This window comes from Lytechinus pictus, chromosome 12 (assembly GCF_037042905.1).
Source record: "Lytechinus pictus isolate F3 Inbred chromosome 12, Lp3.0, whole genome shotgun sequence".
NCBI classification, from domain to species: domain Eukaryota; kingdom Metazoa; phylum Echinodermata; class Echinoidea; order Temnopleuroida; family Toxopneustidae; genus Lytechinus; species Lytechinus pictus.
Genome location: NC_087256.1, coordinates 10995258 through 11067346, shown reverse-complemented (window position 1 = coordinate 11067346; position 72089 = coordinate 10995258). Strand labels below are relative to the sequence as shown.

Genomic DNA, 72089 nt, shown 5'->3' with positions numbered 1-72089 from the left:
TGATTTGGAACTATTTTTGACTGGCGGAAGAATTGGGGCTATTTTACTGTTTCAGTTGATGAATTTGATCCCATCATAGTTATCTTCATAAATGGTGATTTATTTTTAAAATGAGCTGGCTACGATACCCTTCTCTGGTCAGATATGGAATGTCAGATATATATCCTATGCAAAGGTAGTAAACATTCGACCCTCTAATTTCACATTTAATTTTTATGAATTTTTCAAAAGTGCCATTTTAACACACAAGTCTATATGGGGAATGTTTTACGCGCGTGACACATATAGGTAATACAGGCGAATTCCCTATAGTGGATGGAATACCTGCCCAAACTCCTCAGTAGCAAACAATTTCTAACTGATATCAATATGTTTAGTCATCAAGTGGTGCAAAAAATGGATTTGATGGCTTAATAGCAAGGCTATATCAGGTAAAGTTAGTAGGTATGTGTATGTAAGCCTAGGAATGCATATAGACTGGTCAGTGAGAGTCTAGGCCTCTTTATGTTCTGATTCATCATTGGTTTGTGCTAGTGTATGATCACCTACTTAATGTTAGAAAAACCTTTACAAATTGCTCATGTTAGAATTGTTCTTTGGAATGGGGTAGAGAGAACTTTGTGAACTTTACTGAAGAGAACTTTAGAGTGGTACATTCAAGAAGGTATTTAGAAAAAGGCACAGAGTAAGGTAAGGTATCTAATAGTGCTCAACTAAGGAGGGAGGGGGGGGGGGTGGCTGTGTGCTCCAATCTTAGTCTAGCCCCCCCCCCCCTCTTTACAAGCCATGCCATCTATAAAATTATCTTTCTTTCTTTCTCTTTCTCTCTCTCTTTCTATCTATTTATGAATCTCTTCCTTCTTACATCTGATAGGCAATAGCCCTAGGAAGATTTGATATAATAGGTCAAATGCAAATATACTAAAGTAATATGTTCTCATTCTTTTATTGTTTCCTCATTCAATCTCATGAATATCTGGTAATTATGTTTGGGGCAGTTCTGGTATCGTGATATCTACACAAAAATTTACATACACCTTTATATTACAAGGAGAATAGGGGCCTATTTTGTCATTGCATTCACTGTTGGGCTATATGCAAGTAGGATATGTATACATCCATATAGTGAATATAACATGTATGAGTAACACATTAAAATGGGTCATTGCATAGAAAATCGGCATTTTCAATGCATTTCTTTGTGCTAGTGTGAGTGTACAGATATAAAAGAATAGCAAAGTAGCTATTAAAAAAAAAATAATAGGTCATATAATATAAAGGCTTGGAGTATACTTCATCAGCGTGATGCAATAGAATGAACCTTATGCCTGCAATGGCATTACTGTTGGTTCGAAACTCAATATGGGCATGGAATTAATTTGCAATCTTTCTCTCTTTGGTTTAGGTTAAGTTTTAGCCGGATTTAAAGGGTTTCAGATTATTTCAGGTTATCTCTGGTGAGGGAAAAAAATAAGGAATGAAAATGTTCGAAGGGAAAAGTTTGGGCGTCGGTGAAAGTGAAAGCGAAAGAAAAAGGTATATACAAACATGATCAGAAGATCAAGGATGCACGGTGATATGAAACCAGGAAATATGAAGGGAATACATATATCACTTTAGTACAGTCAAGGAGTTATTAAATCATAATTTATAGGAATATTCACCGTTATTCATCGCGTAAACGCTGCACGCTCATTATGTAGGCAGGGGTAGGCAGTCCCTAGCGCGTCGTTAACTGTCAGTTTCGAGTTCGCTCTAGTCGTCGTGGTAGGGGTCGGTGACGCGGGTTGATGTGATCCTCAGGGGTCGCTATCCGAGAGGGCGAGGGGGAAGGAGGAGGAGGGTCCAGAAGATTTGCTCCTAAAATCAACACCTCCTTCCGAATGAAGCCCATTAAATAGGAATATGACTGACAGATCAGGAAACCTCAAATAGACCTGGTCTACTGATGTATTTTGAAGTGATAAATGAATGTGAGTTGTGGTTTTTGTGATGGAATATCTAAAAGACATAACGCGTCAGGAGTCATATTATGGCGATAACCAATTATTGATGAGGCCAGATTGACATGATGCCACTCGTAAATAGTTACAAGAAGGACATCTACTGCTGATAATACCAGTTTAAATGCGGGTACAAGACTTGCTCCCTTTTAGTTATTTCATATAGAGGGTCAAATTAATGAAATTATCACAAATGAACAAAGAAAGACGACATTGACATCGCGATTACGATAATTTACCCCCTGTAATAGCACACAAGACATGTTATTGAAGTGCACCAACATGCCATGATTGATGAAATGTCCTACTAAAACAATACCACATGGCACAGAGAGACATAGAACGGATCTGATCCCTGAAGCGAAAAATGACTGGCATTTCCCGCACCAATGTTCCTAGCACAAAAACAGAACGGAACAGTGGAAGGGGGGAGCAGTACCCCATCCATATGGTTGTATACCTAAGGGGGTGGGCTGTCGTAAATGCTCAGAGTATGAGGAGGAGAGTGATCATGTCTTGCCTGTTATCTCTACCATTTCAAATAATCTATGACATACTAATTTAACACAATATTGACAATATTGCTCCATCAGTATCTGGTAGGAATTCTACAGTGCGTATCAAAAAAAAGTTTACACTTTGAAAAAGCCCTGGGAATTAAAAAATATACAACATGTAGGTAATTTTTTCACATGTAATCTTGGGTTTGGGTCTCATCTATCCAATGAAAGTAAAAGTTTTGACAGAATATTACACTTGAGTGAGCACTGTCCATTTGTGTAAAGCTCGCAGAAATCTGTTTGCGCAGAAATGCTCAATTTCACGCTGTGTCAAGGGGAAAGGGCGAAATCAAACTTACCCTGCGAAATATTTCTCATACATTTCCCTTGCACTTTTGGTCAGTTAAAATAAAACGGATACATTCAAGCATTCTGTAACAATTTTGCCACCCAAATTGAAATTTCAACACTTAGTAAGCACAACCTTTACCCTTTTTGTGCCAGCTGAATCTGAGGACATAACTGAATCTGAACAAAAGTTTATATCAGACATTTTTTTGACAAAGTTTTAATCATTTACAGTGGGTTTACGTTTCATTTCTCAATAATACTTGTTTCTCCACACTTTTTCCAAGCTTGACAATGATTAACAAAATGAATATCAAGCCTAAGCCATTTTATGTAAATCACAGCTCAGTGTAAAGCAAATATCGTCACCATGGCCTCGGTGTGTGGGGGAGTGGGTGGGGCGCAATGCACTCTTTGAAGTGTTTTGGATTTCATTATGGATTATGGATTTCATTTCATTTTGGGCAAAGAAACAAGTTTAAAAATATTTTCAAATCAATTTTACTATCTAAATCCAACGTGTTCTTCATGATTAAGGTCTACTTTTATTCGCATAACTATTTCAAAGTTCTGCGCAAATAATTTTTCACTAACTTTTCAAAAATAAGTGGTGCTCACTCAAGCGGAAATATCTTTCGACAGTTATATCGTCAGTTGCTTAAGTGGATCTGTAAAAATGATCAGGATATTACAAATGTATAATTTTACAGGAGTGTAAACTTTTTTTTTGATACGCACTGCAGAGCGTTCATGGAGACACAGTATTGCACACTTCACAATTACAACTTTTACCTTTTGATTTAATTTTTAAATGGTTTACTGACAGATATCAGAAATTACATCTAAGATAATAATTTCGATTTGATTACGTCGACAGTTATAATTTTGAAAATCAAAGGAGGTGGTGTGACATGAATTTTCTTTCTACATGTTCTACACAGAAAATATTTATACAAAGAGGTTGTGGAAGTATTCCCAAATTTTAGGGGAGAAAAAATATATTCCGCCTTTCAGAGTTCTGATATGAATTTGTATGGTACAGTTACATAGGGTTACAGAGAAATAATTAAGCACGTGTTAAATTTTCTATTGCAATTGTAAAAGTTCGACTCCAAATTCCATAAAACGACTCCTGTATAAATATTTGTCTTTCTATCTTCATCAGAGTTTCTTTTTCTCGGAGGTAAAGGATCAATTGCTCAATTTGTGTTACAATACCTATGACATCCAACGTTAGGTTTGAGATCGAAAGCCTTCTTGTGCTTTTTATTCCACCTTTTTTTCAAAATTATTTTTTTGTTTGGTTTAATTAATATTTACATAATTTTGTTACCTTCTAAGTGGAGGAGGACTTGGCGATAAATTGTCTCTTGATTGACTTATTGAAAGTCGTTATTTCCTTGCCTTATTTAAGTATACTCAGTCATTTGATGGAATCAACTTCATCCAAGTTTTCACTACAGTCTTGGGCCAGGACTCACAGTCAGTTCCCATGTTTGTTAGAATCCCATTGATATTTCCTCGGCAACGTTCTTGAGAATACCACCAGCCTCCCCCGCATGTGTCAGCGCAATGTCTTCCATGAGCTAAGGTGGAGCTGATGTTTGTCAGTGACCCACCGGGTGCGTAAAATGGCTCGTTCCCACGCGCACGTAATTGGTGCTTGAGTGGGCCTGTGTGATATGTGCTACAACTACGATGAGCACCCCATTGCAAACTGTGCATAAATTAAAATTCATTCATAAAGAATCATTAATCCCGTTGATGAATACGAACAATGCATATGAAAATAACAAAACTTCATTATATCAAAGTATCTAAAATACTTGGTACCATCAGAAAAAAGCTTGATTCAATCTATCATTCCCATTTCTCTCAAGAAGTTTGACTTTGGGGGAATAACAGTTGTTGTCCTTGCTGTTGATTGGCTTTTTTTAACGGTGGCTCATTAAAAGAAATAATGTATGGCCCGATAAAAATTTTCGATTATCACATTCATTTTTTAAGAATATTGTTAGGCATTATATATTTTATGGGTTTAGTATTGTAATGTATTACTATTTATTTACACGGCAACCCCCTCCCCCCAAAAAAGAAAAATGTCAAAAGTCAAACAAAATTCTTCCATTGGATGTGTGTGTCACTCTGAACAACATAAATTTTTTTTTATTTTTTTTTTATTCATTTATTATTTATTTGTTTGTTTATTTAGTTGTTTGTTTATTTGTTTGTTTGTTTATTTTTATGTATTCATTTATTGATTCATTCATCTATCTATTTATTTATCGATGTTTACATATTATTTTTAGCAAAAGTAACATTTAAATTAGAAATACAAAGGAATGGAAAATACAACCAGAGAACAGGTCATGTACTGGTTGGCTTGTTTAATCTGGAGAGATTGAAGAGCGCCATAGTTTTCAATAATCAGGCAGGTTTTGCAAAAAGTGCAAGCAACGGAGGTACTTACTTTTCATTGAAAAGGCTTCTACATGTACCATTGGCATATTCATCGTTGTCAAAGAGAACCTTTATCAAGCAAATTGGCAAATTTCTGTATCTTATACGCGCAATTTTCTTCAGTCCCAGCCAATGATCCCCGTTTAGGTCTCCAAATCCATGATAGTAGTCATTCCAAGAACGATTAAAATCAATAGAGAGATCCGTCCTGCGCTGTGGAGTAGTATGAAAATGATAAGTATGATGTTGATGATAATGATAATAGTATTTGTAATGATGATATGAATACTAACAATAATGCTACAATAACTATAACTACTACTACTACTACTACTATCATTACTACTACTGCGCTATTCTACCACTACCACAAGAACTATTGTAACAAAAAGAGCAACTGCGACTACTGCTGCTGCTGCTGCTGCTAATACTGACTGCAACAATAAAAAATATTTACAATAAAATGTTTAAATAGTAATAAGAGTAAAAGTGATAGTAATGATAATGATGATGATTGCTATCAATGATTATGATAATGCAGCTAAATCAATAAACAAAATGAGCAGGTGCATAGAATTTCAATTAAGTTACATAATGATAAATATTCAATGCAGAAAAGAAAAATTAGAGGGATTACTTTAGATACCAACCTGAATGACTACCCCACCATCATCTTCACAGTAGACATAAAACGGTTCACCCCTTTCTCCAGGGTTAATCGGTCGTACTGGGTTCAGGTTTGTTCCATTGTAATCTTCACAACTCTTCTTATCTGTTTTATCTGTGAATGCAATCATTGATGTAAAAACATAAATCAATCCAGATTTCAGGTATGTTCGATCCCGGTTCAATCTGAATACTGTACACCAATAATTTATTAGCGTCTACGGATTGTACCTCCCATGTCATGTTTATTGGCTCCTATTGGCCTACACAGCAGCCAAATGTTCCTGGATCTTTGAGGGCAATAGGTATATCAATATTGTACTCACAAATCACGTGACGTAAATAATAAATTTTCATAATAATTTCAAATGTACATTTCGATGCTAAAGATGAAAATATACCAACATGTTTGGAAATGTATGCACTCATGTTCACATGAAGAATAGGATCTTACACCAATCACGAGACACGTCACGACATTCTTGTCAACGCAAAGGTCATTGCCGATCCGATTGACTGAGGCAAAACTCAACCTTAACACTGGGGATTTATATTTTTTGGGGTGGGGAGTTGTCCAGAGTAGTTGTCCGGCGGGGGGTTTATAGGTCCTGGTATAGGGGATAGTCAGAGGGTCGATTGGAGGGGGGGGGGGGGTTGTAGATCCTTCCAGAGCGTAGGGGAATATTGTATAATGTTGGATCAGTTATATTCATGTGTTTTACAAGAGTTTTACAATTTTACATATCTCTATAATTAATGTATAGAAATACTTTGTTGGTTTAGATTTGAATGTTATTTTATGTTTATTTGTGATGGAAATGAAATGAGTTTTACTGGTACATTGAAATGTTTTAAGTTATTTGTCAGTTCATAATTGTAAGATTATAAATTGATGTTACTGGACGAAACAAACAAAAGAATGTAAAAATGAGGGGTGGTCATAAAATGGTTTAATGGGGATCGATATTTTGGGGGTAAGAGCCCTAAAATCAATTACCTGGTAGCGTACAGATGTATGATGTGTATGATCCACCGAAAATGTTCGAAAGGGGTTGGCGGTCAAGAAGACGAGGTACGAGTCCAATGACCTCCTTCATAGGTCCAACGATAGAACCACATGATAGGCTGGTAACTGACATTTCTGAGTTCCGAGAGGTATCGGTCACTTTGGCCAAAAATGAAATAAAAATCTATTGCGTCAGTTTTACGAAGTGTGGATTTGCCTTTTATTGTTCCTATTGTATACGCAATTTCCAATATTTTATTCTGATTTTATTTACATTTAAGAATAAATACGTAAATCAAAAGGCCCCTCCCCCAAACAAACAAAAAATTACAATTTTTTTTTCTTTGGCCTTATTGCTACATGATTAGTATAATTACGCTTACTTAGTAAGCCCATTTTTTTCTTTTTTTATCAATAACATGTAAAGACATTTCCATTAAATCGAGTAGCCATTGAAGTGATTATGATAATTTGTAGAGATGTTAATTGAACCATTTAATACAAGAAATTAATAATCAAAAAATGAAATAATTTATGATAGAGGTAGATATATATACTGACTTTTTTAAAATGAAAACATCGATATACTGATCTAAATCTTCTCTCCTGTTTTATAGGATTATGCTGCTATAGCTTATAAAAGTACGTTTTTGTATGTAGGCGATTAGTTATGCCATGTATCTATTATATCCATCATACATAACATGTACAATCTATGTCTCTGCGTTGCTCTCTTTCATTTTCATTACCAGCCTCGCTCTAATGCCGAGTCAAATTCATTTCTATCAATAATCCTGTGGACAGGTTAAATTCTAGTATATTAATCATGACACTATTAATCAATTATACATGTATAGATACAAATGAAACAATACACATTCATGTCATGATGTGATAAAGCCGTTCTAAGACATACTAGTTTAGTGTTTATATGCAAAAGGGTTCCAACATTTCATGTTTTATGGTTGAGATGCTCAATAGCATTGAATTTGTCGATATGCATGATAATATTTCAATGTACTCCTTAAAAGCTCTACTTTATTTTGATCATCCCCATCCTCATTCTCCTTCACCATCATATCACTTTCCATCATTACATTTTGATTGATTGATTAAATTCATTTATTTCATTTCGATAAAAAGATATTTACAAAGTATAACATACATGATAATCACATAACATGCCAATACAAACTACGAGTATTATAATTGTGTATTTGATTGTTTCATTTCATTTCATTTATTGGTTTCTGCAACACTTTTTCATAAACACATGAACAAAGAAAATACAATAGTAATATACGTATAACTGACAAGCAAAACATTGAACGTAATTGCATTTTCTATTAATACATATCGATTTTTAGAAGGTTGCAGGGGTTGCCACTATAAGCTAAGCTTGACTGCGTGGCAACCCCAGAAAACAATAATTATTATTCATCCAACATATCTTAACGTAAGGGTGCAGGTGCGAAATGACGGGGAGGGGGGGGGGGCGCTTGGTCCTCACAATGTATTTTTTATTTTGATTCTTGATTGTTTTTTTATTTTCTTGTTTTGGAAATTATGTGTTTCATTAGATAAAGAGAAAGAGCAATTTTAAGATTAACTTTGTGAATATGAATATTCATTCAATAATAATGTTTTAATACCTTTTTTAAAGGGAGAAATTAATCTTAAAGGGAGAAATGAATCTTAACTTGTTTTGGAAATTATGTATTTCATTAGATAAAGAGAAAGAGCAATTTTAAGATTAACTCTGTGAATATTTATTCAATAATAATGTTTTAATACCTTTTTAAAGGGAGAAATTAATCTTAACTTGTTGAGAGAGAAATATGAGGATATTGAATTCGGAAGAAGACCCTGAGAGCACATAAATCCAATCAATGCAGAATGGTATTCATAGAGATAATATATATTTAAAATTTTCAACTTGTAAAATAGGGGGGCTGAATGACAAATGAAAATTTTCGTTCTATTTTCCTTTCATCTCATGAAAATTATCACTATCATTAATATAATGACACAGATAATTTATTTGTGTAATATTTGTTATACCTTGAATCACACAATATTGGTTTTGGGACAAATTTTCTGTGAATACTGACCTCGACTTGTTTTCCATCAATTTATCATCTGATATTAACCATTATTCTGCGTTTGAATTTAAATCTAATTTTCATAAAACTGACCGAATATTTAGTTTACTTCATGTGAATTCTAGAAGTCTAAGTAAAATTGTTGACTCTCCTGAAACAATGATTTTTACCCTCAATGATTTCCCCTTTTCAGTTGGTGTTTCGGAAACATGGCTTCATACCTCGCCTAATCTATTCAATTTGAAATCTATACATTAATTATGAAAGATCGTGAAGCAAAGAGAGGGGGGGCATTGCATTTTATATTAATGATCAGTTGCAATTCAAACTCCGTACAGATATATCATTAGAACGATGCGAATTCTTATTTTTATAATCATCAATTCCAAAAAAAATATAATAACTGGATTAATTTACAGACCACCTCATGGTTTTATTAATTCCTTTTGCGAAGATCTTGATAAAAGCCTTTTACGGAGGAAGGCAAACAGTTATATTTAATGGGTGATTCAATATTGATTTGTTATCGCAAAGTAATTATCATGATACCCTTCTATTTATGCTAGGCTAGCAGTTGTTATTCACATATGAATAAACTAACAAGGATTGATGGTCATTCGTCGACTCTTATAGACAATATTTTTCTAATATTTTTGACAAAGAAGTTACTAGTGGACTGATATATCTGTCCACCCGCCAAATTTTTGTAATGTGTAATAATGATATATCAATTAAGAAGTCAGACAATCGAATATGTACAGAGAAGTAACATTCCAAAATATTGAGTCTTTTAAAAGTGATCTAACGAATAAAGAATGGTCGGATGTCTATAGTGAATTAGATGCAGATATTTCAAACGAAAATTTTCATTGAAAATTCCAAATGTATTACGAAAAAAAATCCCTCTTGTATCTATAAAAAAACACATAAGGCTGGTAAAATGCCATGGATAACAAAATCTGTATTACAAGATATACATAAAAGGAATAAACGTTATTAAATTTATTTGAGAAATCCAACTAATGATAATAACAACTAATATAAAACATACCGAAATAGATTAATTAATATAATTCGTACTTCTCGTAAAAGCTATTATTCTGGAAAATTTGACAGAGTAAAATCTAATATGAAGTCTACAGGGGGGGGGGGGGGTTACAAATGATTTAATTGGTAAGAAAAGTAAAGAATCACCCACTGATAATTTTACAATGGATAATGTCAATATAAATTACGAAGACATAGCTCACTCTTTCAGTTCTTTTTTTTTTTAATATCGGACCTAAATTAGCAAATAGCTTTTAAGTTTCTTCCGAACCTGCAACTGCTTCACTATTTTTGAATCCCACAAATCCTAATGAAATGATAGAAATAATACAAAATCTTAAGTCGAGTAAAGCACAGGGCCACGATAGAATGAGTAATAATCTCCTTAAACAAATTATATATCTTATTGCATCCCCTCTGACTCATATTTCTAATCTCCCACTCAATACTGGGAAATGTAGTGCCTAAAATTGCTAAAGGAAATCCTATTTTTAAGAAAGAAAACCCTCCTGAAATAAGAAATTATAGACCTATATTCTTCCTAGTATATCTAAAATCATCAAAAAGATTATTTACAAGAGGATATACAAGTATTTGGATACACATAAAAATTTCTCAAATTTAAATCAGTATGGTTTCAGAAAGAGTCATTTAACTGACCTTGCTTTAGTAAAATTATATAACAAAATAACAGTTTCTATAGCCAATAAAGAACATGTAATAGAGGTATTTATGGATCTATCAAAGGCCTTTAATACGATTGACCACCAAATTTTACCTCAAAAACTTTACTCTAATGGAATTCGTGGTGTTGCTCTTTCCTGATTAAAAAATTATTTAACCAACTAACAGGAAAACAATATGTGGTATATAATGATGCTTCTTCAACTTTTCTACCAATCCGATGCGATGTCCCACAGGGATCGATATTAGGCCCATTCCTTTTTTTATAATGACTTAACTAATGCAACTTCCCCTTTATCGTTTATATCATTTGCAGATGACACTAGCATCTTTAACAAACTTAATACCCTAGTTGATAACTAAATAATGAGTTATATCGAAATTATCTTTATGGTTGTCTCTCAATATCAACAAAACTAATTTCATGTATTTTAAACACATAAAATATCATACGAATGACTTACATGATAACATACTTATAGATAATGTACCTCTTGAAAGAGAGAAACAAACGAAATTTTTGGGTGTCGTCATTGACGAAAATTTAAATTGGAACGAACGTATAGGTAATATAATAACCTCTACTTCTAGGAATGTTGGTATGCTCTATTAATCAAAGAAATGTAATCCCTGCAAAACACTTACGGTGCTTTATAATTCATTGATTTTACCATATATAACGTATAGCAATCTAAATGGGCCACCACGAACAAAACAAAAATAAATTATATTTACTTGTTGCAAAAGAAAGCGCTTCGCATTTGTATCGGTTCACAGTATTTATCTCACACCAGGCCATTATTTTACCAATTAAAAACTTTATTATAGTTTATTGTTCATATTTAAGTATTCAAATGGGATGCTACCACCATCATTTTCAAAACTTGTATACTTTGATTAAAACCATCCATGATTACCCCACCCGTAATTCTTCTAATTTACATTTAATTTATCCAAAATTACTTATTGCCAAGAGATCCGTAAGACATGATGGTCCCGCCCTTTCAAATCCCAGAATCAATTAAATCATTTTGCTCCCTACACTCATTTAAAGCTAAAGTTAAGGTAAGTTACTATCGGAATATGCAAGGTAAACTTTCTGTGTCATATAATCGTTTCCTATTCCCTTTCCACCACCATCATTATTTCTTCATCATCTTAATTTTCACCATCATCATTGTTTTTCTTCTTGATCATGTATTATATAGCAAGTGTTGGTTTATTTGTTATTTTTTTAAATACTAAGTTGAATAATTCGTATTCATCCCTTCTGCTCATAATATGATTATATAATTAAGATATGTTTTGGTTTTCATATTTCCAAGCTTTTTTTTTCTTACAATGGCAATCCATCTTCTGCTACTTATTTAATGTTCAATAATATATGCCTGATTTATTGTCAGAATACATTTGTTATATTTCTGCTATATTATATTTTTATGTAGAACAAAAATAAATAAATCAAATAAAATTAAAATCCACGCTCAAGATGATTATGGCCAATTAGAATAATTTCATATGAAATAAAGTTGATTTTATATCCGTTGAAATAAAAGAGGACGGATACACTCTTAAAGTTTTGGGCAACATATTGTCCACACAACAATTGTTTAAAAATTTATCAAATTCTGGGTAGTTTTCAACCAATTCTGTGTAGTTTTCACCAAAAGCATACATGATTGGTTTAAGACTACCAGGAATTGGATAAAGATTTAACCAATTGTTGTTTGGACAGTATGTTACATTTTCAAGAGTGTACACTACTGACCTAAAATGTAAACCACAATTTCTCCTAAGTTGAAATAACGAAAACAAATCTGATTGCAATAAATAACTATGAATACGTTTTTAGAACGGTTACCTAATAGGACCATTCAGCATAAAAAGATAAATTGTAAATCATGGCAGTATGTATCGCATATCGGGGAGGTGCTAAAAGAAAGCATACGTGTCTTTTTCAAATTTTCACAATATTCCTCCTGAAGTGATAACAAATCTTTCAATTTTCGGACTTTGAAATAAGAAAATGCTCTCTTTGACTTAGCTCTGTCGTTTCGCCCCCTCGCTCGATTACATTCATGAAAATATGAAACAAATAAATCATTTACCTGATGACTGAATGCATCCAGAGGCTATTTCTGAACTCAATTGCAAAGTAGAGATGATCTGTTGGGAAGCAAAATAAGATGATAAGAAAACTTTCTGAACGGGTGGAAGGTACGAACGACATTTTACTGATACCGCCAACTAAATTGATAATAATACTCACTAATCATGAAGTCATGAGGTAGACATCACACAATTTGTGGTTAAGTGATGGTAAAACATCCGAACTTTTCGCATTTACTTCGGGGAAACTCTCTACAACGCACAAAATCCTTTGGAAATGCAAGTCGAATAAGAATGGAGAGCTGAGAGATTTTTGTCGAAAGGGACAGCATCGGAATCTCTTGACTCTTGACAACATATTTTCAATTGTTCGTCCGGTGCAGATCTTTGGACGATCTGCTGTCCCTGTCAGGGGCGGCTTAACGTATTTTCGTTTGGGGGAGCAAAGTAAAACATAAAAGGGCACTTTTATGTCAAAATGGGCAGTTTGGTGCAAACGGATATTTACACCAAAGCATGATATTACCATCTGCGTGAAGTAGTTGTGTGTTTTGTAGTAATTAAGTTGAGCAAAGCCTTCTTGAAGTGATTTCTGATTGGTGAGACATATATTTATAAGCTTTATTTATTCCTTTATATTGGCCGTAAATTGTTTAATGAGCTCCTAGAGTCCGTACGATTAGAATCAAATTTAAATGCGTTTAACAGAATGATCTCTAACTTATACCCCCTACCATTTTAGCTATATATTTTAATGTATTTATGATCCCATTTTTTTTTATTCTCATACTTTGTAAATATATTTATGTTTATTGTTTGTTGATTTGTATGATACTTTTATTTGTATTATACAATACCAGTCGTCGTCTTTGGCTCACTGCTGCACCGTGGAAGAGGGGAGCAATAGATTCGGTCCACTAGATCTGTTGATCTCTGCTTTTATAGTGCAGCGGTGGGTTGCGGAGGGCAGACTGGTGGTGTACTCGTTTGTTTATTTATATGTATTGTTGAATGTTATATACGGACATACTGAAAAACAGCTTGTTAGCTGATAGCATGTTTTTTTTCTCTACCGTATTTAAATAAATAATTGAAAATGAAATGATTTATTCCCGCGAGCGAGCGGTTTGAAAAATTTGCAAATCTGAAGTTGTGAAACTTGCTTTTTGGTCAATCATGGCGCTAATTGCTGTTAAAAGGATATCCTTGCAAGATGTTGCGAGCGCGAATCGCGAGCTCATACTTTCTGACATTTCATGCAATAAGACATGAAAATGAAACATTCTGTGCAGCTCTTGTTATCATGAAAAAGATGTAAACATTAAGGCGAAGCGCGAAGCGCGAGCTGAATTGTCTAATACACTGAAAAGAAAAAGGAACCTGTTAAGGAGTGCATTTAGTGACTCATGAATATGATACATATCGCACCAATCGAATAATGCGAGCGCGAAGCGCGATCCGAAATTTTTTGATATTCCAACCTGAAAACAGGACATTCTAAGAATTGTTTGTAACCAAGAACAGAATGAGTACCTTCCTAAACAATAATTGATGCGAGCGCAAAGCGCGAGCCAAATATTGATATTCAAACCTGAAAACTGGACATTCAAAGCATATTTGTAACCATGGACATAAATATTACCTTACTAATCAATAATTGAAGCGAGCGCGAAGCCTGAGCCCAAAATTTTGTGATTTTCTAACTTAATACTTCGAAATTTCATATGAAAAAAGTGCACATTTCAATTTGAAAAAAAGGACACATTCCATTTTAAAAAAGGCCGTTTTTTCCTGCGGGGAATTTTTTTGGGCATGTGCTCCCTGCACCCCCCCCCCTTCCCCCGGTTCCGCCGCCCCTTTTCCCAGTCCACCAGCTTTCGACAAAAGTATCTCGGCTCTCCATTCTGATTTTAATTGCATTTTCAAACGAATCGATGCGTTGTAGAGAGTTTCCCAGAAGTAGATGCGAAAACGACCTACTGATCACTGAAGACGGGCATTCAACCTGCCTGCTCCTGCCCTACAACTCCGGATCCACTCCCCGTCCCCGACTCAAGCCAGCCTTCTCTCATCTCTTCAACTAGCCTACTACTCAAGTATCTCGCCTTCTGGCTTACAGTTTTACAGGTTAATTACTACACTCATTTCAGAAAAGAATACTTTCCCTTCCAACTTTCCACTTTCTGGTCGCTTCACTTCAATTCTATCTCTAACCACTTTTCTTAACCCTTCTAGGACTTACCACACCACTCTACGTCTCAAAATGAAATTTCTCTCGCCGTTCTTTTATATGTGTCACGTATTGCTAATGAATCCAAGTGATTTTTTCAAGCCGTCAAAATTAATCTGATAGTAACAGTTTCACATTTTTTTCTGTAACACATGATTATAAAACTACGTAGCAGTCACAATAACGAATAAATGTGCATACATGAAAATAAAACATGTGGTTAATAATGTCACACTATCATTCTTACCAATACCGAGGAGATTATTTCCCAGCACATCTTTAAGGAATGAACATCGAATGCTCAATTTCAAATGGGGACATATCAACCTCGTAGTATGGTTAGATGAGAATAAGATATCATTAAATACGATTGATTATAAGTATTCCGCCTTTCTATGCGGACTGCTAAAGAGTGCCAGCATTTCACTTGAGAAAAGGGCTATGGCTCAGTGATTTTTCACTTGACTCTTACAGTCTATAATCATGATAATGCTGCGATATAATACTTTGTTTATCCATTGTTGTGAACACGCGTCGATTGTTTTTTTCCTTGAAGAGTATGGGGGAATAATACACATGCCATCATCCTTTTGCACCCCCATGTTTTACGCCATCATTTTTTTATATCCGTTATGTTCCTCATCCATCCTTCATTGTCCTTGTACAGAACCCATAATAATAATTGGATGTATCTGTATCTATCGATCATTGTGTTTGTTCATGGCTGCATGCACGGCACTTGAATATTTAGTTTGACACATGTATTTCGTTGATTAAAGTTTATGCATGATCAGGCGGAGAGTCCTCTGTCGGTGTATGTGTCTTTGGGATAATAAGTTATTTTATTAATAACATGACGATGTGAGTATGGGTGAAGTTAGTTTGAGCAAATAACATTTGCAAATGAAAAAAAGTTGTAAAAACACCCCATTAATCAAGCAACGAATCCTTGTGGTTTTCGTTTTTCGGTTATCTCTTAGAATAAGAGAGGGATCTACACAACTAATCATGATGATGCAACTGAAGTTTGTTTTCAAGAGATTACAGGGGCCGCGAAAGTGGGAAAGCTTCAGCCCCCCCCCCCCCACTTTATTCCAAAACCGTGTACAAAAACGTAAAAATGACCATAAGATTGTGATTTTTTGCATGGTCAGCCCCCCCCCCCCAATTTTGGCTCAGCCCCCCCACCTTGAAAACCGTTCCGCGGCCCCTGGATGTTACTAAAAATTAACCTTGCAAAATATTTTCATTCAGCAATTATATTATCATTATTCATTCTTATACTAGTGCTTAATTTGAAAATTAAGTACTCCACTTACTACTGATTTAACTTTCAATGACTACCCGATTCCAATATAGGCCTACTGGTGGTGTTATTTTTTAATCTTGTATCTTGTCCCGTTTTGAATGATGATGATTGTAAGATCACATTTTTCATTGTCCATTGCTCAATTTTAAACAAGTTCTAACACGTTTGTGTGATATTTGTACGTTTTATTGTGATTTAATAAATATTGATAAAAAACAGTATTTTTGTTTCAAAAGTTTCTCGCTCGCTACGGCCGCGCGGAAAATAAAAATTCAAGACGACTTCATGCGTAGGCGGGGACAATTCTTCAATCATGTCAATTCTAGCAACGAGATGCCGGTGGCGATGCATATTTTTTATTACAAACTTTTTTAAAAGTGTATTCAAGTGATGAATCCTATAACAAAATGATTTTTAATTGTCGATCGCTCGCCTCTCTCTGTTAACCCCCTGGATAGAACACAGTGTCCCAAAGTGTGTGCCAAAGTGTGTTTACAGTGTGGAACACAATGTGAAATCACCTTCACACTGTTAGATTTAAGCATTTCAACAGTGTGAATCACAAAGTCGAGCATTGTGAAAACCCTTTGAACAGTCCCTCTGTCGTAGTATCCACAATGTGAAAATATTTATAAATCTGAGCATTTTATCAGCGTGTGAATAATATTTTTACATATAGTCCACTCTGTGAACACACTGTCTTCCCACTCTGTGACCATGGTGACACTTTGCTCCAGCAAATAGTTCTGAATGGCAAGGAAAGAGCCATTATCCGACAGATCTGGAGACACACTGTCGATATCTTCCGTGATCAGCACAATTATTTTCAAAGTATGTGTAGCATGCATATGTGAAGATCAGTAGGTCATGATTGGGGATGACTGACACAAGTTTTATTCTCTGTGAGGGATTTTCAAGAATTATTTCAGAGAGAGAGGGGGGAGGGGTGTGGTGTCAGTGATGTAATGAGCCAGAAATATAAGATGGCCAGACGTGGCTTATGGAGGAAATATATTTTCAAAAACGAAAAAAAAAAACTGCTAGCAAACGAACCAAGCGAGCAAAATTTTGACCCTTTTACTAAAAAAAACCAAATTTTATGATAGATTTTATTATATAATATTAGAAAAAAAGTAGTCTCATAGTTTAACTCTTTCCCTTTCCTTTTCTTACTTTTTCTCCTTTTCCCTACATTTTTCTGGTCGTGAAAGTTTTGAGGGTCCATGGTCATAGCCCCAATCTGTAAGCCAGTCGTTGTGTGTGTGTTAGTGGGGGGGGGGGACATGTTAAGTACATGTTAACTTTATTTTTTGCGACAAAACTTAGTGCTTCGTAAGAGCGAGATCAATTATGCGAGCGCGAAGTGCGAGCTGAAATTTGTTATTTACTGTAAATGGTCATTTTGAGGACTCTCGTCGGTTTTCATGGACCTTTTCCTTTTACAACCTGTTTTGAATTTCAATTTTCGTTTATTTTGTTTCTTCTCCAATCGTTTTACATCGTAAACCTGAATAAAGAATACTAAAAAATGAAGTTATATTCAAAAGGGTGATAAAATAAAGGGAGCACATCTCATGAGGTCGGGTGAGGGTAGGGGTAAATGATGAAAAAAGATTATGTCATTTATAAAAACATAAACACGAATTTCTCATTTAATTTCTTCCTGTATTTTTTATATTCTTTCTCCATCTTTCTTTTTCTCAAAGATTCAGATAAGAATGGTTTCAATTAATAACACTAAACATATATTTTTTTTAATCACAGAAGAAATAAATGGACATCTTGCGTATAAATATACGATGATTTTCACTGCCACTATCATGATCATCACCATCTTCTACTCTCTCTTTTAGTTATCATTGTTATTCAAATGTTATTGGGGGATGATAAAGGATATTCCCCCATATGAAATATATTCCCTACCGCCCTCGGATCGACGTCCATGTTGTATAGAGGGGAACGAACATAATGAGACACGGATGAACAAGAAGAAAAATCATGTGAACTGCATATTCGAGCCCGAATTGCTAGCTTCTGATAACAGATTCCTAGGTTCATGCGCTAATTATGTATGCGAGGGAACTTTCTTTCAAATACTACTTGGTCATGTAATGGTATTCAGTGCCGTAGCCAGGATTTTCTTTTTACAAAAGAGTGAACCCTTTTTAGCCCATGATCAGTTCCATTACTTCCAGGAGCTGATCCAGCTTTAGCCAATACGGGGGGAGGGGAGAAAAAAAAATTACCTTACATTTACTCCGATCGGCCGCTTATATGAAGCCAGGGGAACGTATTTTCGTTTAGCGGAGCAACGTAAAAAAGTGCACTTATTTGTCAAAATGGGCATTTAGGTGCAAATAGATATTTTCACAATGAGATTATCATCTGTGTGAAGTTGTTGTGTGTTTTGTAGTAATTAAGTTGAGCAAAGCCATTTTAGAGTGATTTCTGATTAATAAGATATAGGAAATCAAATCTGAAGTTGTAAAACTCGCTTTTGGTCAATTATGGCGCTAATTTCTGTTAAAAGGTGCATCCTTGCGAGATGTTGCAAGCGCCAATTGCGAACTCAAACTATTAGACATTTTATGTATAAGACATGAACATAAACATTCCGAGCAGTTTTTGTAATCGTGAAAAAGATGTGTATCTAACTAAAGAAATAACGCGTGCGCGAAGTGCGAGCTGTAATTTGTTTATATACTGACCAGAAAAGTAACCTGTTAAGGACTACATATTACTCATGAATAGGATACATATCTCACCAATTGAATAATGCAAGCGCGAAGCGCAAGCTTAAAATTTGTGACATTCCAACCTGAAAACTAGACATTCTAAGCATTCTTGTAAAATCTAATAATTGATGCGAGCGCGAATAAGCGCACGCCAAAAATTGTGTGATTTTCTGATCTAAAATGTATTATGTTTTACCTCAAAGAGGTATTCTATTTTGAAAAAAAGGCACATTGCATTCTGAAAAGGGGTATTTTCTATTTTGAGAGAGGGCACTTTTTCCTACGGGGAATTTTTTTTTTTTTTGGGGGGGGGGGCAAGTGCCCCCTGCTCCCCGGTTCCGCCACCCCTGAGTGAAGCGAGCAGAATTTTGGTGGGAGATTTAGCTTTAGCAACTTCACATTCTAAAATCCTTTTGTAATCATGAACAGGATGAGTATCTAACTAAGCCTTTAATGTGAATGCTAAGCGTTGAAAATATTTGATACACAGGCCTAGTGGCTTACTGACATGAAAAGTGGATATTTCAAAGATTGTTAGTTGGAGTTGAGAAATGGGATACATTATTACCATGTTTACACTTGATCGGCTTTTGGTTCAGAACCAAAAGCCGATGCAGAATCGGCTTTTGGTTTGCGTTTACACGTTGTTACAGCTCGCGGTTCAGAACCGCGAGCCGATTCAAAAGCCGATTAAGTGTAAACACGGTATATATCTCTAATCGAATGATGCGAGCGCGTAGCGCGTGCTGAACATTTTTCTATATTCAGCACTTTTTTTTTTAATCATGAACAGAAAACAAAGCTACAAAAAACGAATCGTGAGCATAATAATCAGTTTAGATTGACTAGAAAACGGAATATACTTTAAAAAAAAAATACCTTTCCTCCTCTCCTTCACTTTTTTCTTTGCTTTTTTTTTTGTGGTTGGCAGGGTAACCCAGGGACCCCGCCCCCCGGCTACGGCCCTGTTATTAAATATTTCGTTCATTGATAGTAATGTACTAGCCTACTAGTACATCAAATACGTTTGGCCTTTCACACATAATATTCTACCTGTCCTATTTTGAAGGAGGAGAACTCTAAATTAGGTCATGATATTATTTTTTTGTGTAAATGCCGTATAAATGAACGTGAATAAATATTGTTGCATGATTTCCGGGCAAGATACAAAAGACAAGGCTATCCAATGTGTGTCTTATCTCTTTCTCTAGTAAGTATTTGCTTGAAATCATGTATATAAGGATGTTGACTTAAAGCCCCAGTCACATATAGACACGGATCCTCACGGATCAACACGGCAATGCCGGCATGATCCGGGGAGGTCCGGGATCGTTTTGCCCCGGATTGAGCGTTCATGACTGTAAACACGGCATCTACACGGCATCTTCACACGGATCTACACGGACCATGCCGGCAGAACACGTCGTCAACACGGACCAACACGTCAGCAACACGGACCAACACGTCAGCTACAAGGACCAACACGGACCAACACGTCAGCAACACGGACCTACACGTCAGCAACACGGACCAACACGTCAGCTACACGGACTAACACGTCAGCTACACGGACCAACACGTCAGCTCAAGGACCAACACGGCAGCTATATTGACCAGCACAGCAAATGAAAATCTACTCATAATAATGAGCTGATATTTTTTTCTCATCCTTGTCGCAACATTATATTATGTTGTTTTTAAAAAAGATATAAAAACTCAAAACTTCTTTAATCAGTAAAAACGCTGTTTTTTAATACAACACAGTTTACTGTTTTAACACTAGTTCTTAAGTAGGCCTACTTTAAATCTTGAACGACAAATTTAATGTTGATTTGATTTGATATCACTTTATTGAAATCAGAATAAAGGAAAAGAATAAAGGAAAGAAATTTACAAAGTCAATAGAAAACATAATAAAAATTAAGATTGGCCCAGGTCATGACGCATAACTGTCGATGCAGGGCAGTAGTATAAAACTTAATGTACAATTTCGATGTAAGAGGTACATAACATATACATATAACATATAAAAAAATTAAACGTGAAATAATTATAACAAAGTTGGGGTAAATATTAGAGAAAAAGGAGAAAAATAATTATTCATACATGCACTAAGTTTACAAATGTTAGGTTTGGGCCAATCTCCAAAGCGTAAGAAAGTATCCTGAATTATTTAATCATCCATTTAATCATAAATAAATTAAGCATGTTTGTGTCAACTGTTTAACAACTACTGAAAAGTTCATAAAGTAAATAGCGTTGTAAAGATTTGATGGGAAAAAAGAACACCTACTGAAAAGTTCATAAAGTAAATAGCGTTGTAAAGATTTGATGGGAAAAAAGAACACGGACTGCCAAGGATACTCCAGGCAGCCACACGGACCTACACGGCAGCTACACGGACCTACACGGCAGCCACACGGACCTACACGGACCATCCCGGATGGCTTTGCCAACCCGGCAGTCCACGGATGACGCCGGATGTTTTTGACAGTCAAAAACTGCCGTGTTGGCCTCCCGGACGTTCAAGGACCAACACGGACCACCCCGGACCTCCAAGGATGGCCAAGGCGCCAACACGGATCTTTCCCCGGACTACCCCGGATCAGATCCGGGATGGTCCGGGGTGGTCCGGGGTCTATATGTGACTGGGGCTTAAGCCCCAGTCACATAATTATAGACACGGATCCTCACGGATCAACACGGCAATGCCGGGATGATCCGGGGAGGTCCGGGATCGTTTTGCCCCGGAATAAGCGTCGACGAGCGTTGATGACAGCACACACGGCACCTTCACAAGGATCTACACGGACCATGCCGACAGTGCACGTCGTCTACACGGATCATTCTGGTCGTCAACACGGACCAACACGGATCTACACGTAAGCAACACGGACCAACACGTCAGCTACACGGAGTCACGGACCAACACGTCAGCAACAAAGAAGAACACGTCAGCTACACGGACCAACACGTACGTCAGCAACACGGACCAACACGTCAACTACACGGACCAACTCGTCAGTAACACGGAACAACACGTCAGCTATATTGACCAGCACGGAAAATGAAAATCTGCTCATAAAAATGAGCTGATTTTTGTTTTATTTCTTTCATTCTTTTTCTCATCCTTGTCGCAACATCGTAATTGTTTTCTGAGTGAATTACAAACAATATCAAACTCCAAACTTCCTTAACCAGTAAAAACGCTGTTTTATTTTTTTATACAACAAAGTTTACTGTTTTTACAGTAGTTGTTAAGTTCTTGAAATCTTAAACAACAAACTCAATTTTGAATATTTAATCTTAAATAAATTAAGTATATGTTCATGTCAACTGTTTAACAACTACTGAAAAGTTCATAAACAGCGTTGTATAACATTGATGGGGAAAACGAACACGGACTGCTAAGGATACTCCAGGCAGCAACACGGACCTACACGGCAACTACACGGACTTACACGTCAGCAACACGGACCAACACGTCAGCTACACGGACCATCCCGGATTGCTTGTCTACCCGGCAGTCCACGGATGACGCCGGGAGTTTTTGACAGTCAAAAACTGCCGTGTTGGCCTCCCGGACGTTCAAGGACCAACATGGACCAAAATGGACCTCCAAGGAGGTTCCATGACAAATGCTCCGCCGTCATTTGCTCCGCCGACAATTGCTACGCAAAATACGACAACTGCTCCGCCGACAATTGCTCCGGACAGTTGCTCCGCCGACAGTTGCTCCGTCGACACTTGCTCCGCCGATATTTGCTCCGTCGACACTTGCTCCGCCGATATTTGCTCCGTCGAAAACTGTTCAGCCGACATCTGCTCCGATTATACGACAATTGCTCCGCCGTCATGTGCTCCGATAATGCAATTGCATGAACATCTTACAAGTTGTTTTGTTCTTGTTATTCGTTAATGTTTATTCTCCCCCTATCACCACAGCTTTCTGCTTAAAACAAAACAAATTGTTCTCCCTGCCGCTGCCATTTGACAAATTATAAGGGAAAAGGGGAATGATACACTCCCAATTGAAAATGTTGAAATTGTGAATCTGGATTTTTGTTCATATATTATTATCATTGGTTTCACTCCGGTCTTGAGCGGGGAGAAAATTTGGGGGGGGGGGGGGGTGCTGGACACAATATCTCTTCTGCTTTCCAGCAACTTATACACCATACCTTCGCGCGGGCTCTCCCCTTCTCTCCCACTCACTCTCTCTCTCTCACTCTCTCCCTCTTTCCCGTTTTGTTCTTTCACGCTATTTATTTTCATTGGTGACCGCTTGATTTATTGTATACATGTATTTTATCAGCATTATAATTATTAATATTTTTATCACTATTTTTTATTACGTCTTGGGTCTTATCTACCCTTGCATCTTTTTTCCTTCAATTTCTTTCAAACGAAAGTATGATCATCACTGGCTTACAGATGGGGAGGGGCGTGCTAGGGGTAACGGATCCCCCCATTCTCCCTACCAATGAAAAAAAAAGAATAAAGGAAAGGAAAATAAGTGTCATCCTTGTATGGCCCCCTCCATTTTTTGTTGTTGGCTCATTACGCTACTGGTGAGTTACTATAAAACTATATAAACTTCGGTTGTATTTTTTTTTCTATTCTGTGCAATAGCGGCAATATAAATATATTTTCATAAATGGATTATGTATGTATCTCTCTCATAACGTCTAAACAAATAATGTTGTTTTTAAAAGACAATAATATATACACCAGTAATGATATAGTTACATATTCATGAAACCCAATACGCATCTCACTGAATTTATAATGCGAGCACGAAGCGCGAGCTGTTATTAACCTGGAAAGGGGACATTTATACGCATTTTTTTTAAATTGTAAATTAACATTAAGCAAACCTCGGGGGGGGGGGAGATCTCGTAAAAGAAATGAGAGCGCGATGCGTTAGTTGAATATTTTGGATTACCAGAAAAGGGACATTTTGTGATCGTGAACTTGAGACATATTCAAGGAGTGGACCAAGCTTTCACCAATAGCGTTGGAAGGTGGAAAAAACATTTTCATCCATATTTTCGCCGATCAGCCGCTAAAAGCGAATTTTTAATATTATTCTTTTTAGGGTTAGTCCTAACTAAAGACTAAAGTTTAAAGTGGAAGAGTCGTTGTGTGGTGTATCGGTTCTGACTCTTGGCTTGTACTTAAAGGGTCGTGTTTACGAATCCCACCGCGGTGTATCATCCTTTGGCAAGTCGTTAATCCACACTTTGCCAACCCTCAACCCAGGTGCTAAATTGTAAGATGTGAAAGTCATTGTAGCTTGTCCTGCATTGTGTGCGCCTCATCGGTGACAGGCTGGAATACTCCCCAGGGAGTGGAGGATATGCATATGTTGTGTGCGGGGATAGCTGATAAAAATTATGACCGGGGTGATAAATATGTAAGCGCTTAGATACATACGATGTCTTAAGGCCACCGCACACCTTAAGACTGTTCGCGATCCGATTTTGGAACAAATCGCACTTTGCTCATTTTCTGAAAATGTGAATGCAACATATCATTTTATTTGAGGTTAAAATTAATTGAAAAAATACTAATAAAACCATTTTGAAAGATTGCAAACCTTTATTTTGGAGTAAAGGCCAAATTAGTTTCAAATCGTAGCCAATCGTACGACTGCTATGACGTCATTACGACTAGATATTAAATTCGCTTTAATGCTAAGAAGGATGATAGCATAGTCACAGATTTGAACAAAGGTATTTGTACGATGATTTCGAACATTACACATTAAGATATTCCAAGTCTCAATATTAGCATCAAATTCTACAACATTTTATTCTGAAATCGGGTCGCAGACCAATCGTAAGGTGTGCGGTCGCCTTTAAGCGCATTATAGATACCCAGATAATTGTTATTATTATTATTACTATTATTAGTAGTAGTAGTAGTATTTTCATCATAATTATTATCATTATTGTTATTAGTAGTAGTATTATATTTTATTCTCCTTCCTTTCATTTTATAAAAATATTTCAAAATATTTTGATATCCGTTCCAGAAATTAATCAGAAGGATACGTATTTCGCCAATTAAATTATGGGGGAGCTAAGCTGAAACTTTTTTTCATAGGTTATGAAAACGGAAAAAAAACACAATGATGTTCCGTATTTTACTAACTAGCGCAATATGCGAGCTGGGATCATTTATAGGCCAAAAATGGCTGATGGAACAAAAGTTCTACAAAGGATACGAGCGAGTAAAGCGAGCGAGCAAAATTTTTGACATTTTTAATACAGAAATCGATTTTTGTTAAAAGAAAATTCAGAAAATAATATACCATTTCACCCTTTCTATTTCATTTTCTTTCTTGTTCTCTTTTATTCTTGGTCGTGAAATATTTGGGGGCACATGGCCACCAAGCCTCTCCAATCTATACTCCAGTGGACGCCCATGATATTCCGTGGAACTTGGGGCGCCCCACTGCGATTTTTTTCTAGGAGCGTCGAGGAACGTATGATGAGATAAAGGCATGCGTGTTAGACCGCTGTGCCGGGGGGGGGGGGGGGGGGGAACATTTTCATTACACAGCGTGTACGTCTTACGTGAAGACAAGGCGTTGGTACAGTGTACATACACCATGGAAATAATCGAAAACATCAGGGGGAGGGGTCAAACTCGGACATGAAAGGTTTCTTTACGTAAAGAAAAAAGAAGCCTACAAACAGGACAATTTAAAAAAAATGATAATGACAAGAACTTCTTAAGTTTATCCTTCTATTTCAATCCCATGAATAAACAGAAAATCGCGATATTCAGAAATAATAAGTAATACACCTCCTTTTTTCTCAAGCTCTCACTCACTCCCCTTCCTCCCCGCCTCTCTTTCCCTCCATAACCATTTTCACATTTTTGTTTGATTTCCGCATAAGCAAAACGACGACAATGTTAATGATGGTGATGATAATGATGAAGATGAGGATGATGATAATGATGCTGATGATGATAATGTTGATACAATAATAATAATAATTACTACATGAACACACGTTTTCTTCTCATAAAGTTCATTCTTAATTGGAAAATACATAGGCGGCCATGTAAGATGAAGGTATATCATTTATAGAAGAAAATGTTGTTTGATTGATTTGCTTTATTTTTTAAACTACGTGTAAAATTATATCCCCCATCAACAACAAATTGTTACATTATAACATCATAATGAATATAATTCGACTATTGGCGGACCATATGAATTCTATTTTTGGATTAAAAAAAAAATTAATTATCCTTTTTCTATCAGTGAAGAGTACAATCATGATCAACATAAAACACAAAAGCAACTCACTATTATATATTATCATATTTATCTAAAAACCTACGGTGTATATGACATGATGTGGATGTGGAGACCAGAGCACTGTGTATACGAGAGGATATGTAAACCAGAGTGGAGGGGTGTGTCGAGAAGGTGACACGACATGTAGCCTTTCACAAGTTGGTATTTTCGTGAATATTAATTTTTACTTACTGAATGTCTTGGTCATGTTTGTGTGGGACAAAATTTGCCGACAATAAACATTTTGCGTGACTACAGTACAGGTTTTCGACAAAATAAGGTGGGGTACCGTTGAATTTCACCTGGAGCAAATATCTCCACTTCGGAGCATATTTCGCCAGAGCGATTTTGACGCTAAGAATGGGGTATATCTAAGTTTTTTTGTACTTTCATAATAATTACATGAACACGCGTATTTTTTTTCTTCATTTTAATCACTAGGCACGTAATAACACTTACACAAATGCTCCCCTGCCCCCCCCCCCCCCATGTATAAGAATTAAGAATATCTATCCATCCTTTGTGCTTATCCCTTTTTTCTATTTCTTTCTATGTTATGTATCGGAACCGGGGGGGGGGCGTCAGCCCCCCCCCCCCCACTTTTTTCGAAAAACGTAAAAATGACCATATGATTGTCAGCCCCCCACTTTGAAAACCGTTCCGCGGCCCCTGTGTTTGTCATGTAATATATCATGCAAGCATAGTTTAAGTTTACTTTGCAATATCTACAAATTTGTAAATTGACGCCTTCAGCATGTGCTACAATTATTATTGTGCGCATGAAAGTACGGGAAAAAATAATTGTCGCATTATCGGAGCAATTTACAGCGGAGCCATTTTCGGCGGAGCAAATGTCGGCGGAGCAATTATTGGCGGAGCAGATGTCGGCGGAGCAAATATCGACGGAGCAATTGTCGTATAATCGGAGCAATTTTCGACGGAGCAAATATCGGCGGAGCAAATATCGACGGAGCAATTGTCGTATAATCGGAGCAATTTTCGGCGGAGCAAATATCGGCGGAGCAGATGTCGACGGAGCAAATGTCGGCGGAGCAAGTGTCGACGGAGCAAATATCGGCGGAGCAAGTGTCGACGGAGCAACTGTCGGCGGAGCAACTGCCCGGAGCAATTGTCGGCGGAGCAGTTGTCGTATTTTGCGTAGCAATTGTCGGCGGAGCAATTGTCGGGTCACCCTCCAAGGACGGATCTCTCAGCTCCCCGGACTGGGGCTTAAAGTTCGCGCGCTTTTGCCACAGGATGCATTCTTATTGGTTAGAGCTTTCCGGGTATCACTCTAACAATCGTTCTTATTGGACACTGCCTATGCGGTAGGTGTGGCTTAGAATATCCTTTTAATTTTCTCATTGCAATTTGCATGCGGCAGCACTTTTTTTTGGTAGCATGCCACGCAAGCCTGATATTTCATCATCTCGATCGTCATCATGCAAACAGTATATTGACTCGGCCAAATTTATTACAGCCCTACTATTGTCGACCCACATTTATATCTCGTTAAAAAAGAGGTTTTTTTTGAAAAATAATCATTTAATTTCATGATTGAAAGAATATTAAAATCTAACTTTATATTTTGAATGATTAGATCAGGAATATTGAAATTGAAAACGATTTTCAATTAGCAAGTAATTTTGAAGTGATGAGTCGAAATATTGTGAATTGCGTCATTTTTGCAGGCGATTTGAGATCTGTCTCGTATATGGTGCAGATGGTGGCAGCACAGAGACGGATAAGTCGCAGGGACAATTGTGTAAGTTACAGAGAGAAAAAAAAAACATTTGTTGTTGTTCTGTTAGTGTTATTATTAATCTAAAGCATTTATTCATTGTGATAAACTTGAGTGATAAAAATCAATTGACACTTCTCTGAGTTGTCTCAATATGCAGCTAATTAGCTACTCGGACTCGGACTGTTGTCAGAGCAGCAGGCAGCAATCGAGGCCTATCGAGTATCGTTCGCATCGGCAGCGCCGAACCTACGGCTGCTGTGCGTGAAGAAGCGACGCCGTCCCCGTTATAGCTATTGCCGCCACGGTGGTGGTTGCGGGTGCGGGCGGTGGTTAATTCTTGGTTGGTATTAATCCTGGGACTGGGTTTGGTCAACCTGGAAATTCAAATGATCTAATTAAGTCACATGTTCAAGATGGCCAGTGACAAGGCCTTTGAAAATGATTTAAAATGACACCAATGTCAAACCAAACAAAGACCAATCACCAATGACCAAGGCCAAGCCAGGCAAGAATGGTCAAAATCTAACCAGTGCCAGTGGCAGTGGGTGATTTCAAGTCCGGTGTTGACCTTTTGGTGTTGGTGTTAGGTCAATTTTTACACGATTTTAACATCAAACATAACATGAATGAATTGAAGATGGTCCCGAAAAGTCACTCACTAGTTGTTGAGATGTCAATAATGTGATCTGGATCAGTTTTACAAAATCTGAATAAGTTTTGGAGCTAGGGGAAGCAATCCAAATTCCAACACTAACACCAAGGCCAACACCAGACTTGAAATCACCCAGTGGCAGTGCAGTGGCACTGTGCCTGGTTGCCGAGATACAGCTGATTCAAATTTCCAGAAAAGGGCAATTCTCTGCCGAAGGAGTACCTCAAGCGATGTTGGTGTAGGCTCCACTCCACTTCACTACCGCTACACTACTACTAAAAAGTACTATGCTACACCTGCCCGAACATCAAGCCTTAAAACTCGCTTTGCTAGTAGTAGTACTAGTCTGGGCCGAGTGACAAACACAAAAAAAGGCATTAGGCAAGCAAAGGTGTCACTTTTTCATGGGGGTAAAATATAAAACTCATACCTACCTAGCCCTAGGGAAGTTTCTGAATGTAGGCATGTTATGCCTCTGTATTCAGTTCTAGGTTTTTCCTCAAGATGGCTGGCTCACTTCCGGGAACAGGGCTTTCGTAGTCATATTTTATTGGCTCATTTTTCCAGCATCTATCCAGGGCAGCTTCAAAACTGTGCACACTTTGGGCAGTGACAACTTCATAATTTAGGCTATTCCATGTCTTACGTATTCTAACATAAAAAGAATTCCTATATTTCTGCCTAAACTGTAATAAACTGACCTAACAATTCATTTAAAACAACTCGTCTTACATTTCACAAAGTTTCACTTTTCCACACTTCTATCAGTCTCAAAATTGGTGATTTAGAGCCAATTTCGGTTTCCTCACACATGGATGTTAATTCTGTGCAGACTCCAAAACATCGCCAACAAAACATTGCGCATGCGCAGAAATCGCAGCTCAATTCATGAATATTCATGATGGGACTATAGACCGGGATCGTTTCGCATTTGCATCAGAACTCTATCTATAGTAGTAAGTTACTCATGAATATTCAGGAATTGAGCTGCGATTTCCGCGAATGCGCAATTTGCGTTTGCGATGTTTTGGAATCGGCAGTGAATTAAAAGAAACCAAAATCCAAGAAGAGAAGTGATCTTATTGGAAAGAGTAAAACAAGAGGAACAATTTGAAAACAAGTTTCATCATAATCGGTTGTGAAATAGGCAAGTAATGGACGTTTAAACAGTCTTCTTGTACTTTCTGTGGGGATCCTCAAATTGGCAAACATGCTCCAAAATGGCTGATTTTGTTGACAACCATCCATTTGTTTTGTACATGTACACAAATATTCAGATTTTCCCCTTTATTTTTACATATTTCACATCATCATCTCCTGACCTTGACATATGTGGTCTGAATTGTATTTTCCCATGACATATGAAATGCTCAGAATGAGGCAATATGTAATTTTAAAGATAATAGGGAAAATCTGAAAAATTGTGTACGAAACAAATGGAGAGCGAGTTTAAGGCTCGATGTTAGGGTAGGTGTAGCGGTGCCGGTAGTGAAGTGGAGTGGAGCCTACACGAACATCGCTTGAAGTAGCCAAAGAGTGGTCAAAATGTGTTTGTTGGCATTTTTTTTTACTGCCTGTTTTGAAACTTGATTAAGTGTAGAGTCTGGTCTTCCTTGGGGCATCTAACATATAACCACCAAGTAGATTCTACCTGAAAAATTGGGTCCCAAATATTTTATGTTTTCCTATTAATTGAGGTCGAAAGAATACACAAATTTTCACCTTTGGACCCATATAGGCCCTAGGAAAAATGGTAGGAAATGACCAAGTCTAGCTGATGAACATGCGTAAATGGCATAAGTTGAAATTGGATGGGCAAAGAATCACCAAATTTCACACAGATGTAGAGTGTGTAACTTAATTACCTATCTGTTGTTCTTGTGAGCCTAATTATAAAATGCAAATTAAATGAGAAATAGAGTAAACTACTTTACTCTCTGAAATAGGAAGCAGTGACCAGCATAGAAAATTCTCCATAGAGTTGTACACGCTTGTTCCCATTAAAGAGATTTAGTTCGTCAGAATCATCACTGATGAATAGTAAACTGCCATTATTTACTTGTAGAAATGGGAACCAGTGCAGTTTATAGCTGGTAATTCCCATTTTTAAGAGTAGGTAAATACAGTTTACTAATGAGATTTATGTCATAAGTGATGATTATGACAAAATAAATTTCACTAGTAAACTGTCTTTAACTACTCTTCAAAAAGGGAACCAGTTATGGAAAATTCTCCAGAGTTGTAGATGCTGCTTCCCATTTCCATGTGTAGTTAAACTTAAAGTAGTTTTAAGTGACCTCTACAGTGTTATTACAGTTATGAACTGTGAAATGGATAAAGAAAGAGAATAAACTACATTTTTCTATTTCCCCAATATAATAGCGATTTTCATTCTTTCTTGTGTTATCCATGTAGGCTTGAGAAGCAGGAGACTCCATCTGTGCCTTTGTTGCATAGGAATCAAGTGAATGCATGACATAGGAACATTGTGAAGTCCTGCAATGGCCTGTCTAGCTAGTCTGTCACGTGTGAGTGCTACAGCAGCATCTCTAAAGCCTCTGCTACATCATGAAGGCAGCTTCTTCAGACATTCTCGAGTACTGTTCAGTAATCTCTCACATGGAAAACCCCAATGGCAAGAAAGAACCATGACAGGACACAATACCCTTGAAAGTTTGTCCACCCATAATCTTGTTTCAAACAGTATTTCAACCCTGAGGTCACTGTCGACGTCCTCGGGGTGCTTGAAGTCGGCGACGTCGAGAGCAGAACTGAAGAACAGTAAAATAATTGTCCTGAAGCTGGGTAGTGCTGTGATTACGAGAGATGATGAATGTGGGTTGGCCCTTGGAAGGTTGGCATCTATAGTTGAACAGGTAAGAATGTGGAAGTGATTTTATGCAATGTCTGAGCATGGGTTTCAAAACACGATGCAGGCCCCTCTCACTTCAGATCAAACAAATTCTACAATTGAATTACAAAATCATTATTCTTGATAAATGTTACCCATACTTTGCCAAAAGAGGTGATGGTTGAATAACAAACAAATTTCAAATGAATTTGGATTTACAGTTTGGCAGGTTTAATTTTAGTTTGCATTTAATTGAAAGTGGTGTTTTTTTTTGTTCTGACTTATTTCTTTCATTATAAAAATGCAAAATTTTAATTTTTGGCACAATTCATCATAAATAAGAGAAATATCGCAGAATTTGTATTTATAAAAAAAGAATATCTTCTATATATTTCATTCCTTAAATAACAATAATGCAGTTAACAAGGTTTGTATATAAAATTGATTAAAATCTACTTATTAGTAACAAACCCTTTTATGATAGATTGCATAAAGATTATCTCATACTTTTGATGCATTATGATTTGCCAGAAAATGGTAGCAATAAGTCAATAAGAGAACAAATAATAATCCATAATGCATTATGGCTGCTATGTAAGGTCTATTACTGTGTATAACTAATTCAATATTTCATGTGCAGGTTTCCGTGTTACAGTCATCAGGGAGGCAGGTTGTGCTGGTAACAAGTGGAGCTGTAGCATTTGGAAAGCAGAGGCTACGGCATGAAGTTATGCTTTCAAAGAGCATCAAACAAACTCTTGCTCCAAATACCTCTGTGAGTTGCTGTAAAAGTGATGCTTAGTTAACACACTGTGGCCCGTATTCTTAAAAGGGTTTTTATTGTAGAACAAAACCATGGACTAAGAAGATATTTGCACATGATTACATTTGTTTCATTGTGTACACTAAGAAAAGTCCAGTAACTTTGCTTTTAGCAAAGGGCACCTAATCGATAATACAAGAAATCTGCTTAGTCCATGGTTCTGTACTATGTTACAATTGAAAACCTCTATGAGAATACGGGCCTGTGTAGTTTTGTTATCCCCTGTATACATATTTCAGAATAAGAAAAAATTTACATAAAAGAGAGCACAGGTACTATCATTATCTAGGAGCTATATTCAATCCATGTATTGTACTGTACTTTGATTTAACAGTAGTTGATAGTGCATTTATGATTGCTTTCATACAAGGAGCCAAGGACTACATGTTTTTCAGATATTATTCATTGTTATTAGTTACACCTTGCTTGTTCATGTAATATGGGAAATATCTACGTTCTGATTCCATATTCCATGAGGCCAGAGGCCAAATGGAATATGGAACCAGAACGTAGATATTTCCCGTATTTCGTAAGAACAAGCAAGGTGTAACGATTTTATCTCTTTTAAGTGAATCCTTATATTATTGCAGAACAGGGGAAATTATAGAATAGAACTAAAAGAAAATGTGAAACCTTGCATTTTGAGAGTGATTTGGGAAGAAAATCATTTATGATATCACAATGTTCACAGTAAAAAGAACGCGCATTTTGCCATTTAAATTGATGCGCAAATAGTAGTGCGCAGCGCGATGCTCGAATACACACGTAATACAGGCTCATATTACGTGGTTGAAATCAGCACTGGGCATGTGCGTAAAAAATGAAAACAAAACTAAAACAACAGCCAAACACCAAACAGGTAATACGGGCTCATACACGTATTACCTGTTTGATCTTTTTGACCAAGTAAAGTAGGCAAATGCGGGTTTGTCTCACAAACATGTCAACCAATCAGATTACAGAATTCATCAGAAATATGGCCCACTAAGGGATGAGGATTGATATAAATGTAGATATCATTTTGTTCCTATGTATTTTGCAAAGCTTAGATAATTATATTTCAGATTTGTAATGAGTATTTTTAAATACAGGCAGATGAAATATTAATCTGTATTAATATATGCCTGTTTTATCCATCCATGAAATTAGAGTATTATTCAGATGGACTCTCGAGCCTGTGCTGCAGCTGGACAGAGTGGTCTCATGTCTTTGTATGAAGCAATGTTCTCACAGTACGGTCTTACCACCGCTCAGGTAAGAGTTGAATTGCCCCAACCCAAAAGGACATTGAACTACATGTATGGGCAGTGGCCGATCCACCCCCCCCCCCCCACTCTGTTTGAAGAATATGATAGAAAAATCAAAGTACATGAAAATACTGTTTTGATAGGAATGATGATTCTTTTTCTTTTTTTCTTGTCAAGTTTTAAAGAAAAAGTTGGGCCCTTTTTATGCATCCCACTTCTAAGAGATCCTGAATCTGCCATTAGCCGTTGGCGTGCACCTGTGACAATGGAACTCTGAAAACACAACGGCCCATATTCTGATGGCAGGTTTAACTTAAACTCAGGTTTAAAGTTGTGGTTTAAGTATGGATAGCCAATTGTTCCATAAATCACTAACAGGAGAGATATCATACTTCAGCTCATTTGGCTCTCAAATCATTCATAATTGTCTAGGAAGTATAAATAGATGATTGTCTTCACCATCAATGAATCAGGAAAGAGCACAGTAAACTTAAGAAACATACATCTTAATAAAAATTTTGATACTTTTGGCTTCCCATACTTAAACCACAACTTTAAACCTGAGTTTAAGTTAAACCCGACTTCAGAATACGGGCCAACATGTATAAGGGGAAATTTATTATGGAGGGAGATAATCTTGCCTCCATGTAATCTTTGATAAGCTCAAATTATTCCATTGCCACCAGTGTGAACAACCTTTCTGTCGATGAAACAGCACTATTAAACTAACTACTTGTTCTTTGTAGGAATAATACCTTTTGCAGCTTGTCATAAAGCTTAGCTGGAACATTGGTGCAAAGTGTGGACATGATGACTTGACAGACTGTATTCATTCTCTTTTCCAAAGGTGCTGGTGACCAAACCTGACTTCTACCATGACTACACTCGAAGCAATCTAAGGGGGACCATGCAGGAACTCTTGAGAATGAACATCATCCCCATCATCAACTCCAACGATGCAGTTGTTCCTCCCCCAGAGGAAGACAAGGATTTGGCTGGGGTAAGAACAGGGGTAAGGACTAACAGTGGTCCATGTATAACGGTCGACTGACTCGTTGGGACACTTTCTACAATAATTCATCCTTCGCTCACCTAGAGGTTATCACTAACAAAGCAGCTCATAACTTAGCATTATCGTAACATACCATACCTACGCGACATTCTTTTCATATTCGCATCATCTCTAGTTATCCGCCCCCCTCTCACTAATAGTTCTTATGCCTCGATACTCATATAGTGGTCACAAGAGTCATAATGAATTTTGGCGGTGCCAATCTATCTGTCTCGTTTTCATTATCTGTACAACTTGAAAAACAAAAAATTGAGAGGCCATCCATATGGTTGGTCTTTGATGAAAATTCTTATAAGTTTTACAGTGTCAAGGTCAGAGGTCATATACACAAATATTTCATTAATGAAATTGAATTATGGTTGTATGAGGATTAACTTTAAACTTGTTCCAGGTATTTTTTGATTGGGGATGATCTCATCAGATACGAGGGTCAAAAGTCTAATGTCAGTATTCATTACTAGAGTGATAATGACCAGATAGAATGTATAGTAAGCTGAAAGGACGCCAAGGTCATTGACCTGTTCATACAATATGAAGTAAAGAACCATTTGATGGGTCAATTTCAAACTTGACCCTGATTTTGGAATCGTAAGGTCAAAGTTCATAAAAGTTAACAGCCTGTATAGGGACATTGATTTTCCGTTTCTAAAAATTGCCTTTTCCGTTTCAGAAAATCTTAGATTCCGTTTCTGCATGTCTGAAAACGGAAATTCTGTTTCCCCATAGACTTTGTTTACATGAAAAAGTGACAATTCAGTTTACATAGAAAATCAATACGCAATGGGTAGCGATGTCAAAATGCTTGCGCTGGTCAAACTTTATATCTGCCACTGTACTATCAACGCTTTAAAATCGATTTTAAAGAAACAAAATTAACATGAATACTTACTCACCTTTCACATTATTAGCATTATTTTATGGTTAAATGAGATTTTATCGCTGATTTGGGGACTTTTTGGACATTGTTTTGAGCAGCCGACGACTATCGCCTATCCGCCATTTGATCATGCGTTATGACCGAACGCAGAGGGCAGCAACACACGGCCGTGTTTCTGCCTTTATGCGGACGTGAGTGTAAACCAATTTTGATACAATCGAGTGATGGAGGGTCTCGAGTCCAGTCACGATGTGTGGATTGTCATGATTGTTGTAGCGAAGTGAGATCGTGTTTTTTCCAGTTGATATTCATATTTTGTTGAGGATTCGGGAGGTATTTCTGTTGCTATACTGCATTTTGAGAAAAAATAGTTTCCGTGATTTTCTATTTGAAAAGCCACTTTCCGTTTCTAAAGGCTGATTCCGTCAATTCCGTCCGTTTTCCGCGATCGCGGAAAATCACTGTTCCTACTTGTTGATCCTATGGATAAATCAAAATCATGTAGGGCCAGCAATTATTAATTTATTAAAGTTATGAAAGGCTTGGTCAACAGTGTGTGGGCTCACATTGTGTGGATTTCTCTCTGTTTTTAAACTCACAAGTGTAATTATTTTCACTTATGTGTGTGTGCACCCAGGTCAGCCATTTTTTGTCTCACCTGCATAGCAGAGTGAGACTATAGGCGCCGCTTTTCGACGGCGGCGGCGGCGTCAACACCAAATCTTAACCTGAGGTTAAGTTTTTGAAATGACAGCATAACTTAGAAAGTATATGGACCTAGTTCATGAAACTTGGCCATAAGGTTAATCAAGTATTACTGAACATCCTGCCTGAGTTTCATGTCACATGACCAAGGTCAAAGGTCATTTAGGGTCAATGAACTTAGACCATGTTGGGGGAATCAACATCAAAATCTTAACCTAAGGTTAAGTTTTTGAAATGTCATCATAAATTAGAAAATATATGGACCTGGTTCATGAAACTTATACATAAGGTTAATCAAGTATCACTAAACATCCTGCATGAGTTTCACGACACATGACCAAGGTCAAAGGTCATTTAGGGTCAATGAACTTTGGCCGAATTGGGGGTATCTGTTGAATTACCATCATAACTTTGAAAGTTTATGGATCTGATTCATGAAACTTGGACATCATAGTAATCAAGTATTATTATAGAATGGATGGGAAAATCCCTGCAATCTGATTGGTTGAGAGCAATGCAAGAATTTTTACTGGGCTGCATGAACGATATCCCGATAATCAAAACGATATCCACTGTAAACAAGCTATCGTCCGAAAAGGTCATTGTGATGTCATCGCGCATGTACTGTTACGCTTGTTTACGTCAAAATTTTGAATTTTCGATCAAGGCAGAATGAATCAAATAAAGGATGCAAAATGATCTGTAAGTATAAATACGGTACCGTAATTGTCATAGGGATTAAAACTGCCTGCAAACTCGTTAGTTGAAAAGTCCAGACATACGATCTAACGTTTCAGCTGGGCTGGCGCTGGCTGTGCACAGCCAAATCTCCACTGCAGGCCCAGGCATCCGTAGGCACTGGCCCCCGGCGCGGCCCGGGCATACCACACACAGCTATTGGATTTGGAGGTCCGAGGCTGCCTCATACCGGTACTCATACTAGATCTAGACTAGTCAATGCAAAGCTGTATCTGGCATTTTGGGTATAATAATGCCTTTGTGCCAACATATTATCAATTTAGGCATACATATTTATGTTGTCCAGGGTTATCAAAGGGTCTGCATTACATTTTGGTATTTTCATGCATCCGGTAATAAATCATGCGTCCAGTAAAAAAAATCATGCGTCCAGTAAATATTTTCATGCGTCCAGTAAATTGAATTTACCGGACGCATGAAATTATCATGCATCCGGTAAATCATTAATTTTTGTGGTTTATTCAATAATTTTTTTCCATTCTATAAAACAGATGATGCATGGGTTTCTTTCGTGGGTCAGTGGAACTGTGTGCACGCGGTAACTTTGGCATTATGGTCTAAACCCACTCGGCTGCGCCTCGTGGGTTAAACCATGCCAAAGTTACCTTGTGCACACAGTTCCTACTGACCCACTCTAACCCATGCATCATTTGTATACTGAACATCCTGTGCAAGTTTCAGGTCACATGATCAAGGTCAAAGGTCATTTAGGGTCAATGAACTTTGGCCAAATTGGGGTATTTGTTGAATTACAGCCATAAATTTGAAAGTGTGTTGGTCTAGTTCATAAAACTTGGACATAAGAGTAATCAAGTATCACTGAACATCCTGTGCGAGTTTCAGGTCACATGATCAAGGTCAAAGGTCATGTAAGGTCAAAGAACTTTGGCCACGTTGGGGGTATTTGTTGAATTGCCATCATATCTCTATAAGTGTATTGGTCTAATTCATAAAACGTGGAAATACGAGTAACCAAGTATCACTGAACATCTTGTGCGAGTTATAGTAGTTTTCAAAATCAGCACTGCTGCTATATTGAATCGCGTGATGCAGGTGAGACGGCCAGAGGCATTCCACTTGTTTTCATAATGATGATATTGATGCAGTTCTTGAATTAATCCAAGGCAATCAGAAGCATGAGTTTGGATGCCGTTTTTGTCTCACCTGCATAGCAGAGTGAGACTATAGGCGCCGCTTTTCCGACGGCGACGGCGGCGGCGTCAACACCAAATCTTAACCTGAGGTTAAGTTTTTGAAATGACAGCATAACTTAGAAAGTATATGGACCTAGTTCATGAAACTTGGCCATAAGGTTAATCAAGTATTACTGAACATCCTGCCTGAGTTTCATGTCACATGACCAAGGTCAAAGGTCATTTAGGGTCAATGAACTTAGACCATGTTGGGGGAATCAACATCAAAATCTTAACCTAAGGTTAAGTTTTTGAAATGTCATCATAACTTAGAAAATATATGGACCTAGTTCATGAAACTTATACATAAGGTTAATCAAGTATCACTGAACATCCTGCATGAGTTTCACATCACATGACCAAGGTCAAAGGTCATGTAAGGTCAAAGAACTTTGGCCACGTTGGGGGTATTTGTTGAATTGCCATCATATCTCTATAAGTGTATTGGTCTAGTTCATAAAACGTGGAAATAAGAGTAACCAAGTATCACTGAACATCTTGTGCGAGTTATAGTAGTTTTCAAAATCAGCACTGCTGCTATATTGAATCGCGTGATGCAGGTGAGACGGCCAGAGGCATTCCACTTGTTATTGGTCTCATTGCCTTTTACATTGACCTTGTGCTACATGTATAACATCCTACTGTGCCCTTTTGAAAAGTGGCCTTGGCCTAAAAATATCAAAATGCGATGCATGATAAAGTGCATTAAGTACAAGTTTAATTTTGGGGATATATTTTTTTTTTGGGGGGGGGGGGGCAGGAAGGACAAATCTATTACCCCACAACAGATGCATAATGAGCCAAAAATTCTGAGGGGGCCAGATACGGCGTATCAGGCAATATTTACGAAAAGTTGTGAGTGAGCGAAGCGAGCGAGCAAACATTTCGCCCTTTTATGACAAAAATCAAATTTTGTCATATATTTTTGCTCAATATACAGAGAATAGATTTCGTCCTGTCTTTCCTTTTCTCTTTATTTTGTGGTCATTAACCCCCCCCCCATCTGTACCCCACTGCCCCATGATTTTCTATACCAGATTTTGTTTCTTATTTTTCATTCAAAGTTTCCCAATATATTTTGAAACGTTTCTTGCAGTTAATAATATTCAGCTTTTAATTCCATGTTCATTTCATTTCCCTTGATTTTTGCTGTATTTGTACCAACACTCATTTTAGGATCTTATTCATGAGAAGATGATGTTTCTATTTTGGGACTTTAATACTCATATCCATGCATGTTGCTTTACTAATTTAGTTTGTATAATGAAAATTTGATAATGCAACATTTGACAAATTTTATTTTTATCCTGATTTCATTTGTTTCATCTCTAAATCACTATTTTTTTCCCCATTTCGTTTCTAACTAAAGACTCCATACATGTATATTTTTTTTAAAGAAAAAAAAATCCTCCCTTCTGCTCTTGAAAAGAAGTTGATTTAATTTTTGCAAGTTAATAGAGATTTTTCAACCCCTTTTTCAATTATTACCTGCTTTTCATTGTTAGTACTTTTTACAAGCAATCTTGAAGTCAAATGTCACTTGGTATATACAATAACAGGAAATAATTCATGTTCCCTCTATAATGATATGATTATAATATTTTGATAATTAGATATTTTTTATATCAGGTAGATCCATTTTTCCCATTCAATATTAATCTAGGAGCATTATATGTATGTGTGAATCTATCAGTGAGGTTGGAAATGGTTAATTTATGATTTATTTGCTGTGTTTATTAATATGAAATGAAATTGCAACTTGTCTTTCATCTCTTGTGTGTATTTTTCCTCAAGTTTCTGTCATTACTTATTATTTAATTTTATTTTATGAATCTTAATTTGTAATATCAAGGTGATAAGCATCAAAGACAATGATAGCCTTGCAGCTCGTCTTGCCATTGAGATCAACGCTGATCTTCTTGTCCTCCTTTCTGATGTTGACGGGATCTTCTCTGCTCCACCTGGTCAAGAGGGGGCGTCCTTCTTAGATACGGTGTACCCTGGAGACACGGCTTTCATTGAGTTTAGTGGGAAGTCACGTGTTGGGCTTGGTGGTATGGAATCAAAGGTTAGTAGGCATGAAATCCAGGAGCCCCGGGGGGAGGGGGGTGAGGGAGGGGCTGTGCTTGTCAAGAGGGGGCATCCTTAGATACGATGTACCCTGGAGATTCTGCTTTCATTGAGTTTAGCAGGAAGTCTCATGTTCTTGTTGATATGGAATCAAAGGATAGTTGGTATGAATGTCTTTCATTCTTTGTTTCAACAAGGAGAACAATAAAAGTGGCTCTGCTATTTTTCAAGATATATTCTGAAATACCGGTGTTCCATTAAAGGGTATTTGGTGTTTCAAGTTTCTTGCCTGGAAGTTTCTGTGTATATGTGGCAAACCTATTGCAAAATTATCCTAAATGGTTCATTGCAGTTAAGTGCCCTATGGTAGTTGTCTGCGACATTAGAAAGGGTTTACTAAGGAACTTAAGGCTTTTGGACCCTGTTGCATAAAAGTTACTTTTTCCAGGCAGGGTAATCAGCAGGGGCTTCTTAGTTGAGGAAATTTCATCCCTGACACCTTGCCACAAGGGTACAGTACAACAACAAAAACTGGTAGGCTTGCAGGGTTTAAACATAAAAAATATGATTTCATCTCACTTTAATTGTCATTGGGGAAGGTGGTGCTGGGCAGGCAGACAGGTGTAATATTGCATTGAGCGTTGGTCAGAAATTTTTTAGCGGTAGAAAGGTTTCAACAGGCGCTGACCACCATCTGTTTTCAGGTCCTAATTTGGTTTAACTGCATTCATTTGACAGGTCAAAGCAGCAAACTGGGCCCTGGAGCGCGGCTGCTCCGTCGTGATCGGAAATGGAATGAACAGGGATGACATCGTACTGAACATCCTGAATGGAAGGAAGGTGGGTACCTTCTTCACGGAGACCAAACCTACCGGTGTTTCCCCAGAGAACCAGGCCATCAAGGCTCGGGAAGGAGGAAGGCTACTTCAATCACTCAGTCCAGAACAGGTATATTTTCAGTGTCAACTCTTTGGGATTCTTTACCTTTAACTGTATCTCGTTATATTTCCCTTTTCTCAACTTGAGCAGAGTTCATACTTTTTTTCCATAACATAAAGATACTTTTTATTGCTTTGATTAGTCATTGAGTTTTTTCCTCTTAGTCTTAAAGCTCGTGGATAGTGTTGGTAAAGGATACAAAAATTCCAGTTGAATGGATCTTTCCTATTGAATAACGATTGCTGATGATGATTCAATGCGAAATTGACAGAATTTCTTCTTGGAAATATTAAATTTTAAATAAACTCCGAGAAATAAAATCATTCTCCTCGGCTGAATTTCAAAGACAGTTCGCTGAATTTATGCGCACTTATATAGCGCCCACTTTCGTCCACGACTGATTTTTCCCCCTGTTAGTTGATCACTAGCCGTTCCACTTTTAGCAAACCGAAATATCCCTGCGAGCGTAGTCTGCTAATTCCGCGCTCGTCGATCATTGTTCCCTAGTTTTAGCATGGCCTCCGTCGAGTTTCTCCCCCAGCGAGTTCGGCGAGGAGCACAGGAAACCGTTGAATTTTTGTTAGATGGGTTAGATAATTATTTTAAAAAATGTGGACTAACTTACCCCTTATGCTGTCCCTCCAACCTGTAGTTCACATGTTACAGTAGTTTATTTTGACGTTCATGAAAACGTATTAGAGATGAGTCTGTCAAAATTTTGGCTACAAATTTCCACGTGCGACAAGATTGGTTCATGGTTCTTGAAACTGCGAGATACATTATACTGCATGCTGCATGCGATGCGATGCGATGGACATTGGTCACGCTCGCTCAGCTCGGCGCTTCGGCCTGACATTCTCTCACGCTTTATCCAACTCTATGCATTCTGTTCATACACAGTTTTGCGTGTACGATGTGTTCATGTCTTTCACGTCATATTTCAGCGCATGCATTGGGGAAGGGAAATTAATTTGGAAGTGGGAAAAGGGAGAAAAGAAGAAAGGGAAAGGTAAAAAAAAGAGGATAACAAGTAAAGGAAAAGAAAGATCAAATGAGGCAAGGGAAACAGGAAATAAGAATGGAACGAGCTAACATGATAGCAGAGGCAGATCAATTTCGCGGCCAATATCACGAATATGGGGGGGGGGGGAATTTTCACCCATTATTTTCCACGATCGACCGCTCTGAGTTGATTTTTGTTTGTTTCTTTCTTTGAAGGTGTAGACCTAACAGTCAGCTTTATTCTTATAAAACAACATAAATGCAGGGGCCGCAGAATGGTTTTCAAAGTGAGGGGGGGCTGAGTCAAATGTTTTTTTTTTTTGGGGGGGGTGACCATGCAAAAAATCACAATCAAATGGTCATTTTTACTTTTTTTAACACGGTTATGGAAAAAAGCAGGGGCTGGAGCCCCCCCTCGCTTCCGCGACCCCTGAAATGTATAATCCTATACGTACTATTCAATATAGTGCGAGTGATGCGCGAGTTAAAATTTTTCGTAAATGTCATATTTTGTCCTGAAAATAAAACATCTAACTAATAACTATACTGCAAATACGAAGCACGAGCAGATTTTTTTTTCATATATATTCTGGCCTGATAAACAAGGGACCTGTTCTGATTGTAGTAGCCATGAAGACGATACATAGGCCTATATAATTATGATGGCCTATTTCAAGAATGGAATAATATGCGAGCGCGAAGTGCGGGCTGAACATTTTTGACATTTTTGACATTCTAAGCATTAATCCTGAACTGAATAGGTATATAACTAGACAATACGAGCGATAAGCGCGATGGGGAAAATTAAGATTTAGAGCTAAAAACGGGACACTAGTTCATGTTTTGTAAGGCGTGAAGATGGGTAATTAGGCATCTTCCTACGTAATGCGAGCGGGAAGTGCGAGCAGAATTCTAATCTGAAAACTATTTCAAACACTGAAAATGAAACTGACTGGATGTGGATCGCACTCAATAAATGATTCAAGCGCGAAGCTCGAGCGGATATTTTTCGGAAATTATTCTGACCTAGGACGGGAACATTCTAATGACATTTTGTCATATGAAAATAGAAATTATCTACCTATTAAGTGTCCCCAAGCGCGAGATGAAAATTCTTTCAATTATAAAAAAAGACAATATAGTTATTAGCAATTCATGAAATGTTATTGTTATTATCTTATTTATTACTCTAATAAGCCCAATAAGAGCGAGAAATTTGTTAATATCAATTTCTGAAAACTGGATATTCTAAGTATTTTTCTATTTATGAATAGAAGGCATTGGTTGATATATCTTTAACAATTAATGCGAGCGCAAATCACGAACCAATTTTTTTTAAATAAATTGTCATGAAAAGGGATTTTAAATAGTTTGTTATAGAGATAAATAACTAACCAATCGAAATGTGAGCGCGCAGCGCTAGCTGATAGGTTTTGACAATCAGAGCTGATATGTTTTGACAATCAGACCTGAATAAGAATATTTTGAGAATTTATTGTAAATACGAAGACTAGAGATTGGGTACTTGACAAATAATGCGAGCGCGTAGCGCGAGCTGCATTGATACTCGATCAGACCATAAACGGACTACGGCTGCACATTAAAAAAAATCAATTTGTAAATCAAGCAACGTGATATTTTAAGCTCCATATCAGCCCATTGAGGATTATTTGTATCTCGATATCAAACATGCAAGTGCGAGCGAAAAATTCATATAGTGATATGAAAGATTCTTATTTTTTTTTTATTTTCCAAGTCTTCTTCTCACCTTATTTTTTTCATTTGTCTTCCTCCTCTTTTCCTCCTTTTTTTCTCCTCTCTTTTCCCTTTTTTTATTTTCCCCACTCCTAGAGGGACCCGGGAACTTCGCCCTGGATCCGCGCTCGCATTATTCATGTTATTAATCTAGAAAGATCCCAAATTACTCATCCTTTTCATTATTTACAAAACATGAATGATGTGTCCCGTTTTAGTCTAAATCTCTTTTTTTTTACGCTCGCGCTTCGCCCTCGCATCAATAGTTCAGTGATATACATATCCTGTTTACGTTTACAAAAAAGCTTAGAATTTCCCTTCTTTAGGTAAAAATGTACTTCTATTTGATTGTTGAAATATGCAACGCATTCATGGCTAACTGCAAGACGTCCTTGACAGGTGCATGGTTCCTTTTCGATCAGATCAAAACGTATATTTAAAATTTCTGTTCACGCTTCGCAGTAATTATTTAGTTGCATATATACACGATTCGTTCAGGCTCACAAACATTGCCCAGAATGTTAAAATTTCAAATACAAAATTAGCTCGCGCTTCGCGCTCGAACTATTTATATAAGGCTTATGAGATTATTAAATATTTATGTTGATTTATAGGAATACAGCTAATGGACTACCCCTTCAAATAAACATACATAAATCAACTTCGAGCGGCCGATTGTGGAAAATGTGACTGAAAATCCCCCCCCCCCCCCCCCCATATCAGCGAAGCTGGATCCGCCCCTGTACCCAACATATCATTTGTAAATATGCCTCTATAAAGGAGCTATATACAGTTCTTTACTTGTGTTTCTGCTCAGACTCATTAGAAAGGTGCAAATTGGAAACTTGAAACTGATCATGCATCCAGTGCCATTTGGCCAGGGTATACCAATCATGGTACAAGAGCGATTTATATAGTTTATGGCAATATCGAATTGGACTGTGTCAGGCAAGGTCGCCAATTATAGTAAAAAGATTCTTATAAAATTTTACGTTGTGAAGAAAGTTCAAAAATGGTCACTCGTTTCGTGTTAGATGTCAAGTAAGATTTTTTATTTATTGGAACGTGGAACAAAAGAAAATGTATCATTTTGGATTTTGAAATAAAAATTGGTGGAAACAGCAAAACAGACGGGCCCATATTTTATAATGGCAATTTTCGTACATTTAGTTCTATTGTGCAAGACTCTCTTACACTGGGGAAATGAAACAGAATATATGATAAATGACCATGCATGAATGAATGAATAAATGCATACAATTATTAAAGTAAATAAATAAAAATGTATGTCTATGAGCAATTTTCAAAATATACCTTGGTCGCCCCCAGCCCTGATCCGCCAATTTACATGTGGAAAGAAAAATTATGGGAAAACTGGCGTATATGCTGTATTCTCGACCGCTGGTCTTTCTCACATTCATAAAATATTTTGGGAATAAGTTTTGACTTTATAAAATTATGAAGTCAGAGATCTTTTCATTACAAGAGATTCGTACTTTGTTTCGTTGACAAACAAAAATTACACGTTTTATACAGCCGAAGGCCAAATACTTGCTCGTGCAGTATTATTTTGTCCACCCTATGCGATTGGTGAGGTTGGGGGGGGGTAGGCCTATTGGGGAAGGGATAGGCCATGCAGTTGAACAAATAGGCATTTTCACAAGAAAGTGTGTGTGAAGAAATAAAATTACTTCAATGCACTATGAATTATGATGCAATTAATTTAGGCCGATATCGCAACATGTTTGTTTTGGGTTTTTTTGCTTTTCTCTCACTCATAACAGTCCGAGTGACAATATATATCCGGTTATTCATGAGGGACGTGTATCGTTTGGTTGTCAAGTTAGAAACAAAGAATTGCAATAATAAAGTTTGTCAGACTAGACAAATTCCCAACGACTCGTTCCCATGCAGCTCGATCCCCACCCAACCCCCCTCCCCTACGTTCTTTCTTTCTCTATATAATTTCTTTCTTTCATTGCATTTTTTCCCCTTCCCGTTCTTTCACCTCCTTTTTCTGATAATGACTTGAAAATCGATCAGTGCTTGGCTTGTAAATCATTGTCCCTGCCATTTTTTTTGCATCTCTCCCACAGTTCAATGTTTAATTAAAGGTCAAGTCCACCCCAGAAAAAAAATGTTGATTTGAATCAATAGAAAAAAAATCCAACAAGCATAATTTTGAAAAATTCATCAAAATTGGATGTAAAAATGAGTAAATCAGTATGGCATTTCCAAATTTCACATAGCCTATATTTTTCACAAAATAGTTATATGCACAACTCAGTATTATGCAAATGAGAGTTGATGATGTCCCTCGATCACTACCAACCGCGTAGCCAGGATTCCATTTTGGAGGGGGCGGTAAATGCACGCGAAGCGTGCCAACACTTACAGAGCGCGCGAAGCGCGCTCCCTAGGGGGTGGGTGCAGGGAGGGGGAGTTTCCCCCTCCCTTGCGAAGCTTTTGGTGTTTCATAAATTAAAATGAAAAGGAGCCGTCTCTCTTGTCTTTAGTACCTATATATCAGCTCCAATTCAGTTGACTATATTGTGATTTTGAACATTGTTTTCAAAAAAGATTGTGAACGCACAAAAAAGGAATACAATGGAGGAAATTAAAATGATAATAACCCCGCGCGAAGCGCGGAAACTAAAGCGTTTTATCAATTTTTTGCCATGAAAAGGGTCCCGAGAAAACGGTATTCTCAAACACATATTGGATACTTCCCTTGGAAAGATCAGATTTGATTACAAACAATTTAGCGACAGTGCATATCTTTAACTCGCAAAACAGAGGAGAAGAAGTGTATATGCCGGGAGGAAGATATTCCTCCCCGCGCAGAACAACGAAACTCTGAAATTTCAAAGGGCAGACGTTTCATCAAATGCAGATATCTCCAATACCCGATCGGCTCTAATTCAATTAATTTTCTAAGATTATTGAACTTCATTACAAGGAAAATAGTGCGCAAAAAGTTGAAACTTCTGTGATTTATTGAAATTATATAAAAAGGATACCTAATTTCTTTGACTTATCCTGAAGCGCTTCATTTTGAATTATAAAGAAACTTTGGTGTCATTCAAAATTTCAAACTGAGGGCGCAAAACAGGACAGGAGATGAATGTGCAGGGAAATGACATGAAGTTTAATAGAATTTGAAAAAAATATTGTACTTTTTTATTTAATAAGATACGAATTTTATACCTTCCTCTTTTTAAATTAGGAACCTGTTTGCCCCAAAAATTATGGTTGTTTAGTAATGAGCTGAAAAGCGGGAGAAGTTGACTTTATGGAGGTGACGGCAGAAATTGATATAAAGATTTCACCCAACCGGAGCCGACCCGACCAGAAGTTGCGCGATCAATTAAAAAAAAAGATAACTTTATATACTTCGGCCTAACCATGCCCTAATGTATACATTTGAACTTTACCCGGCAAGAAACACATATATAGCTGAGGTGGAAAAACAGGGTTAGAGAAAGGGTGGGGGGAACAATGGAGATCTTCAATATTGTCATTTAACCGCGCGCAGCGCGGAAGCAAAATTCATAATTATATAAATCTAGAGCAAGAGTGAAGGAGTTTCTCTTTTGAGAAAAAAATAAAAAGAAAAAGAAAAAAAACCCTCAAAGCTATACCTTTCTTCCCTTTCCTCCCTTCCCTTTTCCTTTTCTCCTCTCTTTTTTCTCTTTTTTTCTTTTTGGGGACTTTTTTTTTGGGGGGGGGCGACCGCCCCCACCGCCCCCCTTGGCTTGTTTGAATTATATTTCAATTAGAGATTTGAAAATAAGGACCAACTTGACTGAACCATAGATATAATCCTCAGCGGTTATTCCACATATTCAGGAAAAAAATAAAATTATGGGGAAATATATAAAATGATATCGAGGCCCTATATCGACGTTACACCCGACCCACATTATTATTTTTATTGTTCTTTTGGTAGGCCTATTTAGTTAGTGAGATAGTGGTTATTACCATGTGAAATGGCCATATTATGGAAAGATATACGATCAAACTGAATAACATTATTTACAGAACTTTATCCAATAAATTACTTATTCCATAGGATAGCCAGTTTTCTGAAACTCGGCATGCTGAGCTGTATACTAGGCCCATGGTTTCGATTGAATCAAATTATCTCGGGACACGCAGGATCTCTCCATGTACATGACCAGTGAACTGAACTCTTCATGACCTTTAGGAGGCCCGGTATACAAGATCATTGCATGCAATGTATCTGTTGACCTTATTACGTAACGTCTCCACACGCACTATTCAACACAAACACACACACTCATACCGTACACCCACGCACAAGTGAATGAAATTCCCGGCCAGTCCTACTGCATACACAGAACATACATCCAACGTGCACAATGTACTAGTCTACGAATTCAGACACAATTAACCCAAAGACTGTTTATTATCATTTTAGTGAGAATTAAATCAATACATTTCCAAAACATAAACAGGATGCACAATCTTGGAATTTTCTTTGAATGTAAGGGTTCTTTCTGTTGGTTTCATTTTCCTTTCTTTTCTTTTGAATCATTAGAATCGTAAAATAAAACTTTTTGTCAATCTGAAACAACATGAGCTGAGGCTAATACGCGGGAAGTCGGAGAAGAACCAAAAAAAGAAGTTTTTCCAATTCTAATTCTGTGCTGTACGTTATATTCATTCTGATTTATAAATTGTTCCAGTGTTATATTAGCAATCAGAGAGCAGATACTTATTTGCAACAGCTAATATCGTGGTTGCATTTTTTTAATGGGGAAGATGGGACGGTCGAGGTTTGTTATATGCAAGCGGCCCCCAGCCAAGGGCAAGTTCAAACTTCAAGGAAGGTAGGAATGAGGTACGTACTCCTAATATCGATCAAGGCTGTTTAGATCTAAAGTCTGCTCTGCCGTTCGTTGTAATGTGATGCAATCATGCAAGGAAAGTCTGGAAACGGCAATGTATCTACGACTATGAGCTTTGTAAAACCATAGAGCTGTAATAGCTCTATGGTAAAACTGATTGACAACGCAATTGTGTAGCGAGGACTACATTATCGTTCTCGCGTAGCACACGCACGGCAGAGGCGGTGGTGCGCACTTTGAGTGTCTGCATGCAGCTCACTGAACTAGTGATGCAGCTACGTTTCAAAAAGCTGGGTATCCCGACAAGGTAAAATCCACACATGTAAGAGCATAATTTATCATGAAAAACACCTTTTCATTTCATATCATCCACATCATGACTGTTTTAGGACATACACATTCATATAATATACAAATTAATTAGAATGGTGACATGCCGATTTTGAGGAATTACCAAAACTATCCACCCTCTTTAATTTCTTTTTCTTCTTACTATTTATTTCGGGGTGGGATGGGTAACTGACCAGTTTGCACTGTTGTATGTTGATGCTTCACAGGGGTGTGAGAGTTCAGATTTTTATCTGATTTTCAGATTTTTTGTTTTGATTTTCAGCTTTATTTCAGCTTATTTTTGGCCTTCCTCTGTACAAAAATTATAGGAGCTCTTTCTATTTCAGACTTTTTCAACACTCTTCAGCTTTTTTCAGATCTTTTTATTTGTGACCACTCACACCCCTGGCTTTAGTATATTCTTGATTTACTAATAGAATAGGGTTTTCATCGATTTATTTATTATTTCTTGGAGTTTCCAAGTGTGGAGCAGTGGATACACCTATTTTAAGAGTGATGAATTAATTTTGTTTTATCACTACAGAGAGCTGAGATTATAGAACGTCTAGCTGACCTCTTGATAGAAAGGTCATCAACAATCATGGCGGCTAACAGAAGAGACATTGACGAGGCTAGGATAAGTGAGTATCTGTGGATATGATAATATACGTCTGCACTATGATCCAACTGAGACCTGATTTTAAATGAATCACATTTTGTATTTGACCTGTTGGAGACTAAAGCCCACATATATTTGGACTGGAGTCTATGGAAAACGTGTTATAGCAAAATAATTTAAGTTATTGATTTCAGTTTATTCAAAGTTTGAGTTTGGAGTATTGCTACCAATACTCAAATAAGGTTTTTTGCTTTATTGCAATGCAAGTTTTGTGGTCGGAGTAAATTCCAACTTGTTTTTCCAAGTTACAGCCAATGGCATGTTTGCTATGACATGATTTGAAATTGAAATTACTGTTATACCCACAGGGAGGGTTGAGATAGACTGGAATTTTGATTCGAGTATTTGTATCACTATTCAAAGCTTTGATCGTCAAGATTTTATAGGTTGGAATGTTCATATTTGAATTTGAATTTATTTATTTCCAAATATCACTGTCAGGTACAATTACAAGGAATTGTACATCACATATGAACAAAACATTTGGTAATTGGAGCTAACATAATAGCAAGATGCTAATCGAGGTTAGCCCCAAATAATGTCATTATCATAGTTTTAACAATAATTTTAACTAAATCTCAATATTGTACATCAAATTCAGTACTAATTCTACTTATTACTGTTACAGAAAATTTCGATCATTTTTAGTGAACATATTTACACTATTTACAAGAAAAAAATATCTTTATTATTAACAAATTCTTTATTTAGAATTATTTGTTTTCAGGCAGTATTTTACCATACCAAATTAATTATAATCTTCCAGTACCATTAATTTTAACGATTTGCTAAATATAAATTGTTATTAAATTTTTTTCCATGATTGGATCACAAACCAGAGTCTATAGGGCTTGGTGGGCTTTAAAGACTGCTATATTGCCCATGAGCAGTAATTTTAGAATAATTGTAAGAACTTGAAATTCTGAATTTCACTATGAGCACTCCAAATTTACCAAAATTACTTTACTCAAAATTTGATTTGAGAGCCACCTTGCTTTTGCCATAGAAATTATGCCTTTTAGAGCTTTTAGCATGTTGCATTTTTTTTAGTTAAGCATTGTGAAAAACGATGCATTTTGCTATTTAACATAATTTTATTAAGAGGTTTATCTTGATGGAGAGTATTGAAATGGCTTGAATCACTAAACTGATACAGTCAGTATCCATCTTCTTGTGAAATTTTAGCTATACAGATTACAGAATAATGAATTTTGTGTGATATTGATATTATTACAATGTGTAGGTTCCAATCTTTATTGAAGCATGCTAATTTAATTGTTTGGTTTTTTGGTTTAAATCATGCATTCCTTCTTTTAATGATCAATCAGTCACTTTGACAGAAGTTCTTACCTTGATTTAAATGAAAGTTTAATCAAACACGAACTAGGAGCCATCTCAAGTCCTCTACTACTCATATCTGGTCGGGTTCCTAACACATAATGCATCATTCTCAGCAGTGTAGTCTTGTAATATAAACCCACTTGAATGCTAACACACTAATCCACTGCTCATTATATCCATACCTCATTAATTATGTTACCAAGTTGCTATGAATAAGTTCTTTTCCGTAGAGAATTTTCACTTACTCTAAAAAACTTTGGCTAATTTATTCTTTGAATTATTAATAGTTATCTTAAAGGCACATTTTAAGACTAGCAATCAATTACAGACCACACTCAGTTCACTCCCCTTTTATAAAAGTGGAGCCCTCTTTTCTTTAAAATCCTTTTCAGGCAATATGACAGGACCTAACCAGGCCAGGCTAGCCCTGACTGATGCTAAGCTGAAGAGCCTATCTGATGGTCTAAGACAGATAGCAGCCACCTCACACAACAATGTTGGTCGTGAGATCAAGAGGACATTACTCTCCGATGACATGTTGCTGCGACAGGTGACCGTACCCATCGGTGTCCTGATGGTTATCTTTGAGTCCAGGCCAGACTGTTTGCCTCAGGTGCGCACACATTTATCATCCTATTTTGACTTATTTTTCAGTTGTATGCTGTGGCTTCTATCCACAGTTCAGTAACATAATTTATTTTCTGTTAGGCCTGAGTCATTATGTTGATTTTGATAAACGTTTAACCACTATTAATAAACGGACAGTTAGGGTTATACGGCGGGGATAAAAATAAATAAATACAAAATTCACCAAAAGTTGCTGAACTTTCACACCTATACATCCTATGAAATGGCCATCTATTTTCCATATTTCTTTTAAATTGTTCTAATTGGTTGGAAACTCTAAAGAAAATAAAGACTATTCCCTTCTTTATTGACTCTAAAAGATTGTTTGGAGTTGATGTCACGCTCGATCATTCAACATGAAAATGGAACTACAATTACGTCTTAATTTTTTCCATATGATCAAAAAGGAAAACATGCTTTTAGGTTGTTTGAATGGTGTTTAAATTTTTTGACTCTGCCCTATTTATAAATTTCATAGTGTATAAAACTCTTTACTTCATTCCTATACTGTTGATACTTAAGTCCACCTTTTTTAATGTTACAGGTGGCAGCACTGGCCATCAGCAGTGCCAATGGTCTACTCTTAAAGGGAGGCAAGGAAGCAAGCTACAGTAATGAAGTTCTTCATTCACTTGTAGAAGAAGCTCTGGAACTTCATGATGCTAAGGATGCTGTCGCGCTGGTAAGGGTGACTGCAATCATACTACAAAGTTCCTCAACATATCTAATGATCATTTTATATTTTTCAATTGTGGATTTGTACCTCTAACATTCACATGTTAAGTGAAGCCCGCAATCTATAAATTATTTTGGTCTATTAATCTATTGTCTACTGGAGACCACTTGGCCCATGTACAAAAATCTATGGGAATTGTAAAATGTTGTAGTCAGTCGGTTAACAATTATGTTTTTCTTCATTGATATATTATTATAATTAATGTTACAACTGGCTAGGTTTTGAAATGTATTCAGAACTTTAGAATAGTTAGATGTACCCAAAAGGCATGCAGTGAATATTACACTGGCAAAACAAAAACAAAGCTTCCTTACTTTAAGTGTAAACAAAGTAGAAATTAGCACTATGAATACAATTTCCCTGGTATTTTATCACATCTTCATCTTGATACAAGGGCAATAATCATGGTAATCATATACAATGGATAATATTTTTACTTGCTTTTATAGCACTTAATACTTTCTTAGAAGTCTCAAAGCACCCTACGATGATACAAAATAATTACCCTTGCTTTAATAGAGCAACTGTTCTGCATTACAAGTCCTGCTAGGTCCCAACTTAACCTGGGTTGAGTTCAGCACAATTTTTAATGATTTTCTTTTAAAGGAAATTATTGCCTAGAATAAGATTCGAACCCACAACTCTCTGATCCAGAGACAGGAGTCGGGACCATGGCATGTCGCCTTCTAAAAAATTGAATTCTTAAAAAAAAAAAATCCAAATTGTTATCAAATTTTCACAGATCAGTACAAGAGAGCAGGTTGGTGATTTGTTGAAGATGTCTGATGACATTGACCTTGTGATCCCAAGAGGTTCTAAGGAGATGGTTCAACTGATACAGCAACAGAGTGAAGGCATCCCTGTCCTCGGACACAGCGAAGGAATCTGTCATGTCTTCATTGATGAGGAAGCTGAACCGGATATGGCTCTCAAGATTAGTAAGAGAAACTTTTAGTTCAAAGGGGGGGGGAGACAGCACAGCAGGGGGGGTGGGAAGATCGGAATGGACAGACAGACAGAGCGATTGTACCCCTGTCCCCAGACATAGTGAAGGAATCTGTCAATTCTACATTGATGAGGCAGAACCTGATATGGCTCTCAAGATTAGTAGGAATAGTCATAGGAAAATAACTGTATAACTTTTAGTTTTAAGGAAAAGAGACAAAGCAACAGAGGGAAGAGAAAGTATACTGGGAGGAAAGGAGAGGGAGGGGAACCCAGACAGACAGATATGGGGGTAGGAGGATGGGGGGGAGTGGACAGTTAGATAAAAAGAGAGGGGATTAGGAATGTGTGATAACCGCTTCCATAAACTGTTATTTAGCACTTGTAAATTGAAAGCCAAAGTCCCCTTTTCAGGATGCTTTTGCACACTAAATTTAAGGTTTGGGCAAAATTAAAGCAGTTAGGGTGAATGTGGTAGTGAACAATTGATTTCATGTCATTGTTTGGTATGAATTCAGCAGAAGAGAGATTATTGTGTGTGTTTATGGGGAATTTGATTCAATATGGAGCATATCTCACCTAGAATAGAACAAGATTTACGACCATCAGACATTGTGTAATGCCTCTAGAAATCGCCTTATGGTGATGTCAGCTCAGCAGGCTTGGGTTAAGAAATTCTTGGGGGTACAACAGGTTTGCTCTATCCCAAAGATGTCTATATTACAGGCATTTCCAATGCTTTTCACAAAGTCGAGGGTCAGCAAATCGACTCGCTTTGTCAGCTGATCCCCATCTGACTTGAATAATTCAATCATTTCCTTGACTACATTCTAATTCTGTTTATCTTCATGAGAGCTGGAGGGGGGGTGAACATTGCCACAAATTTCAATTAACTCAAACCTTTTTTCTTTCCACTGGTCCATTTTGCTCTCTAAAATATGCAATTTTTTTATTAGAGGTTGCAATTTACTAATGATAAAATTGTTATGATCCAGACTACCACCCCTATTTCTAAACTCTTCTTTGCTTTCGTTTGTTGCAGTTCGTGATTCTAAATGTGATTACCCTGCTGCCTGCAATGCCATGGAAACACTTCTCATCCACAAGAAATTCAGACATACTCAATTCTTTGAAGATATCCTGGATATGCTTAGAGCTGAAAATGTATGTAAATCTGTAGTTGAATAGCTACCTACCACTTTCATTTAGTCTCAGTTTGTTGTGTATTATATAGGTTATTTCACTGCCATGTGTTAACAGTATTTTCACATTTTAAATTCCTCAAAGTGTAGTTGAAACATATTCGATCATTGAAATTCCATAGTGTATACATACATCTATACTGTCTAGAGCTGCAGGACCCTTCTGAAATGATTCGTCTTTGCTTTGTGTTAGTTTGAGAAGGCTGTTGGATTATCATGGCAGTATATTGAGCAGTTCATCAAAAATGGGGTTGGATATTCAAAAAAGGGTTATTATTTGATGGAATTATCATCAAATTACCCAAATAATTGAAAATCATCTACAATGTCCCTTTGCGGTTTCAACTTGATTTTAAGTTACAACCTTAAAGGGGCATTAGGTATGATTTTAAATTATTTCATGAAGGCCGAGACATTGTACCAAGTACAGATATTGGGGATTGATTTTATTCCTAGAACACACTTTATTTGTATATCAGAATATTTACTTTAGTGCTGCAAGTCAGAAGGCATGTTCGGGTTCTGTTCGGTTCGGCAAATTTTTTCCGAACTTTGGTTCGGTTCGGGGTTCGGCAATAAATGCGCAATTAAATTATCAACATATAAAACTAAGGATTGCCAACCCTCGAACAAAAATACATATGAAAGTTCTGTCGTACAATTATAATAAATTTTGTTTTTAAAAAGAATGGTTATAAAAATTGCTGCATAACTTTCTTTTATTTATTTCAATCTTGAAACCAAAAATAAGAGTAATTTCTACTTTCATTTTTAAATTGAATAAAAAAAACAAAGAAAATAATATTGATAACGAGAGAATGAGGACAGAAACAGAATTACAAAGAACAGAATATTTTTTGTTCATTGATTATTCCATGTAGATATGATCATGAATGATTACAATGCTATTGCAAACGCAGCTTCTCCGATTGGAAAGTGTTGATCGGGAATGTCGGAACAGTAGACAAACAACCTCCACTCAACTGTTATTATACTGGTAAAATTCACATTCCAAAGAATATGAAATATTTTAGAAAGTCCCTATTTTCTGAAAAGTGGTTAAATCTGGTCAATCAATTAGTTAAAAAAGATAAAATATCAGTCCATTCTTGGTCCCGAAAGATCGACACTCGAGTGACTTCAAACATATTTCCAACACAAAAATGAGTACATGGGACTGTACTGTGTATTTTAGTGTTATGAAATCACTCGGCGTTGATCGTCAGAACCAAGACGGAACTGAAAATTTATCATTTCATTTTCAGTAAATGACCAGATTAAACCACTTTTTAGAAAATATTGACAATGGAAAAACATTTCAAATTCGGAATATGAATTTTACCAGCGTAATAGCAACTGAGAGCAGGTTGTTTGGACTTCCTGTTTCAACTTTCCTTATCAACCATTTCCGGTACACGATCAGGGAACATGCGTTGACTTGCTTTGAATTTTTATCTTTTCTGTTTTTTCTAACCTCATTCCTTCATCTCTTATTTATTTATCTTTAATATTGATATGTATATTTCAGAAGGTGAAATATACATACTTTACCATTACTTTGTCAGTCACAAGGAATGAATTTATGTCATTTTTTTTCTATTATTAAATACAAAACAATTACATGGACGCCCGATCACAATCATGATCGATTACACTTATACGTAATTCAACTACACTTTTTAACCGAGTTTGGCTTAAAATGTCCCCACATTTTATGAGAAAAAAAAATAAATTCATGGTAATAAAAAAATTGAGACTGATAAAAATTCAATCAAAGACGAGACCGAAGCTGTCATACTTTGTCATTTACGAGGAATGAATTTATGTCTTGCCCCTTTTCTTAATTAAATAGAAAACAATTAGGTCCGATTACGATCACGATCGATTACGGCAATACGTAATTCAACCACACTTTTATACCGAATTTAGCTTCAAATGTCCCCTCATTTAATGAAGAAAAAATATATTCATGTTAATAAAATATTCTTAAGTTGATAACAATTCAATCAAAGACAAGTTGTGAGCTTAAATGGTGGATTTAAAAAATTATTTGTGTGGAATTCTTCATGTGCACAATCACTAACCAATATTTTTTTTAATTTTATATTTAAATATATGTAGTCCCCACTTGTGTTCATATTACGTTGTGAATAAATGTGCCGATTTTTTTTTTTACCGAACCACCGAACCAAGCCTTTGTGTTCGGTTCGGTTCGGTCCGGTTCGGAAGTACCAAGTTCGGCGAACTTCCGTTCGGTTCGGCAGTTCGGCTACAGCACTAATTTACTTATACAGAAAGTATGTGATATTTATCTGAGAGAACTTATTCTGAGTGAACATACATGTACTCTAAAAACAGTCTTTGGTTTCAGATTGATTTATATATCAAGGAAGTTGTTATAGGTTTACTAATGTGTTGATAATATGATTTCCTCTGTTTGATCCCACATTAGGTCAAATTCAACCCTGGCCCTCGCTTGGCCCGTTCCCTCAAGTTTGGTCCACGTGAAGCAGACTCCATGAGCATAGAGTACGGTGCTTTAGAGTGTGCAGTGGAGATTGTTGATGATGTCACAGCTGCTATCAATCATATACACAAACATGGCAGCTCGCATACTGATGTCATTGTCACAAATAATGGTGGGTGTTTTACATTATATTTAAAAAGTAATGTGATAAAAGTCACCATTTTCACAACACTGTACAGAAACATACTTTTTTCCCGGAAATTATATACACAACAAAGTTTATATTTTTAATAGAATAATGATATTTTCAAATCAGGTACTATTGATTCATGAATTTAAGTGCAGTGAACCAACATTGCAAGCTTTCACCTGAATTCAATATGAACTTAAAGGAAACATATTTTTTTCAGTAAAATTATTATTTAATACAAAGTTTGTTTTTTTATATCAATTTAAAGTGGCATCCTGCAACTGAGTGTTTGATGTTAGGCTAGGGTATATTTGAATATTTAAAGCCATACTCAACAAGTTTTAGTGAAAATGATTTTGAGAGAGTCTTAATTTTATAGTATCAAAGCGTATTATTGTCATATGACCATTTATCTAAATGTCAATGTAGTAAAATGCTTCCATGTTTTGATCTATTGAAGACATTATCAATAGACACTATTATATGAAATCTCAGTCTCCAACGAGTTTAATAAGCCAAATATTGTGAAATAATGAAAATGAGCTGAAAATCTAATAATACCCTGAACATCGCCAATACAGGTTAGCACTCATGACCATGTTTATTAATCATACATGATACATGTAGATTTGAAAGAGGCCGTCTACTGCATGAATGCCATTTGTGTTTTGCTATAGTTTTGAGCATAACCTGTTTTCTATCAGAGTCATCTGGCAGCATGCACTTAGGTTGTCATTTGATGTATTTTGTTGAAATTCTTTTTATGATTGTAACTACAACTTGAATCTATCTTTAGCGGTTGAAATATGGTAAAGTTCCTGTAATTTGTCCACAATTATTGTTGAAATGGTTACAGCTTGTTGCTCTGATGGCTCATTTTCTTTGAAAGTTTGATGTTTCACCGATTAATAAATCCAAATGCTTGTTATGCCGTTAATTTTTTTTTTTTTTTTTATTCTAAAGGTTGATAAATGTTAAAATGAAATAAGGTTTATTGTATTGAATGTTCATTAATCCAAAAGCTGACTAAGTTTCATTATTCTCAAGGTTTAATTGTTTGATAATATAATAAGGTTCATATGGTTTGTCTATTTTTAGGGTACTTGCAAGTTGCAAACCCTAATTCATTTTCAGAAATACAAATCTTAACAAACCTTGGGAATAAGAAAGCTTCTTTCATAATGCTACAAGTCATATTAACCAACCGTTTTTCATTTTCTGAAGTATAAAACATCTGAGCATATGAAATTTGCATGCTTTGGAGTAATGAACCTTCAGAGTATTTGAACCTTTTGAATAACAAATGCTATCCAATAAAATGGGAGCCACTCATCATCTCTGTTTTTATCATTATAGAGGAATCAGCTGAACAATTCTTGAATAATTTGGACAGTGCCTGTGTCTTCCACAATGCCAGTACTCGCTTCTCAGATGGTTACCGCTTTGGCTTAGGTATGTGTACAACCCTTGACAAGTTGGGTGTCTAAGATTTTACCAGGGTCAGATCAAGGAATGGCGGGGATGGGGGGTGGCATGCTTCTGAAGAAATAAAATAAGTAATAAAAAAAAGGAAAGTGATCACCACTTACAGGTTGTATTTTCCCATCATTTTTTTTTTTGACAAGCATAAACAAATAATCTGACACAAAACAAAACTGTCCTTTAACTGTCATTAGATTTTTGGAGGGTTTTTGTTGTTCTGTAAAAATGCTATTCAGTAAAGATACTGTTCCCTTATCATAAATAGCAAAGGAAATTATTTTTTATATACATGGTAAATGAAGCTGATGCTTATTTTGAGATTCATATTTATTTTTCTGTTTTTTTTTCTCATTTTAAGATACTGTATGCAAATTCTGTGCGAGAAACATTGACATAGCATGGAACTTCTAATTCTGTTTATTCTTATCTAAAAACATCTCCATTCCTGTTTTAAAATACAGGAACATATTAGAAGTTCATCATAGCTAAAGTTGATAATATATAATGGCCATCATTGTCTTTGGGTCAAATCTTGAAAATGAGAAATAAGAATGAAGCTTGGGGATGTAATGCAAATTAAGGTTTTGAAATGAACATTGGATAAAGCAGCTGATCTTCATTTTCTTCATTCCACCTGTCAATCAAACAGTGAAATGTACTTCATGCAGGATGAAATCTACAACCAATGAATTCATTTAGCCAGTGAAATGTACACTAAATTTGTAAACAAGAAGGAATGTAGGTCACAGTAAAACACATCATTGCTGGGTGTTAAAACTTGATATCTCAAAAACAGATTTTTAAAATTTTTTTATTTGGGGCTGCTCAGAAAAAGATGTATTTTAGAAATATAGCAATGGTGGCAACCTATCATCGTCTGTTTTTCAGTCTCCTAATTTATATAGTGAATTCTCTGTACGAAGGAAGCCTGCTGGTTTAAAGTGATTGGTTAACATTGGTTTGACTTTTAAAAAATCTGAGCTAGAAGGTCATACTTGTCACCTGTGTCTGTGATATGTTACAAAAATGAAGCCCAGAAAAAATTGTGTTAGAAAATAATTATTTAGTGCTTCAAAAATTGAAATATAAAGTGACCGAAAACACCATCTTAATTTCATCCCATACACTTATGTGTACTATTTAGGCGTCTATAAGACGCCTATTAACAAAATCGGGGTTTGCCTTGTAGTTCTAGCTTTTCATTCTCAATAATGGTTGTTTTCAGTGTTTATTAGTTCTAATACATGCACTTGTACACATGTTTCATCTTGGTTTGAGAATTTTTTTAATCGGCTGCTCACAAAGTTAAACAATACCTTTAAATAGGTAATAACTCTGAAATCAAGCTTTGATATGATGTTTTAATACCCCAATGATGACATCAAGTGATTTTTTTGTCAGTTTGAAAAACTAAAAATCATGTATATGTGTTTTATGTAATTTCTAATGTGATATTGTGTGTATGATTAGGGATGTTAAATTATCAACAAATGAAATGTAGGATATTTCAATACTTCATGATAATGACTAAACATCTGTCTGTTTATTTATTTCATGATTACTTCATGTCCATTAATAGATTTGCCTCTAAGAATTATTTTCAACTAACAGTGTAATGTTTTGTTCATGACTGTATTCCTTATCAAAATTGCATAGGCATGATGATTTTTAAAAAATATGTTGTATTGTCATTGATTCTATCTAGGAGCTGAAGTTGGTATAAGCACCACTAGGATCCACGCCCGAGGGCCCGTCGGTGTAGAGGGTCTCCTTACCACCAAGTGGATCCTTGAGGGATCTGGAGACACCGTGCAGGAGTATACAGCAGGAGGGAGCAAGATGTTTGTACATAAGGAGCTGGAGGTGGAGAATGGAAATGATATCCTGGAGTCTTCAACAGCATAGAGGTATCTTGGTAACTCTCCTGGATGATTCCATTGGCTTATCACATTCATAGTAGCCTTCTAACAAGGCTCCTTGGTCAAAATTGTGTTTTTCACCATTACACGATAATGAACAAAGCATGTTGATGAAAACTACTTACTCTTGAACTGTCCTCAGAGCCAGTTAAATTTCATTGGTGTGGTGAATACATGAATATTCATCGATTTGTACTGGGGCACAAAATGACGTTAATCGACCAATCAAAATGATGGGCTCTACCTGCTCGACATAGGGCATTGTTCATATGTGTGAGTGAGCTGTCATCTGAAAGACGGCTCCTGATTAGCTTCTATTGGTAGAGGAATTCAAAACAAGATGCCAAAGGCTCGTCTCATTGTGCTTAACGACTCGCGGCTTTGAAGCCCATGTGTAGTCTTTCTGCATCAGACCCTATGCTATACAGCGGGAGGCCTTGACAGAAGGCTACATTCAGAGTATTCCTTTTTGAAATCATGTGTGACCCATTATGCAACAGCATAGAGGTCTCTGATATAAATTATTTTATCATGAATCAAGGTGTCCATCTGGTTGCTGGTTGAGAGTTGCTCTTTCTTCACGTCTGTAAGCACTTGATGTCTTGTAGCAGATTGCAGGTCTGCCGGACAGCTTCCAAATTCTCTTGCAAAACCATTTAGAAAATTTATTTCACTTCTGATCATGACAAGTGCATCAAAATTAATTTCATCTTCAAGATAGGCTGCAAAGCCCTTTAAAAATTACTGAAATAAAAAATCCTGTTATCAAGATGACGGAGTTTTGTAAGTTGTCATTGATGAACTTGAGAGAAATCCATGTAAATCACAACTCAGTAAGACACAACTGTGGTGAAATACATTGTGTGAAGATTACTGAAAGCTGTTGCCTGGCCTTTGACATTATGAGGCAGAAATTTAGGGGGGGGGGTAAAGTTTGGGATACATTGCACTGTATTGAGATATCTGAGTGAATGAGTGTAAAACATTTTTTTTTCTTAAAGTAGTGATCATATTTTATTTACAATATATGTTGACAATTTCATTATTTCATTTTCTTCAAATAATTTAGGATTTTGGTTTAATTCCTCATGGAAGATGATGGATAATGACGATAACAATATTTATAGGTTGATTGGATTGGGTGTTTCAAAGCATGGGCTGACTAACTTACATGATAAAATTACAAATGAAATGTTGAGTATGTGGGATCTTTGGCTTTTTTCCATACTGACCAAAATGTGCTTATGATTATTAGTGAGAATAATTAATGCATTACCTTTGTTGAATAACAATTCATTTTAATTAAACTTTCAGTGCTATGCTTGTCCAATTTTTCTCTTGTTCAAACCAACTTCTTGTTGGGATGGACTTTGCCTTTTTTCTATAATGTCATGAATATGGTGAGGATGAAAAATCAATTTGTCATCTCTGAATTGATAAATATAATAATGATCATTTTTATTTCTTTTATATGCTGATTATGATAATGATTCATCAGTATATTACAGTATTATTAGTATGTACAATGGAGATATTTTTTGTGATTAAAATTCTGCTATTAAAGTATCATGTATCAGTATTCTCTACTGCTTGTAATGCTCATTATGGAATGAGTTGAATATTTTAAAATCTACTTATTTGATAGATGATATAACCAGATATTTTTCTTAGATAAAGAAAAACCTTGCTTATTTATTTCACTATTATTTTTGTAACATTTTTTTGTCCTTGCATACATGTAAGTGCACAATATCCCAATAAGCAGACAGTATGAATAATGCTTGCTTCTTTCATGATTGAAATTATGATTTAATTTTTTTTTTTTTAATGGCTAAAAATATCTAAACTTGATGTAGATGTTATGACCGCATTTTGTAATATTTTCCTCTTGTAAAAGTCCAATTTTAAATTAAGCCTTTTTCTTTTCATCAAAATTTTGGTTTCAATTTGTATTTATATATATATTTTTTTAATTTTTCTTGTTATACAGTTTATCTTATAAAAATATGAAAATATTTTGTCTTTTTAAAACCCCTTTCCCCTTCAGACATCACATTTTGCATTTCCATTTCATTTTAACTCTTATTGATTCCATCATATAGTTCAAACCCTGCATTTTATTCACTAAAGGAAGTCTTTGATTAGATTCATTCCAAGAATGTATTCATCTTGTTCATTACCTTGCTCTCTGAAATAGCATGTGAGCCATTAGACACTTGTTAAGCTGTATAACCTAGCTTCTCTAAATGATTGAGTGAAATGAAGTAAAATGGAATAAAATAAAATGCCTCCTGCCAGCATGCTATCTTATAATTTACTTTTTTACAATCAACATTCCTTAGATAGAACGTATTCATTTTGTTTATTTCTTCAGTAATGTTATGCTTATAATCTACATGTACACTAGATAACAATTGCCATTGTTTCATCATTATTGGTAGATATAGCTTCATCATATACATTTAATGCCTTATATTTATAATAGTGATATTCAGTGTCTCTAAAATTTGGAAGGACATCACCTCTATTCTTTGTTATAACTTTACCATTCAGGTTCTGGAGAGTAGGAAATATAAATATAGATCACTCAGTTGAAGTGGACCATAATGACAAAGAAAAAGAAAAGAATTGCATTTGTCTTTTGGCTTCTGAATTTTTCCTTTTGCCTTAGTCCTGGAATTTCTCTATATCCATAGTCAAGTTGTGCAACGTTAATTATTTATATATGATTTAAAAATAGGCACACTGAATTTTTTTTTGGAGGTGCAAACACTGAAAAAAAAAATTATTTGGATATTTCCTTCGAATTTTGCTTTCCTTTGAGCAGTTTTGAAGCACACCTGGGGCCGGTTTCACAAGGCTGTTCACAAGTCATGCATGACTTTACTCACGATTGGTGACCTTTTCTTATAAATACCCCAAATCAGGGTTCCCACAGTCATGGAAAATCCTGGAAAAGTCAGGGAATTTAGAAAATGTGTGAAAAGTCATGGAATTGCATTTACCTCTTGGCTGTGGCAGCCTTCCAGTTTGTCGTGTCTCGCGCAACTCTCATACTCTGTGATCATACTCTGCTATTATGCATGTAATCGGTGTTCATGATTTCCATTTTTCCCAGTTTTGTGACATCCCAAACTCTGCATAACTCCCAGGATGTCACGGGAAGTCATGGTAAGCAGCAATTTAGTCATAGAAAAGTCATGGAAAAGTATTTTCAAACATAATTTTATGTGGGAACCCTGCCAAATTTGTCCCATTTTTAACTAACATAATAAAAATGAATTTCCTTCATGTGTAACCCTAATTGAGTTTGGAAAACTGTTTAGTTTTCTGTTCTGATACTGTAATGAATATTTCAATTAACAAAGATCAAAGTTTGACTATAGCTGAAAAGGATGATTGAAAAGGGTTACAAGTCATGTTTAAAGTTGGCTGTAACTTTAAACAGCTTTTCAGTTGTGCATTAGTTTCCCTTGTGTTGTGGTGATGGAGAAATTTATGTGTTCACTTCAGCTGTGCAAATGTAACTGTATTGAACTGCTAGCATTGAATGTGCCAAATGTCCCGAACTGGACATTTTTCAGGTCGGTTCATATTTTTCTCAATTACCCTGATGAGTTTTGCCATTTTATTTATGAGTTCATGCGAATATTGCCGTTTTGAGATGCTGCTCATTATCACTGTTTTCATTCAGTGCTGTGTTCTCTGAAAGCCAACAAATACTTTTATGTATCCAAATCCTACTTGATATGAAAAACTGTATTGATCCAGAACCATCATTATTCTGTGCAATATCTGCTACTTTGTAGTGTGTCAGTGACATCCCTAGACCTTGAGTTTATTAGGCTGATAGCTGAAATACAACATTATGAAACCCTATGTGATGGTATTTATTGATCAGCTAAGAGAGGTTAAGTTACATGCAAAATAATCAAGTAGAAGTAAAATAGCAAAGAATTAAGATCTTGTTATTATATCATTAAAATGGAAGAATTCAATGCGCAATCATACACTGTTGCATGTTATGTTGGGCAATTAGTGTTAGAAGTATGAAAATTTACATCTATAGCTTTATAAAGAAGATTATGGACTTGAGATTTTAGTCTAGTATGCCTTAGAATATTTTATTTTTCAAGAATTTTTGTTTGGTCATTTGTGTCATGGATTCAAGAGTTCTATTAGGATCCATGCTTGTATGCATAAATGAAAGGACAATACTACCTGTAGGTAGATTTGAATTTAGGGTATAAAACATATCTAATTTCATTATTGATATTTTTATTGTTTTAATTGTATTTTATTTCATTTGACTTATATTCTGCTCATTTGCATTATACACAATCGTTATTGATTATGAAATCTTGCACAATTCCTTTGCTTGTTAACTTAAAATTCACTATTTTGGAAGAAAATGATTGGACATGTGATGTGTGATGCTGGTAAAGAAATGTTTATTAAATAGCACCATACATACACATACAAAACTTTTCTTTTTCTGTTTGTCATTGTTATGTTTATTTTGAAGATACAAACAATGCTTTGATGCACGGAGGCAAGCTGACTTCATGTATTTCATATGTCATCATTTAAACTGAATATGTACACTCTAAAATTATATGAGGATTTGGAAATCATTCCTAATTGGCTGTCATTGGTGACTACCTGACTAGTTGAACTCTGAATTGAGATTTAATTCTTAAAAGATTTATATGTCAAATCATATGACTAAATCAATGTCTACTCTTTGAACTCCAGAATTCAACTGGTTTCTATAAACCACCGTCAGCCAGGATTTATTTTGTTGTGTAGAAAACTTATTTGAAATAACTCAAAAACCTGTATAAGGAACTACCTTTCCACACCTACGTTATTTAACAGTTGACATCCCTCAGTGACCTGAATCACGAACTATGCAATTGATCATTGATGCAGTTGAAAGTCGATTTGTTCACTTGATTATCCATTATGATCAGTATAATTAATAAGTTAAAAAATCCTACAATCAAACACAAAGCCTTGTGATACATGGCCCTGGACAACATTTGATGATAGACAGTGGTATGTACCTTGCTCCTAGCTAGCAAGCTAGGCACCATCATGATCTCTATACTCAGCACATATCAAATGATCAGTTTACTCAAAAAGTTCAAACATAGGTGTTTCTTTCCTTGGGGGCAAAGGGCATAGTATTTCACTAGCCTGTAATAATTGAATGTGATACCATACTTAGGCCCGTATTCTGAAGACGGGTTTAACTTAAACTCAGGTTTAAAGTTGTGGTTTTAGTATGGGAAGCCAAAAGTATCATTTTTAAAAATTAAGTTGTACGTTTCTTATGTTTACTGTGCTCTTTCTTGATTCATCGATGGTGAAGACAATAATCTACTAGTATATATACTTCCTAGACAATTATGAATGATTTGAGAGCCAAATGAGCTGAAATATGATATCTCTAGTGATTTATGTAACAATTGGTTGTCCATACTTAAACCACAACTTTAAACCTGAGTTTAAGTTAAACCCGACTTCAGAATACGGGCCTTAGAATCCAGTATTCATGCACAGTGCTTGTTGCTACAGTATGTTATAGAATAGTCTTGCCTAGTTATCAGATTGTTGTTTTATGCTAGGTTCACACTGCCGATCAGATCAATCCGATCAATCTTGATAAAGCCCGATCTCCCATTTTCCTTGACCAATCACGACTTAACGGTTGATCATGTAAAGCCTGCTACTCGATCATATAAGACCCACCCTGACCATTTATTACTAGCTGTCGGGAAGGGCTTGGTCGAGTAAAATGGGTGTTTGGGCTTTATCGAGACTGATCGGGTTGATCTGATCGGCAGGGTGAACCTAGTACTAGTATACGTAAATTCTAAATAGTGGCACCACATCATCGGATTTCAGTTTTATGATAGTTTTAAACAATGACAGATGTAAGGAGAAACCATATTTCAAGTATTTTAAAGACAGGTTTTTTTCTTTTGCCAACATCAAAGCATGCCCGTGGAGAGCAACAAGTATGTATAATCAGCGTCAGGTATGTTGCATTTATTGATTTACTATGTTAACATCCAGATAGATAGATGGGATACTATTCTCCCACAACTTTGCTCTCAATATAGCTCAGAAGCTTGCAAAACATGTAGATATCTGTTACCTGTGAGACTTGCTGAAATATATTGATTTCATATTTACCAGCTAGTAATCTGCTGTAACCAACGCCACAACCCTTACCCCTCTGAATGAAGAAATACACAAACAAATAGAAAACATTTTGGCACTTGTTCGTTTAATGACATTTCTGACACACACAACAAAATATAACACATATTTTACTTATTTATACAACACGATTTATGGACACAACTGTTCTGATACATATATGACAGAATGATTAGCAAAATCATCGAGTACACAAGCAGACATTGAAAGTTTTATAATTCCTCTTCATTTTCCGTTTTGTTGTCTATCCCCCCTTCACTTGTTTAATATCTCCACGGAGGCAAGTTTTGAGTCCGCCGTATGTTCAGTTTAAGTGTCAAACAGGGTGCAAGTGGGTATAGAGGGTGAAAAGGGTTTGCAAAGAGTCAGAGAAATAATGTAATACATGTATAGTTCAGATCTTCTAATCATTATTGTTATTTTTATCAATAATAGCGGCAGTACAGTAAAAATAAACTCTAAATTTCAGGGAATTATAATAAATCTAGATCGGGTGTGAATAGTAGCTGAATATTAGATTTAGATGTAAATCTTTCGGATTTAAAGGTAAATCTGAACCATTTGAAAATGAATCTTTTAAGATTTGAAAGGTAAGATTGAAAATAAATTCAATATTCGGCTGGTCACTATTCACAGCCGATCTAGATTTCTTTTTAATTCTTGAACTTGTAGTAGTTCTATTGGTTGTAGTAGTAGTAGTCGTTGTATAAGTTGTAATAGTAGTAGTAGTAGTAGCTTTAGTGTAGTAGTAGTAGTTGATGAATTAGTTGTATTTGAAGTCAGAGGCGTCGATCATGGGGGGCAGGGGGGGGGGGCAACCGCCCCACCAATGAAAATATGGGGGGGGGGGGCAAACATATCGTTTTGCCCCCCCCCCCCCAATAATTCCGCATGTGCAAAAAATAAAATAAGATTGTAATGTTACACAGAAATCAGCAAGCGAGATTGAGATACACAATTCGTTCTTCATCTAAAATCGTGCTCAAAATGTCCGGTTTTCAGATTAGAATATAAAAAAATTTCAGCTCGCGCTTCGCGCTCGCATCACAACTTTAAACCTGAGTTTAAGTTAAACCCGACTTCAGAATACGGGCCTTAGAATCCAGTATTCATGCACAGTGCTTGTTGCTACAGTATGTTATAGAATAGTCTTGCCTAGTTATCAGATTGTTGTTTTATGCTAGGTTCACACTGCCGATCAGATCAATCCGATCAATCTTGATAAAGCCCGATCTCCCATTTTCCTTGACCAATCACGACTTAACGGTTGATCATGTAAAGCCTGCTACTCGATCATATAAGACCCACCCTGACCATTTATTACTAGCTGTCGGGAAGGGCTTGGTCGAGTAAAATGGGTGTTTGGGCTTTATCGAGACTGATCGGGTTGATCTGATCGGCAGGGTGAACCTAGTACTAGTATACGTAAATTCTAAATAGTGGCACCACATCATCGGATTTCAGTTTTATGATAGTTTTAAACAATGACAGATGTAAGGAGAAACCATATTTCAAGTATTGTTTTCTTTTGCCAACATCAAAGCATGCTCGTGGAGAGCAACAAGTATGTATAATCAGCGTCAGGTATGTTGCATTTATTGATTTACTATGTTAACATCCAGATAGATCGATGGGATACTATTCTCCCACAACTTTGCTCTCAATATAGCTCAGAAGCTTGCAAAACATGTAGATATCTGTTACCTGTGAGACTTGCTGAAATATATTGATTTCATATTTACCAGCTAGTAATCTGCTGTAACCAACGCCACAACCCTTACCCCTCTGAATGAAGAAATACACAAACAAATAGAAAACATTTTGGCACTTGTTCGTTTAATGACATTTCTGACACACACAACAAAATATAACACATATTTTACTTATTTATACAACACGATTTATGGACACAACTGTTCTGATACATATATGACAGAATGATTAGCAAAATCATCGAGTACACAAGCAGACATTGAAAGTTTTATAATTCCTCTTCATTTTCCGTTTTGTTGTCTATCCCCCCTTCACTTGTTTAATATCTCCACGGAGGCAAGTTTGGAGTCCGCCGTATGTTCAGTTTAAGCGTCAAACAGGGTGCAAGTGGGTATAGAGGGTGAAAAGGGTTTGCAAAGAGTCAGAGAAATAATGTAATACATGTATAGTTCAGATCTTCTAATCATTATTGTTATTTTTATCAATAATAGCGGCAGTACAGTAAAAATAAACTCTAAATTTCAGGGAATTATAATAAATCTAGATCGGGTGTGAATAGTAGCTGAATATTAGATTTAGATGTAAATCTTTCGGATTTAAAGGTAAATCTGAACCATTTGAAAATGAATCTTTTAAGATTTGAAAGGTAAGATTGAAAATAAATTCAATATTCGGCTGGTCACTATTCACAGCCGATCTAGATTTCTTTTTAATTCTTGAACTTGTAGTAGTTCTATTGGTTGTAGTAGTAGTAGTCGTTGTATAAGTTGTAATAGTAGTAGTAGTAGCTTTAGTGTAGTAGTAGTAGTTGATGAATTAGTTGTATTTGAAGTCAGAGGCGTCGATCATGGGGGGCAGGGGGGGGGGCAACCGCCCCACCAATGAAAATATGGGGGGGGGGCAAACATATCGTTTTGCCCCCCCCCCAATAATTCCGCATGTGCAAAAAATAAAATAAGATTGTAATGTTACACAGAAATCAGCAAGCGAGATTGAGATACACAATTCGTTCTTCATCTAAAATCGTGCTCAAAATGTCCGGTTTTCAGATTAGAATATAAAAAAATTTCAGCTCGCGCTTCGCGCTCGCATCATTTATGTAGCAAAAACCCATACTTTTCATGATTGAATAGGTGAATAGAATGTCCCGTTTTCAGTTCTATACCTCAAAAGAACTCCCACTTCGATTTGCAATAATCTTTTGTTGGATATATTTCTTGTTCTTTATTAAAAACGTCAATTAAACTCTTTTTTTTTAAGATCAAAATATCAAAATTTTCAGCTCGCGCTTCGCGCTCGCATCTATTATTATTATATTTTTTTTTCAAATTTAATTTGTTGGTGAGATATGTGTGTGTATATATATATATATATATATATATAATCTATATATATATATACATATAGGCATATGTGTGTGTGTGTGTGTGTTTGAGTCTGTTTGTTTTGTGTGATCGAGCGCCTTTGGAAAGTTTTTTTTTTTTTGCCTCTATCAGAGGATTTATTCACATTCAAATCAGGGGTTACACAGTAAATCACATTCAAATCATAGGTTACACAATTAATCATAAATTATGAAACACAAGTATTTTTACAGAAAGTTGATTCATGATTTTGCCCCCTCCCCCCAATCTGAAAAATGGATCGACGCCCCTGTTTGAAGTAGTGGAAGAAGTAGTAGTAGTAGGTTAAGAGTAGTAATAGTATAGTAGTAGTAGTACTAGTAGGTTGAGAGTAGTAGTAGTAATAGTATAGTAGTAGTAGTAGTAGAAGTAGTAGTAGTAGTAGTAGTAGTAGTAGTAGTAGTAGTAGTAGTAGTAGTAGTAGTAGTAGTAGAAGTAGTAATAGAATAGTAATAGTGGTAGTAGTAATGGCACTAGTAGTGATAGTAGTTTGTAGTAGTATTATATTAGTCGAGGTAGATGTAGAAGTGGTAGAAAGAGTATTAATATAAATATAAAAATGAGAGTAAACGACCGTGCCTTTTCTTTTATTGCTCCACGCCTTTGGAATTCCCTCCCTTCTTCACTTCGTGAACTCTTTAAACCGTCTCTCAAAACTCACTTATCTCGGCAGATATGTAGTGATTAACTTATTGGTTGAGCCTGCGCCTATGAATGTTTTAACAGATATATGGCGCAACATAAATGCTTTGGATCATCATCATCAAGTAGTAGCAGTAACAGCAGAAGTAGCAGTAATTATAGTAGTAGTAGTAATAGTCTTAGTCGTAGTGGAAGCACTTCTACCAGCAGCAGTAGTAGTAGTAGGTCCAGTCGTAATAGAAGGAGTAAAATATAGAAGCAGTAGTAGTAGTAGTATTAGTAGTAGTAGTAGTAGTAGTAGTAGTAGTAGTAGTAGTAGTAGTAGTAGTAGTAGTAGTAGAAGTAGTAGTAGTAGTAGTAGTAGTAGTAGTAGTAGTAGTAGTAGTAGAAGTAGTATAAATAACACCTCTACCACCACCACCACCACCAGCAGTAGATAGTAGTAGTAGAAAGTATAAGTAGTGGTAGTAATTGTAGTATAGTGGTGGTAATAGTAGTAGTAGTAGTGGTGGTAGTAGTAGTAGTAGTAGTAGTAGTAGTAGTAGTAGTAGTAGTAGTAGTAGAAGAAGTAACAGCAGCAGCAGTATAGTAGAATTAATTGTGAAAGGAGGCGAAGTGACATTTGAACGATCCTTCACTCATTTCACAAGAGAGAGGGTAATTTGGAAAAATATGGTTCAAATGGGCTGTTCAAAGCCACTGAATTAATTGGTGTCCCCAGTCCTTAACTCGATTTCCCACCAGAGTATTTGTATGCACAGGAGAAGTCTTCCTTGCCCTTATTGATGCTGCTGTAAGGAATATCGTTATCTAGTAAATATATTTTTAAAACTTGTTCTTACCTGCAATAACATGGTTACATCTGCGTAACATTATCAACATTGAGACTACACAATTCTACACGAGTTAACTTAGGATAATGTATCTCTTGATATTGAAGAGCGAGCTAGGAGGAATATTATACCTTCCCCCTCTTTCCGGTGATATCGTCTCAATCTGCATTTATTCCCCCACACTCCACCTTTCTTGGTGGCTTCTAATGTCTTAATTCATAAGAAATATGTTGCTCCCATTCACTTTTATTTTATATACAGTATTTACAAACATTTTG

General features: G+C 36.2%; 2 protein-coding genes and 1 long non-coding RNA gene across 6 annotated transcripts; 1 reads left to right on the top strand and 2 right to left on the bottom strand.

The window, feature by feature from the left end:
• Positions 1–4261: 4261 nt before the first annotated feature.
• On the bottom strand, positions 4262–6108 carry LOC129272391 (angiopoietin-related protein 1-like). The gene is made up of 3 exons (XM_054909545.2): positions 5962–6108; positions 5322–5524; positions 4262–4568 (listed from the first exon to the last, which is right to left on the bottom strand). Exons 1-3 carry the CDS (start codon positions 6106–6108, stop codon positions 4271–4273), a joined length of 648 nt encoding a protein of 215 aa, XP_054765520.2. The 3' UTR covers positions 4262–4270.
• Positions 6109–7006: 898 nt separating this feature from the next.
• Positions 7007–15487, bottom strand: LOC135156200 (uncharacterized). The gene is made up of 3 exons (XR_010295327.1): positions 15403–15487; positions 12925–12982; positions 7007–7142 (listed from the first exon to the last, which is right to left on the bottom strand). It is a non-coding gene; the product is annotated as an uncharacterized LOC135156200 (long non-coding RNA).
• A 12708-nt stretch (positions 15488–28195) lies between these two features.
• On the top strand, positions 28196–65476 carry LOC129273518 (delta-1-pyrroline-5-carboxylate synthase-like). Of its 4 annotated transcripts, none has more exons than XM_064107981.1 (15): positions 28196–28279; positions 31326–31786; positions 32402–32536; positions 33734–33838; positions 34679–34843; positions 40290–40505; positions 41246–41455; positions 49949–50045; positions 51817–52037; positions 52596–52733; positions 53530–53725; positions 54775–54896; positions 57387–57573; positions 58948–59043; positions 60779–65476. In XM_064107981.1, exons 2-15 carry the CDS (start codon positions 31412–31414, stop codon positions 60976–60978), a joined length of 2463 nt encoding a protein of 820 aa, XP_063964051.1. In that variant the 5' UTR covers positions 28196–28279; positions 31326–31411; the 3' UTR covers positions 60979–65476. The 4 variants fall into 4 exon arrangements, 2 of the variants coding, with proteins under 2 accessions (XP_063964051.1, XP_063964052.1); XM_064107982.1 differs by having other exon boundaries at positions 28206–28279; positions 34679–34831; XR_010295365.1 differs by lacking the exon at positions 60779–65476 and having other exon boundaries at positions 28206–28279; positions 34679–34831; positions 57387–58214; positions 58269–59043.
• Positions 65477–72089: the final 6613 nt, after the last annotated feature.

Coding starts and splice junctions, on each gene's coding strand:
- LOC129272391 (XM_054909545.2), bottom strand. CDS start 6,108: ATGATTGCATTCACAGATAAAACAGATAAGAAGAGTTGTGAAGATTAC. Junction 5,525..5,961: donor ATGGTGGGGTAGTCATTCAG/GTTGGTATCTAA, acceptor ACTACTCCACAG/CGCAGGACGGATCTCTCTAT. Junction 4,569..5,321: donor AGAAGCCTTTTCAATGAAAA/GTAAGTACCTCC, acceptor ATTTATGCACAG/TTTGCAATGGGGTGCTCATC.
- LOC129273518 (XM_064107981.1), top strand. CDS start 31,412: ATGGCCTGTCTAGCTAGTCTGTCACGTGTGAGTGCTACAGCAGCATCT. Junction 32,537..33,733: donor CTCTTGCTCCAAATACCTCT/GTGAGTTGCTGT, acceptor CCATGAAATTAG/AGTATTATTCAGATGGACTC. Junction 52,734..53,529: donor CTAAGGATGCTGTCGCGCTG/GTAAGGGTGACT, acceptor AAATTTTCACAG/ATCAGTACAAGAGAGCAGGT.